Source organism: Lactuca serriola, chromosome 3 (genome assembly GCF_051521515.1).
Source record: "Lactuca serriola cultivar US96UC23 chromosome 3, Lser_US96UC23_V15, whole genome shotgun sequence".
Classification (NCBI taxonomy): domain Eukaryota; kingdom Viridiplantae; phylum Streptophyta; class Magnoliopsida; order Asterales; family Asteraceae; genus Lactuca; species Lactuca serriola.
Window position 1 is genome coordinate 227,884,420 of NC_136410.1, and position 72,089 is coordinate 227,956,508.

Below are 72,089 nucleotides of genomic sequence, written 5' to 3' on the forward strand. Positions count from 1 at the left end.
CATGAGGAATTGGGTACGAGACTGTATTTTAGTACCGCATATCACCCACAGTCTGACGGGTAGAGTGAGCTGTCACACCCCGCTAAAGTGGAAACGCAAGATATGACAGCGATAACGGTTTCATTGCAAAGGATAAAGATACATCACCATAGCAGTATTTAAAAGTTTACAACCCATAGCTTCAAAAGAAACAAAATACAAGTTTTTCCAACATAACACTGTTCAAAGATAACTTCATAAATAACTTCAACACAATGCAGCATGCTCTACGATGATGAATCTTTATATCCACTTACTAATTATTTCCTGAAAAAGCATGTAAAACGAGCGTCAACTATGAAAATAGTTGGTGAGTTCACAAGTTTATAAATCGAGCTTGAAATAAGGCTTTTCGTAAATACAAGTACATTGCTTTAATGAGAAACAAAGTTGATTGCTATTAATGAATACAAGTTTATTGCTATAATGAGAAACGAGTTTGTATGTGTATGAGCAAACAATGAGTCTCAACCAAACCTATGATTGAAGCCCTATCGAGATCTATGCTTATCGTTCCATAAATGAATATGGTATCATGCACTCCAGCAATAGGGCGAGTGAGGAGTTGTCAATTCCTAATAGCGCTATCCATAATGACCATTGGCTCAAAGAGTTAATGGTTAGAGATAAGGGAAGTGCCTTAGTACGATAAGTTCTCGTGTTCCGTGTTGCATAGACATACATAGAGAGACATAGCAATACAATAGCAATCGTGTTTGATACAAATCAATTTAAATACAACATGCAAATAATAGATTTTCTGGACATGCTTTTCCACCCCAAAACATAAAAACTGAAAATAGGGGAGTGCGTGAATACTCACAATGTTTCGTGTAGGTACAAGTAGTGCCTTGGGATGCACCAACATCTTACTACCGGGATCCTACGACATCAAACACAAACTAGTGAGTTTCCATGTCGAATTCTAATGCTAATATACTAAACTCTACATATAGTGAAATGCCAATTTATGTTTTAGTATTGGATTTTATATTAATTGGTTACACATGCATCGTGTTATGGTGAGAATCTACAAACCACAAGGGAAAAAGTAAGGATTTCTAGCTATAGAAGGGCATAGAATCCGAAGAGTAGAGAAGAACCATGAAGAAGAGGAAGTAAAATCATGAAACTATGAGGGAGGATTGTGTTGTTTACCTTGGTTTTGATCTTGAGAGAAGCAAGAACACTTCAAGGCCTTCTCAATTTCGAAATTATGGCAGAGAATGGAGGATTTTCGTGAGTTAGAGAGAGAGAGGAAGAGAGCTTGAGTGTTAGATGGGTGGAGTGTGAGAGAAAGTGAAGAGAAAAGTGGAAGAGTGAGGGGTTGAGTTTAATGATTGAATTTTTGGGAAGATGAAAGCATGGGGGAAAGGGGGTGCCGAATTTTTGAGGGTATTAAAGTCCCCTCTCTCTCCTAATTCAAATTAAATAATTTCCCTCTTCAATTTTTATAAAAATGATTCTTTATGTAATTCTCTATTTATTTAAAGATCTTGTTTTTATCTAATAAATTATGATGAATGCATAATATTTTAAATTTCTATTTCATTGATATAATCCATAATTTGATTAATAAAAATTTGATATTAGGAAGTTTATAGCCAAATTTTCTAAGGTTTTTAAGCTTTAAGATTTATAAATTTGGATTTTTGGCTCTTTAGGGTTTTTGGAATATTGTTTGATATTCACCATCATATTGAAATATAATTAGAATATTTTAATTTATTTTTAGGGTTTTACACCCTTTTCAATTGTAACAAAGTTTGAAGTTTCATTCTAATTATAGCATTGGCATTTCCTATTGTAGTTAAGCAACTTACTAGAATCGTAAGTGTCAAGTATATTAGTCCTAGATCTTAGTTGGATCCTAGTTTATGCAAGATTTTGACCTAATCTTTACTACTAGGCCATGGAATGTTGTGCATGAATGTTTTTTTTTATAAAGATGCATGAGTCCGAAAATGACCTGAATTGACAGTTGTCACAGTATCCCCCACTTAAAAAGAATTTCGTCCCAAAATTCATTCTATGTCATCACATGGGAAAAGTTGTGGATACTTTTCCTTCATGAAGTCCTCATGCTCCCAGGTGTACTCCGGCCCGCGTTTTGAGTTCCATCGAACTTTCACAATCGGAATCTTACTCCGCTTAAGTTGTTTTACCTCCCTGTCAAGCATTTCTATCGGTTCTTCAACAAAGTTTATCTTATCATTGATCTTAATTTCCTTCAGGGGTACTATCAATGCTTCGTCGGCTAGACATTTCTTAAGATTGGAAACGTGGAATGTGTCATGAATGGCGCTTAACTCTTGGGGTAATTGGAGTTTATACGCTACCGGACCAATCCTTTCAATGATTTCAAGGGGTCCAACATATCTCGGGCTTAGTTTTCCTTTTTACCAAAACGTACAAGCCCTTTCCAAGGCGACACTTTTAAAAGTACCTTGTCTCCTACTTGGAATTCTAATGGTTTTCAAAGATTATCCTCATAACTTTTCTGACGATCTCTGGCAGCTTTAAGCCTATCCTTGATGATAGCAATCTTGTCAGATGTTTCCTGGATAAGTTCGAGTCTAGTCAACTGTCTGTCTCCGATTTCTGTCCAGCATAAGGGCGAACGGCACTTGCGCCCGTACAATGCTTCATATGGAGCACATTGGATACTCGTGTGATAACTGTTATTGTAGGAAAACTCAATTAGAGGCAAATGAGTATCCCAATTTCCTTTGAACTCAATGACACACGCTCGTAGCATGTCTTCCAATGTTTGTATTGTTCTCTCTGTTTGCCCATCTGTCTGAGGGTGGTAAGCTGTGCTCAAATCTATCTTGGTTCCTAGTGCCTTCTGTAACGTCCACCAAAATCGAGATGTAAAACGACTATCTCTATCAGAAATGATAGATATGGGTACACCATGCAGAGAAACAATTTTTTCGATGTAGATTTGGGCCAATTTTTCCATCTTGAAATCTTCCCGAATGGGGAGAAAGTGAGCAGATTTTGTCAGTCGATCCACTATGACCCAAATTGAGTCATGACCTTTAGCAGTTCTAGGAAGTTTGGTAACGAAATCCATAGATATTTGCTCCCATTTCCATTGGGGAATTTCAGGCTGTTGCAACAAGCCGGATGGTTTTTGATGTTCAGCTTTGACTATTGAGCAAGTTAAACACTTCCCAACATATATGCCAATATCCCTTTTTATTCCAGGCCACCAATAGTACTCTTTAAGATCCTTGTACATCTTATCCGCTCCAGGGTGGATTGAGTATTTAGATCGATGAGACTCCTCTAGTACCATGTCTCTTAGATTGTTAACCCTTAGAATCCAGACCATGTCCTTAAAATAATGAACTCCAACAGGTTTGGTTTCAAATCTCTCTTCCAAACCATGTAAGGTCTTGCCTGGAAGATTTTCCCTGAATAATGCTTTCTCCTGGACATCAATGATTTGAGATTTCAAGCTTAACTGAATTACCATTCCCAAAGCTCTCACACGGGAAGGTTTCACTCTTTCTTTCCTACTAAGAGCGTCGGCTACTACGTTAGCCTTTCCTGGGTGATATCGTATCTCACAATCATAATCACTAAACAACTCTACCCATCTCCTCTGCCGCATGTTTAACATTTTCTGATCTAGGATATGCTGAAGGCTTTTGTGATCGGTATAGATGGTGCACTTGGTTCCGTACAAATAATGCCTCCATATCTTAAGAGCAAAAACTATTGCTCCTAGTTCTAGATCATGGGTGGTATAATTCTTCTCATGCGGTTTGAGTTGTCTAGAAGCATACGCAATGACCTTATCTTTTTGCATTAACACACATCCTAATCCTTGATGAGACGCATCACAATACACCACAAAGTTCTCTAATCCTTCTGGTAAAGCCATAATTGGTGCATTGCACAACTTGTTTTTTAGGATTTGGAACGCCTCTTCGTGTTTCTCTTCCTAGAGAAATCTTCTGTCCTTTTGGGTCAAAGATGTTAATGGTTGAGCAATCCTAGAGAAATTTTCAATGAAGCGTCTGTAGTACCCAGCTAATCCTAGGAACTGTCATATTTCTGTCGGGGTTTTGGGGGCTTCCCATTTCTTGATTGCCTCAATCTTAGCTGGATCTACATGAATTCCTCTTTCGCCGAACACATGACCGAGAAAATGTACTTCCCGAATCCAAAATTCACACTTAGTGAACTTGGCATACAATTTTTGCTCCTTCAACAGCTCCAACACTAGCTTTAGATGTCTATTGTGATCTTCTTTGGTTTGCGAGTAAACAAGTATGTCATCAATAAATACAATTACAAACTTGTCTAGGTATGGTCTACAGACCCTATTCATCAAATCCATGAAAACAGCGGGTGCGTTCGTTAGTCCAAAAGGCATGACTAAGAACTCATAATGTCCATAACGGGTTCTAAATGATGTTTTGTGAATGTCCCCTTCGTGGATTCTTAGTTGATGATACCCTGAACGAAGGTCGACCTTTGAAAAGTAGGAAGCGCCCTGCAACTGATCGAACAAGTCATCTATTCGAGGAAGGGGATATCGATTCTTGATTGTCAACTTGTTCAGCTCTCTATAATCAATGCACATTCGAAACGACCCGTCTTTCTTTTTGACGAATAACACTGGGGCTCCCCAAGGTGAAGAACTTGGTCGAATAAACCCTTTGTATAGAAGTTCTTGAAGTTGTCCGGATAGTTCTTGTATCTCGGATGGTGCAAGGCGATATGGTGCTTTTGCTACCGGTGCCGCTCCGGGAATTAAGTCTATCCAAAATTCGACCTGTCTGTAAGGGGGTAGACCGGGTAATTCCTCCGGAAACACTTCGGGATAGTTTTGAACCACTGGAATCTCCTTGAGTTGCTTAGCTTCAGGTTTTCTTTCTAGCACGTGGGCCATGAATGCAATAAAATTCTTCTTCAGATACTTGTGAATCTTTATGATTGATATAATGTTTAAACTTCTTCCTGGCTTCTCACCATGTATGATAAGGGTTTCTCCATTAGGGAGAGGTATCCTAATGACTTTCTCGTAACAACCAATGTCCGCTCTATTTTTGGCTAACCAATCCATTCCTACTATCACATCAAAACTACCTAGCTCTATAGGAATTAGGTCAATGCTAAAGAGTTTATCAGCTAAATTCAGAGTACATCCAGGAATTATATCATTTGCCCTAATTTCATACCCATCAACAAGTTCAATAGCATAAGCATTCCTCATCTTTTTTGATTTCAAGCCAATTAACGGTCTAAATGCTAAAGAAACAAAACTCCTATCTGCTCCCGCATCGAATATTACTGATGCAAAATGGTTGTTCAGGAGAAACGTACCTGTTATCACCTTAGGGTTCTGACGAGCTTCTTCTGCACCAATCACAAAGGCTACACCTCTTGGCCGCCCACCTTGATTTCCTTGGAAGTTTTACCTGGCTTGGCCTTGTCCATTGTTACCAGGCCCCTTGTTCAGTTTGGGACATGCTCTATGGAGATGATCAGTACTCCCGCACTCGTAACATGCCCTTTTTCCATCCTTATTCAGCTTACAATACTTCAAGTAATGGCATGTTTGTTTACAGTTTTGGCACACTGGGCAAGCTCCCTTGTGATGGAAGTTACACTTATTGCACTTCGGAAGTGGTCCTGAGTACTGCTTTTGCTCCTGCACTTCCATGACTTCCTGTTCCTGAGTTTTCACTGGTTCTTGCTCCTGGGCTCTTACCATAAAGTTTCTTGAGACTTTCTGCTTCCTCCCTGACTTGCCTCCATACTTCTTCTCTCCTTGATCTGCTGGCTTCCTCTTGCTACTAGAGTTTTCCCTTGTCGATGCTCCCATCCTTATCACATCATTGGTTAGTCGATTTGCTATACTCACTGCACTTTGAATGGTAGTTGGATTTGCTGAAGTAACCATTCCCCGAATCTCTGGTGCCAGACCCCATATGTAACAATCTATCCGTTTCTCCTCAGGAGTAACCATGTGAGGTACCAGTTTTGCTAGTTCATGAAATCGGACTGTGTACTTCTCTATTTGTGTTCCAACCATAGAATGGTTCCAGAATTCAGATTCAAGCTTCTGAAGTTCATCCTTGGGACAATACTCCTCTATCATCAGCTTCTTTAGGTCTTCCCAAGTTAGCTGATATGCTGCTGCACGGCCTCGGGTTTGCACTAGAGTATTCCACCAGGTCAATGCCCTATATTGGAGTAGGCAAGTTGCATACTCAACTTTGTTGCGCTCGAGGCATTTGCTAATGTGAAGGACCGACTCCATGCTGTCAATCCATTTCAGCAACCCGACCGCACCTTCCTTTCCGTGGAACTCCTTAGGTTTACAAGCCATAAAGGACTTGTAGTTGCATTCTCTTTCATTGTTTCCCTGGTTTCCTCCACTACTTCCTTGGTTAGCATTAAGTCCCGCAGTTACTTGAGTAACAATGTTTGGGATTGCTTCCATGAGTTGTTGTGCTACAACTTGAGCAACATCGGGTGTTCCGTTCTGTGGGCGCCCGCGATTAGGCCTTCCTGACATGGTTCTAAGACACAAGAGTAGAAATACGTATAAATACATAAAATAATGTATAATATTTAGTTCACTATTATTTTGAAAACCGTAAGTGTTGTCAAATTAATGGGTTGCATTAATACTATGCATATAGATTTGAGAAAGGAAAGAAAAGAAAATTCTTTTTATTCGACCATTGACTAGGTAAATTCTAGGGTTTGACCTCATAGTAAAAGTTTTCAAACATAAAATAAACTTCTCATCACCATTTGAAATAGTCTTAAAACCAAAACAATATATGAATTCCCAAAATAAAATTTTAAATGTTTTTCCCCAAAAGACATCCAACATGGGTTTTCGTTTCATGACAAAATAAAATAAAATACTGAAATCAGAACCAGATACTAATCGCTCTCCCAACAAGAAACATCAACACCACAATCAGTAATAGCCCTCCAAGCACATAATATGTCGTCATCGCATGATCTGCCTCTCGTCTAGCAGCACTAGCAGTGTCAGTAGCCTCCATCGAATGCTGAAAAAGGATTTCCATCCCTGTCATCACTTCGTTCAATACCTCTTGATGCCCAGCTATCACAGCGAGGCTGTGACGTAGGTCCGCTTCCATCGAATGCATCCTCCGGGACTCCTCCGGGGTTATACCTGGCTGCCTGACAGGTATCCCTACGACTCGCTGTGGTGGGGGTGCTCTCGGTCCTGCAACGCTGGGTCCTACCCCGCTAGGTCCTGCCGTGCCAAGTCCTGCTGTGCTGGTGGCTATCCTTCCTGGAATGGGAACACTCTTCCTCGCCGTCCTCCGAATGCAAAGCCCATAAAGTGGTGGCTGTGGCAACACCGATGTAGGTGATGCCTCGCGTCGTTGACTCGGGGCGTTCTAATTGCTAATCTCCACCGAGTTTCCCGTATCTTCTGTGTCCTCCAATGGGTCTTCTTCTACCGAGGCAAGGGGATTACGTTGAGGGATGATAGTGACGTAGCCGGACTCATCGGCTGAGGCGGTAGCGCGGGAAGATGACGATGTTGACATAGTGGACTGAGACATAGTTTCAATGAGATATGAAATAAATGACAATGCATGCCTATAATATGCAATGCTTACACACACCAAAATTGACCTTTTGAATTTTTGAAATAAAGTTTTCTCAAAAATTTTGTTGAACATATTCCCATTATAATTAGCTCAAGCTTTGTATAAATCTTTCCTTAATTAAACATAGGTGATCAGGCTATGTTTAATTGAGGTCCAACGATACAACTCTCGACCTAATTATACTAGTAATATGTTTGACGTAAAAAAAGATTTTGTTTATAAGTTTTGGTTATAGGTTGTGTTTTCTTAAAGAAAAACTGATGTTCTCTATAACTTTAGCTCTAATACCACTTCTGTCACACCCCGCTAAAGCGGAAACGCAAGATATGACAACGATAACGGTTTCATTGCAAAAGATAAAGATACATCACCATAGCAGTATTTAAAAGTTTACAACCCATAGCTTCAAAAGAAACAAAATACAAGTTTTTCCAACATAACATTGTTTAAAGATAACTTCATAAATAACTTCAACACGATGCAGCATGCTCTATGATGATGAATCTTTATATCCACTTACTAATTATTTCCTGAAAAAGCATGTAAAATGAGCGTCAACTATGAAAATAGTTGGTGAGTTCACAAGTTTATAAATCGAGCTTGAAATAAGGCTTTTCGTAAATACAAGTACATTGCTTTAATGAGAAACAAAGTTGATTGCTATTAATGAATACAAGTTTAGTGCTATAACGAGAAATGAGTTTGTATGTGTATGAGCAAACAATGAGTCTCAACCAAACCTATGACTGAAGCCCTATCGAGATCTATGCTTATCGTTCCATAGATGAATATGGTATCATGCACTCCAGCAATAGGGCGAGTGAGGAGTTGTCAATTCCTAATAGCGCCATCCATAATGACCATTGGCTCAAAGAGTTAATGGTTAGAGATAAGGGAAGGGCCTTAGTACGATAAGTTCTTATGTTCCGTGTTGCATAGACATACATAGAGAGACATAGCAATACAATAGCAATCGTGTTTGATACAAATCAATTTAAATACAACATGCAAATAATAGATTTTCTGGACATGCTTTTCCACCCCAAAAGATAAAAACTGAAAATAGGGGAGTGCGTGAATACTCACAATGTTTCGTGTAGGTACAAGTAGTGCCTTGGGATGCACCAACATCTTACTACCGAGATCCTACGACATCAAACACACACTAGTGAGTTTCCTTGTCGAAATCTAATGCTAATATACTAAACTCTACATATAGTGAAATGCCAATTTATGTTTTAGTATTGGATTTTATATTAATTGGTTACACTTTTTCAAATTTTTAAGTCTTTATAACAACACAAATTCACAAAAAATGGCATTCAAAGGATAAAAATTCTCAAACTTTTTATTTAACTGTTATTACACAATACTAAGCTGGGAAAAATATAAAAAATGGATTTCCAAGTTGTTTAATTATATTTTATAATTTTTCAGCATTTATTCCAATAAAAATTGAAATAAATAGAAAACAGTTTCCAAAATTACCCAAACTATTATTATACATAACTAGGATGGGAAAAATATAAAAGATATTTTTCAGTGGGTATTTCTGTTTTTCCTTGTTTTATTCCTTTAAATAATCATTAATTGAAGAATAAATATTAAACAGTTAAAATAAATTAGCAAAAATTTTTGTAACATCATTGACAGTGTAATTAATCTGGGAAAAATAGCAAAAGTGGTTTTCATATTGTATAATCCAGTTTTGGGTATTTATGTGTATTTAGGTGTATTTAAGTGTATTTAACTTTAGAAAATAGGAGAAAAATAGTTTACAGTAGAGAAAAATCATCAAAATGTTTATGTAACCTCCTACTATACAACATGATGTTCTGGTAAATTTTCATGAATTTTGGATTATCAGAACTAGTTTTCCTATTTTTTGGCCATTATAATTACCAAAACTTGGGAAAAATAGTAAGGCATGATGAAAAATTTTGAAATTATTTTTCGGAGTCACCCACCATAGGCAAGGGCTGCGAAAATTGTTAGATACAATTTTCACACTCTCTAAAGTGGTTTTGTGATTTATTATACCCAAACAAAAAGAAAATCTGAAATCATACCAAACAGCAACAAAAATAGAAGAAACTTAATGAGGGGTCATTATTCACCATAGGGGTTATCCATGAATTTATTCCGGATTTTTAGACCTCTGGTGTATTTTATGTGATTTATGCCCTTGTTTTCTTGCAATAATTTTAATAAATCAAAGAAATGATAAACGCTCTTGGTATTTTACAGATTATCACATGCATGTGAGGGCTTTCAAAAGAAAAAATGTTCAAAATTTATTCAGAAGGGAAAATAGGGGTATTGAACCCAAACAAGTTAAGAAATGTTGCACATTATAGTGCATGAGATGTAAATGTGGCTGAAGTTCATGAATTTGAGTAGCACATTCTGTGGGGTTTTAAGCCACGAAATTTCAGCCATCATTCACTGGATATGTTAAGTTTCTAAATTATTTTTCCCCAGATTTATGGTTAGGTTTAAGGCCACTGATCACGCAAGGAAAAAATGGTGATCACAGAAAAAGAGCTGTTCGCGCAACCATTTTGTAAAAATTGTCAAAAATCCGATATTTAATATTTTATAGTGAGACCAGTTGGGTTTGAAATTTCACTCGTGGAACTATCCAATACAAAAAGAATATCAGGATTTGGTTAAGTAATGACCGAGTTATGGCCGATCAAAGCTGAACAAAGTAGTCTGGCAGATTGCATGTCTTCCCTGTTTGCTTTGAGTGCATTCTTAGGGTATATTGACAAGAACAACATGCATGCTTCTGTTAAGGTCCGATTTCTAGCACATGCATGGAGTGAATGAGCATCCAAGATGTACTAGAAATGGTTTAAATGCTTTTGGTCATGAAAGAACACAAAAGAAATGGAGAAGAAGATGTAATACTCGGTTTTGAAGTCACATGAACACATGTGCATCCTTTTCACTCCTTGCATGGGTTTGATCCCGGATTTTCACCATCTCAAACACATGCATCATGTTATGGTGAGAATCTACAAACCACAAGGGAAAAAGTAAGGATTTCTAGCCATAGAAGGGCATAGAATCCGAAGAGTAGAGAAGAACCATGAAGAAGAGGAAGTAAAATCATGAAACTATGAGGGAGGATTGTGTTGTTTACCTTGGTTTTGATCTTGAGAGAAGCAAGAACACTTCAAGGCCTTCTCAATTTCGAAATTATGGCAGAGAATGGAGGATTTTCGTGAGTTAGAGAGAGAGAGGAAGAGAGCTTGAGTGTTAGATGGGTGGAGTGTGAGAGAAAGTGAAGAGAAAAGTGGAAGAGTGAGGGTTTGAGTTTAATGATTGAATTTTTGGGAAGATGAAAGCATGGGGGAGAGGGGGTGCCGGATTTTTGAGGGTATTAAAGTGCCCTCTCTCTCCTAATTCAAATTAAATAATTTCCCTCTTCAATTTGTTTAAAACCATAATTTTTATAAAAATGATTCTTTATGTAATTCTCTATTTATTTAAAGATCTTGTTTTTATCTAATAAATTATGATGAATGTATAATAATTTAAATTTCTATTTCATTGATATAATCCATAATTTGATTAATAAAAATTTGATATTAGGAAGTTTATAGCCAAATTTTATAAGGTTTTTAAGCTTTAAGATTTATAAATTTGGATTTTTGGCTCTTTAGGGTTTTTGGAATATTGTTTGATATTCACCATCATATTGAAATATAATTAGAATATTTTAATTTATTTTTAGGGTTTTACACCCTTTTTCAATTGTAACAAAGTTTGAAGTTTCATTCTAATTATAGCATTGGCATTTCCTATTGTAGTTAAGCAACTTACTAGAATCGTAAGTGTCAAGTATATTAGTCCTAGATCTTAGTTGTATCCTAGTTTATGCAAGATTTTGACCTAATCTTTACTACTAGGCCATGGCATGTTGTGCATGAATGTTTTTTTTTATAAAGATGCATGAGTCCGAGAATGACCTGAATTGACAGTTGTCACATGAGCGGACGATTCAAATGCTCGAGGACATGCTCCAAGCATCTGTGTTGGATTTCGATGGGAGTTGGGACACGTACTTGCCCTTGGTAGAGATTTCCTTCAGCAACAGCCATCATTCGAGCATTGGTATGCCACCCTTTGAGCTGTTGTATGGAAGGTGGTGTCGGACCCCCATTTGCTGGGGAGAGGTAGGGCAGCGTGTGATGGGTAGTACCGAGATCGTACTTCAGACGACGGAGCAGATTCAGCAGGTCAGACAGAGGTTGTTTACCGCTCAGAGTCGTCAGAAGAGTTATGCAGACAGGCGCCGGTCCGAGCTCGAGTTTCAGGTCAACGACTTCGTACTCCTGAAGGTCTCTCCTTGGAAAGGAGTGATTCGATTCAGGAAGAGGGGCAAGTTGGGGCCCAGATATATCAGTCCTTTCAGGGTGATCGCGAGGGTAGGTAGGGTAGCCTACCGTTTAGAGTTACCTGCAGAGTTGGGTCAGATCCATGACACATTCCACGTGTTGCAGCTGAGAAAGTGTATAGCCGATGAGGCGGTAGTGGTGCCATTAGAAGATATTCAAGTGGATGCGAGCCTGAACTATATTGAGAGACCGGTGGCGATTAGGGATCGGAAGATCAAGGTTTTGAGGAACAAAGAGGTGCCTCTGGTGTAGGTCCAGTGGCAGCATCGGAAAGGGTCGAAGTTTACTTGGGCACCGGAGCGTGAGATGCGGGAGCAGCATCCAGAGTTGTTTGTAGAATGAGACTTCGAGGGCGAAGTCTAATTCTAGTGAGGGAGAATTATGACACCCGGATTCCCAGGTATATAGTCGCGGAGTATGGTCGCGGATTAGTATCCGGGTTCACAGCCGGACTCGGCGAGTTCATGAGTGGACTCGGCGAGTCCATGCTATTTAATGAAACGCTAATTTCCTAGGTTTGAGACCTATTTAAAGGCCCTTAGGGCCGTCATTTGCGGCTACCAAACCCCAGAGAGAAACCCAAAGAGATCTAGAGCGTTTGTGAGGAAGGAGAGGTCATTCTTGATCTTTTGTTGGTGTATTTGCAAGAAAGAGGTGACCAAGGCAGGAGGAGGCTGAAGGAGATGCGATTTTGGTGATTTCAGAGTTCATAAAGTTCATATTGAGGTATTTATCCGGACCTTCTTCAGTTTTGGTGTTGATTCTTAGAGTTAGGGTTTTCTAACCCTTTTAAAGGATGGATAAGTGGAGCAATTGGTCCCTTCTCGAGTCTATGCTTTGGATCTGGACCCAAAGAGGTCCAGAGACCTTAACCCGTGGAGCTTTATGAGTTATTTTGGGAGCCATGAGCTTAGAATGTTGTTTTTGCGGCTAAATCATCAAGTTAGACCATCTAAATGTTATATGAGTATCAAGGTCTGAACTTTACATGATTATCATGCTTGGGAAGGTCAGATCTATGGATTCAAGGACACTCGATGAGTCGGGTCAAAGTTGACCGTTGACTTTTGTTGACTTTTAGGGTTTGGTCAAAAATGTGGCCTTTGAGCTGCTAGAGGGGCAAAATGGTCTTTTTCCTAGAGAGGGTTGAATCTAGTCCCATGAGTTATATTTATGAGAATATTTATGTCACAATCAGGAATTTTTGTGCCTTGTAACTACAACACTTAAGTCAAATTATGAATCCAAAAACATAAGGGCATGTATGATGCTTACTCTATGATAACAAAATTTCAATCAAATATACCATACAAGCACTACAAATAGTCAACAAGCAATTGGAAACCCTAGAAGTTCTTGTTTAGGTCCATTTTGGACTAGGACTTCCTTATTGGGCCCAAGGGACCAATAAGCTCCTAATTTGACTATCTTGGGCTTAGAACTCTTGAATGGGCTCTAATTGGACCCACTTTCATTTATTTTAACATTTTGGGCCATAATGGGCCTAGAATTAAACAAAATACCCTTATTGGACCATAACAAATCTAATTAACCAAATTGGGCCATGAGGCACCCTAGAAGTCCAATGGGTCGAAAAACAATCAATATGGGCCCATGATTTGGATTTAAGCACCAAAGGCCCAAGTCTCCATCTCTTCTCCTCTATCTCTCGGCCCAAGTAAAAAAATAAAAGAAGAAATTGAGAATTAAGGAGGATTAGCCACCTCCTTAATACCTATGGGATATCCAAGCATATCACACATGTTTCCATGTATGTCCTCTCACTTCTCTCTCTCTTCTTCTTCTATTACTCTCGGCCGAGAGTATCACACACACACACACACATAATCATTCACTTAAACACTCTCAAGAACACACCACAAATTCCTTCACTTTCACTTCAAAAATTTCGAGATTCAAGGGCTTTGCAAGGAGGATTCTTCACAAAAATCATCATCTAGGTAAGTTGATGCTTGGATCAACACTCTAGACTCCTTGTTCTATCCAAAAATATCTTCTTAACTCATATGAAATCATGATCTCGTATCTTAGAATCACCTCAAATTCGAGATCATCATCGAGGTGTTGCTAGGGCCGAAAATCACCTCACTTTCTTCCTTTTCTTCTTCAAATCAAAACCACAACTCAAGGTGAGCTTCATACCCCCTTTTTTCTATTTTTATAAGTTTTTGTGGGGGGAGAATACAAGCAAATGTGTATATCTATGAGTATATGTATGACTTGTGTGATTTTTATGCTTATATGAATGATCTTGTGTGATTGTGATGTTTATAATAGCCACAAGAACCTAAAAACCGAGATCTACAATATGAGGAATGAAATAAATATAACTTATACCATTTCACACTAATCAAGTCTAGAAAAATAACTTAGTTGGTTAATATGAACATGTTTGGACTTAAAACCCATTTTTGGGCCCAAAATGCTAAAAATACAAACTTAAGGGGCCCAAAATGACAAAATATAAATTCTAAAGGTTGAGATGAGTCTAAACAGTTTCTAATATGTATTTTCTGAAAATTAACACTTTTGAAGGGTTAAAAATGTGAATTTTAAACATAATGGGCCAAAAATGGACTTTTCGGCCCAATAAAGCCCCAAATTGCGAGATTTTTGATTTGGAGGGGCTGAAACTGCACTTTTCTGTAAAACAAAGGATTAATAGTGTAGCAAATCTATTTCAAGGGTCAAAAGTGCTTTTCAAATTAAAAAGGGACCAAAGATGCAAAAAATTTCCATTTAGGACCAAAATTGTAAAAGTTGCGAAAATGGGGGTTTCAACCGAAAAAAGTTCATTTTTGGAGGGACTTAAGCTGTTTATCAAGTAAATTTGGGCTGAAAATGTCTTTTCAACAAGTTTTGATACTAAAGTGTCAAGAAAAATGGTTTTAAGGGCTAAAATGGAAATTCTTTTATATAAAGGGTTAAAAGTATAAATTTTATCCAAGAAGGGGCATCAAAAAGAAAAACTCTAATGTTTAAAAATAAATCCCTTAAGATAAAATACGAGTACCATGGCTACCGGCAAAACGTAATACACCTTCAACACCAAAAATCGTTACCAAACGAATTGATTCGGTCTCGAATCAATAACGAATCAAAAACCAATAAACAATGATACTTCAATACACACGCGGAAATTCACGAGAAGTCAATACACACGTGGAAATTCACGAGAAGTCAATACACCATCTTTGGGCCCGAAAGTTTCAAATCGTGCTTGTTGGGCCTAGCTAGCCCAATGACATGATATTTAGGCCCGAAGGAAACGCGCTTACATGTTGTTGGGTCTTATATGACCTAATTCCGTGTAAAAGGACTTTCAATGGCTTTTGTGCTGTTGGGCCCCAAGGGTCCTTTGGTACTGCTAGCAAAGTCGAGAATTCAAATGCGAGTCGGGCCAAGGGCCTTTCGCATTCACGATAGCCTTGAACAACTTATGGAAATAACGGGGGCTTCGCACCCTCTTTTCTCCTCGGTTGTGGGGCTATGAGAAGTCAGGGTGGTTGGATTAAGTGAGTAGTACGAACGACACCTAAGGGATCGTTTGTATAGTTGTAAACTAGTCATTTTCATTAATGCGTGTTTATAACGACTCACAACCCATAATTAGTCCAATGTCACCTGGAATTATCGAATACAAACATCGCAACGGCACAACAATACATAAGAAACGTAATTTAAAGTATTAGGAAAACATCGGGTTTTCCTAGGGAATTCAACACTTACACCTATGTGATGCATACCAAGTCTAACAATTATTGACGCTTATAGAAATCGACAAGCATACTTACGGATCTTCACACTTTTTATACGATACTCTTTTCAGAAAATATCGGATTTTCTGGTGGTTTTCAAAACAATACAAATCATTACTTTTCACACATTACTTATGAACTCACCAACATTTCATATGTTGACGTTTTCCAAAATACTTGTATTCTCAGGTAACATGTAAATCAAGGAAAATGGTATCCAGTAAGGTCATGATGTTTGTTTAATTAGTATTGAACAGTTATGTTTTGGAGATGTAATATTTTGAAACAATGTACTGAATGTAAACACTGATGGTTGTAATATTTCAATGCATGGTGACGAATGATGTTATGATTCATGTATATTCATTGTGATGGTATTCGATTGAGTCACAATAGCCCTCGGACGTTTCCGCCGTCTGGTTCGGGGGTGTGACAATTTACTTTGTGTAATTAGGCGGAGGCTAGATCCTATTTCTACCGGGTCAGAGATATACCGAGACATCTGAGGTGAGTCTTCTCACTATACTTTACCTAGTGTGGTAACAGAGTTATACAAAGTATTCTAGAGATATATGCCAGTGTATTTGCATGATATTATGTGTTTGATTTATTGTGATATGTGATACGCATGATTCAGAGTTTACAGACTTAGGACCAGAGGGTCCACAGAGTTATGGGACCAAGAGGGTCCCACAGAGATATTCAACCAGAGGGTCAACAGAGTTACAGCCTTAAGTGGCTGATTTATGTTTATGTGGTATTTTGGGGAACTCACTAAGCATTTATGCTTACAATGTTATGTGTGGTGTTTCAGGTACCAGTGATAATCGCAGGAAGGCGCCGGCATGACTTGTACACACGCACATCAGAGTTTATATGTTTTGATCTTGGGATTTTGTATTGAGATGATGATGATACAGTGTTTTTAAATGTGGATGTGAATGAAATTAAATGGTTTTTAAAATGCGAAAAATTGTTTAAATTTTTACGGTGTTACATATTTGGTCTTTCATATTTTATAACTTTAAAACTTCACAAGTAGTTGTTTATGAATTATAATTTAAAACTAAACAATTTGTTTTTTCCTTCTTTTATAAAGTTGGTTAATGATTAATTTATATATTATTTTAAATATCTTGGCTTTTGAAAACCGAATTGTAAAAACCAAATCCAACCAAACTGTAATTTGGTTGAATAGGATCGGATCTAAATTTAATTTAGACATTTAGATCTATAATTTAAAAACTGAAAATTTAAAAACTGAAAGTGATTTGGATTCACCTAATGTGATTGAATTAACGGATCCAAATGAACACCTTTTCGTCACCACTAAAACTATGTTATTATTAGTAGGCAAATTTTTGCATGTTGCAAAAAATACAATAATTTAATTAAAATATTAACAAACGTACCATGCTAAAAAAAATTAAATTATTGTTATTACTTTTATATTAATAATTCTCAAAAATACTATAAATTTTCTAATTATCTTATATTTACGACAAAACACATTTATTAGTAAGTAGATATGTCTTATTGATCATCAATATTATATTATTTTTGTAACTATATTAAAATATACATTTTAAAATTAACCGTTTAGATGATTTAACCCCATGTAATAATAAAATGATGTACAAACCACGGGAAAATGACTCTTGAGGGTAATTAACTTTTGCGTTTGTACTCATTGGTCCCTTTTTTTTTGTATTCAATATATCATCGAACTTGTTGTTGGTGTTTACCATAGCCCTTTTGACCGGCTTTTGACCTGTGATAGCCGGTCAAAGGGTTATGGTGAACATAAACAACAAGTTCGATGGTATATTGAGTACAAAAAAAAAGGAAAGGGACCAAATGAGAACAAACGCAACAGTTGGTTACCCTCCTGATTCATTTCCCCTTTACTCATTTACACAAATCTCACATCATCTCCTACTGATATTAATGACTTTATGAGATTTATTCTTGTTTCTCTTTAAAACATAACTCACGAAAGGACATTATTCATGCATGTACAACTTTGTAATACACTTGAATATTTATTAGGGGAATCTTGACTAAGCAGGCGCATTTCATGACTACATTTACATTTGCAATCAAATGATTTATCGTATCATGGATTCTAGACAAGTCTACAAACGATTGGAATCACAAGTGCTGTGATTTTTGAGTTTACTTAGTTTTAAGATCGAACTCATGGGATAAGATACAACATCAATATGTACAATATCATGTTGCTTTTGTAGACACATCACCATAATATGTACATATTGATGTTGTATCTTATCCCATGAGTTCAATCTCAAAGCTAAGTAAACTCAAAAATCATTGCACTTGTAATTCCACTCGTTTGTAGACTTGTCTAGAATCCATGATACGATAAATCATTTGATTGCAAATGTAAATGTAGTCATGAAATGCGCCTCTGTTAGGGGTGTCAAACCCAAAAAATAAAGGGGTACGATATACTCCAAAATAATCCCACTATATTGCATTAAAAGGTAGTACAAGGCAAGCAGGGTCGATCCACAGAGACACGGGATAATTAGTCTATACCTCTTTGCGCAAGGTACTATGGTCACCAACAGTAAAGAGGGGGGTTTAGAATAAAATAATTAAAACAAACACTAAAAAACACAAGTAATCAACTAAAAAGGTGAATCAAATCTAGAAAAGGTAAGGACTCCAACCTCATGTATGACAACTTAGCAATGTGATTCCAAAATAACATGATATTTGTTTGATTCTATCTAAGTTGGTACTTGAAAGTGTTAACAAGCTCTAACACTTCCCATTCACCACATTAATTACCCAAAACAAGCAATTTGATTAACCCTAACCTTACTAACCTAATCTAAACAAGCTCTTAGAATTAGATTATAAGATTGCATGAAGCTTTATGTGAATGTTCCCAACAACACCCAATACTCCTCATAAGCTCGGGAGTGTAAAAGTGTATGAATAAGATTTACACTAAATTCATTCAATAGAGATCAATTTAATGCTTGTTACTTGTTCAATTTCACAAAACAATTACGGATTTTGTAAAAGAGATAACTTGAATGACCTAACCCTAATTCAAATGGCCAATAAGAATCACAATTAGAATCAAACATTCGATTAAAGCAAAATCAAATTCACTAGATAGAAATTAAAAGCAAACATCAAGTCATATGATTGAAATCACAACTAAGAAGTCAAGACATGAAGTTGAAGAAATTAGGGTTCTAGCCACACATGGCTAGAACAAGGTCACAAGTCTAAAAGATGAAATTAAGTGTAATTACACTTACAAAAACAAGAATTAATGTTTCCAAATGATTAACGGACAAACCCTTGCAAAAACCTTCGAATTCTCCTCTCCAATGGTGCTCTGATATGTTGTGTGTGTGTAAAAATGGCTCTTAACCCGTAATATGAAAGATAGGAAAAACTGTCAAAAGTTGGTTTTTGGGTCGAACACGGCCCGTGTTAAAATAGGCTAAACTGACACGGGTCGTGTTCAGCAACACGCCCCGTGTTGATTTGCACTAAACTGACACGGGTCGTGTTTAGCAACACGCCCCGTGTTGATTTGCACTAAACTGACACACCCCGTGTTCAGCATGGTCAACAGCTCCCATTTTGGTCAAACACGCCCCGTGCCCACTTTTTAGTGTAAATTCAACACGCCCCGTGTACCTCTCTGACTCCAACTCCAAACTTGATTTTTCCAACTTTTTCGTTCTTCGCCCGATCATCCCGAAATCTTCGCCTATGCTTCCCGACACTTCCCAAAGCGCGCTCCAACCTCTGGTTCACCTGAAAAGGGCATGAAAAGGGTGCAAATAAGGTTGTTCATGAAGTTAACCTAGATATGATGAAATGCAATAAAAGTAAAGAACAATTATGCTAAAAACATAAATAAAAAGGGCTAAAAGTTGTGCAAAAAGGGTGCACAAAATGCATCTAACAGCCTCCTTAGTCAAGATTCCCCTAATAAATATTCAAGTGCATTACAAAGTTATACATGTATGAATAATGTCATTTCGTAGGTTATGTTTTGAAGAGAAACAAGAATGAATCTCATAAAGTCATTAATATCAGTAGGAGATGATGTGTGATTTGTTGTAAATGAGTAAAGGGAAAATGAATCAGGAGGGTAACCAACTGTTGCGTTTGTTCTCATTTGGTCAATTTCCTTTTTTTTGTACTCAATATACCATCGAACTTGTTGTTTGTGTTCACCATAACCCTTTGACCGGCTATCACAGGTCAAAAGCCGGTCAAAAGGGCTATGGTAAATACCAACAACAAGTTCGATGGTATATTGAATAAAAAAAAAAAGGGACCAAATAAGTACAAACGCAAAAGTTAATTACCCTCAAGAGTCATTTTCCCTACAAACCACCTTTAGAACCCAAATATTCCTAAGGCCTATCCGTGAAAATAAAATAATTGTCGTCCCATGTAAAATTAAACCAATTGCTGAAAGATAACTAATAACAAAATATTGCTTTCTACACCAACACATAAATGTGTCATTTGTTAACAACTATATGAAAAAGACCATAATATGTTTAACGGCAATAAATGCAAGCAATCAAATAAAAAATGTGATGATTAAGTGAAAGCATTTAAATAAACGTGCTTATATTTTTAATTATGACTATAATTACGACTAGAAATTGATTAGTTGAATAATAGTTTCAATTTATATCGGCACTTTTGGTTTATTTTCACTTTCAAAACGGGTTATAATATATGAATCATAAAGTGAAATTTTAGTTTCTTTGGCTTTTTAAATACTGAAATGAAATATTTTGTGTTAAAAGGTAGATACAATGTTAATGATGTGTTTTTTGTTAAGATGCACAAGTTCTCTACCTATCTAAAAAGCCACATCAAAAGAGATCTAATATTCATGTATGAACAAATTTATGTTGCATTGTCCACAGAGAGTCTCATGAGGCGAGAGTCTCATGAGGCAGTACAAAAGTGTTATTGAAGACTAATGAAAATTTAAAAGGTGATGAAGTTCATACAGAAAACATATCACTACAAAAAACTAGAGTATTTATCCACATATAATTTAGCCACACATGTAAATGTGTGGGTAATTCATATTGGCCTACACTTAATATATGTTGGTAATATTTTTTAGCCACATTTTATATTGGTGGGAAAATTTCCCCTCAAATTTATGATCAACTAAATTTAAAATACCCACATATGTATCAAATTTTAATTGTGTGTTGGTAATATACATACACATAAATAAAGATTGGAAGTATGTGTGTAACATATTGTACTTTACCTACATATAATATTTATATATAAATATGTAGTTAAATAGATTAAATATTTTTTTAATAAGTGACTTGGTAAATTAAATACCAACACATGTTTATACATGTGTGGTATAAACCCATATTCCGTACACATAGTAATCTTAAACTAAATGTGTGGATGAAAGTTAAATGACATGGAAGTCAGAACATAACAAATATCAAATTCAGAGAAGATCGACACGATCTCTTCCGAAATTGGCATCCCATGGCTATAGATGGATGGAAACGGTTGTTCCATTTGATTCGGCCTCAAAAAACCCTATCAAAACCTTACAAATATCGAAGGAAGAAGAAAGTTCTAGGAACGAGGAAGGAGATTGACGATATTGAAATCCAGTGCCTAGAGTTCAGGGCAGTGTGAAGTATTCGACAATTCCAGGTACGTTTATCAGTTTTAGCTTCATTTATCTTTGGATCGACCCTTTTATTGGATTAATATAGTTGATGTCTTGTTGATGTCCCTGGCATACAGTACTTCTCCATACCTATGATATCCATATTGGTTATGCATACAAGATTCACCTTTATGGACGCAATTAATATTCTTCTACTTATTCCAATTGATTTGATTTTTAGGGCTTTAGGATATGCTATGCGTATATAGTCTCTTCCATGAATCATCCATCCAAATAGATTTGAAAATTTGTAGTCAGATTACTATAAGGCATTTAAAAAACATTAATGAATAGCAATTAGCAAATAACTTGCTATCAGCATAAAAAAACTTCACTTTCCCTATAAGAAAAAAAAAAACCAATTATATACAAATGAGCAAAACTTACAATAATCAGATTCAGTCATTCAAAAAATGAATTAGCATCTAACAAAGTAACAAAAAGTACAGTTCAAAATCAGAAATTGGAGCAAATGTTTCAAATCAGAACTATCATAAATAAAACTCCAATCTGTGAAATATGGGGTAGTGTGTCTTTTGTGTTTAAAGTATGAATGTCTATGAAATTTAACCAAGCTCAGAAAAGTAAGTAACGACATTATGAGATTATGAGGGGGTGGTTGTATTTCCTTCCGCTGTATGTTTGGTGTGCGATTGGGCCAAGGGATTTCACAGTGGGTTTATACATAAATTATTCGTGTTTTCAATTCTAGGATATATTGTCTAATACATTATTAAAGTGTCTCTTTCATTTGACATTGTTCCTTTGGCAGAATCATTTATTTTCAAAAAGTATCTTGGGGATTGAATTATATTATGCCTCCATAAGTTAGATAAAGTTTGGTTGTTGTCAAATTAAATGCAGCTATTTTCAAATAATTAAATGATAGACTAACTACTCATGCAATATGGCTCTGGTTAATTCACATCTTGAACACGAATGCTGACCTATTTTTGATGCTTCTAAAGGACCCCTGTCTCAACCATCTCATCTCCAAATTAGTTTAGTCTTACTTTGAATAATAATTTATCAAAGTAAACTATATTATTCTGATTGGGGATGACCATCTAGCACCAATTCCTAATGATTTACATGGAATCAATATTTCGTGTTAACGGTTCCGGTACCAAGAAAACCCCGATTATCCAGACTTAGAACCAAATATCAATTTCATATATATGAAACTTTCCTTGAACAGGTTCCATATCATTTGAGAACTAGGGACGAGCTATAAAAAAATCTAGATCTATACTCCCTTGATTTCCTTATAATATAATAACTAACATATCATTACCTAAGATAAACATTATCATAAAATAAGAATCCTAAACCTAGTACGTTTGTTGAAACAATAGGTTTGACAAACAAACTATATAATCTAAAAACTGAATATAAACACCACAAAATAATCTCAAACATTAAAACACTACACCTTATAGCCAACTAGACTCTACATGCCATCTAAACTATGGAGAACTAGGTTAAAAAAATAAAACTGTCTACAAGAATCCAATAGACTAACAGTGTCTTGTGAATAAACACAAAATCAAGAAATCTTTGTCAAATCACTACCCTATAGTAGCTGACATCATGTTGCCATTTTTTTAATATTTAACATTTTTTTATTTTGCATGCACTAGCCAACGATTATCATTTTATATAATTAACACTATCCATCCATTCTAAATAAAATAAAGGGATAATGACTTGATAGGGTAAGATACTTTTTGAAATGTACACATTTAGTCCTTGTTCTTTTTTTCTTGTAAAATAAACCCTTATACTTTATTAATATGTACACATTAAGTCATTTTCACTGGATTTTACAGGTTTTGCTGACGTGGAAGGGTTTATTTTACAAAAAAAAAGAATAAGGACTAAATGTGTACATTTCAAAAAATATCTTACCCTATCAAGTCATTTGTTCTTTCTTTTATTTTGTTGAAATGAAATACCCAGGAGGCATCCATATATCCACAACGAGATTTTTCCAACTTTTATTCATCATGAAAAAGAGGGAGAACTCCGATCTCCGACAACTCCTTTGTGTGTCCCTACACATTACTGGTAGCAAGGAGGAATGATGGTAAAAACAACAAGGTCGAAGGGGGAGGCAGGAGGAAGTAGATACGGTAGTTGGCGGCGAGGAGCTGCTCTGGTAGCCCCCTCGTCGATTATTTCTTCTTTTTCTGGCAACATATCTCAAAGATGGAGGCAAAGAGAGACAGATCAGAGAAACACAACAGGTAAAGAGTGTTTGGCTGTTGTTGTTCGACCGGAAGGAAGAGAGACGAGAAAGAAAAGGGTCGCCTCCCTTTTCTTGTTGCTGGAGGATCACCCACCTCCGGTGACTAAGCTAATTAATTGCTAGTTAAACCTATAGAATCCGATGAAAATGACCTAATGTGTACATATTAATAAATTATAAGGGTTTATTTTACCAAAAAAAAGAATAAGGACTAAATGTGTACATTTCAAAAAGTATCTTACCCTATCAAGTCATTTTCCCTAAAAGAAAATTCGTATATGACCGGTATACCGGGTATAGCCGGTCACAAGGACTGCATTGTTACAAAAAAATAAAGTATAAGGGTTTATTTTACAAGAAAAAAAGAATAAGGACTAAATGTGTACATTTCAAAAAATATCTTACCCTATCAATTCATTATCCCTAAAATAAAATTAGAACATATATAAATTGTATATTAGTGTTTTACTCGAGATTTCTTGCCTCTATCTCAATATGTAATTTAGTATACAATATAAATTCAAAATCATATTGATGGAAAATTATTGCCGCTATCTCAATATGTAATACTGTATACAATATAAATTTAAAATCACAATAAATATTAAATACTAAATAATAAGTTAAATAAAAAATCTGGTTATTATTTTATAAAATTTAACATATATTGTTTATATAAACCAAAACAAACGCCTAATTCTTACATAAAGACGTGAAATAGATGTCTAGTTTTTGTTTCTTCTGCCCATGCACCATTTCAGCGTCAGATCTAAATAAATGATATAATCGTGAGAATTATCGGTTAAAATAAAGCAGCTCTCATTTGATAAAAACTTGTGTTTCTTTCTTATATCTAATGTAAGTTATTTTCATTGATTTATAATTGTCATTCGTTTATAAATTATAAGTTAACTACTTAAATCTACTAATTATTGATGGAAAATGTTTTTTAAAAGAATGTTTTCTTGCCATTAAGTTTATACCTCCTTAGGATAAATTGTAAATTGAGTGTTTTTTATTGGTAATCATCATTAGATACAAAATATGGATCATCAGTGGGTGAATGGGGAACGGGTTTCGCTCGAGTATGTTAACGGGGTAAAGGAATTTTTAGATGTTGCCCAACATACTTTGAACTCCAATGGGTTAACTTTATGCTCATGTTCTAATTGTATCAATTCAAGACTACAAAATATAGGTGTCATTGCTGCCCATTTGATTAATATAAGAATTGATAAGTCGTACACACGGTGGGTGCATCACGGAGGTTGAAGTCGATGAAGAATTTCATGGATTAAGAGAAGGATTAGAGGATGCAATTGGTCATCATTTATTGAATATTGGCCCTACTAGTGATTTATTTGAAAATCAGCAACCATTTATTGGAAATGCTCGTTATGAGAAGCTGCATGAAGCTCTAAATAATCTTTTGTATGAAGGATGCAAGAATTATTCTACCTTGACTTTTGTTGTGAAGTTGATGAATTTGAAAGTGATGAACAAGTGGTCTGATAATTCGTTTGAGATATTGCTGAAGTTGATACATGAGGTTCTTCCCGATAATAATAATTCTCCAAAGAGCTATTATGATGTTAGAATGTTGCTTTGTGAAGTTGGTTTAGGTTATGAGCTTATTGATGTTTGTCAATATGATTGTGCTATTTTCTATGGGGACAACAAAGATGATATAGCATGTCCGGTTTGTCAAAGTAGTCGTTACGTGCGTAATAAAATTGCACATAAGAAGTTATGATACTTTCCGCTAGCACCTCATTTGAAGCGTTTATATGCGTCACGCCACACAACCAAAGATATGCGGTGGCATAACGAAGTTTGCAAGGAGGAGGATGGAGTTTTGCATCATCCTGCAGATGGAAAGGCTTGGAAACATTTTGATCAGTTGTATCCTAATTTTTCAAATGACCCGAGGAGTGTGAGATTGGGATTGGCTTCAAACGGGTTTAACCCTTTTAGCAATATGACAACGACACATAGTATGCGGCCAATCATATTGATGACATATAACATGCCACCTTGGTCTACAATGCATAAGAGCAATTACCTTTTAACATTATTGATTCCTGGTCCAAAATCTCCTGGTAAAGACTTTGGTGTCTTCTTAAGGCCACTTGTGGATGAGCTTAAAGTTTTATGGTGTGATGGGGTTGAAGCGTTTGATGCATATTCAAAATCACGGTTTAGTTTTTGTGCCGCAGTAATATGGAAAATCAGTGACTTCCCTGCTTATGCTTACTTGTCTGGGTGGAGCACTATGGGAAAATTGGCATGTCCGGTATGCCTTGAGGATACTCGTTCTATCCGGATTCGTGGTAAACAATCTTATATAGGGCACCGATGTTTTTAAGTAAAAACCATAGGTGGCGAAAGAGCTTAGAGTTTGATGGAAGGGAAGAGAAAAGGAAACGACCTCGTCAATTCTAAAATGATTATATTTTGCAACAGTTGGAGGATATTCCTATATGTACTCCTGGAAAAGCACCCAATAATGGGGATAGGAAGCGTAAGCGAGGTACTGATGAGTTGAATTGGTCAAAAAAGAGTATCTTGTTTGAACTTCAGTATTGGTCTAAACTACTCATGCGTCACAATCTTGATTTCATGCATATACAAAAAAACGTTCATGATAATATAGTTGGGACGTTGTTAAATGATCCTATGAAATCAAAAGATACTACAAAAGCACGTTTAGACTTGATATGAGAAGCCTCATGCTGACTTCACATTGACTAAAGATGAATGTGTCGAGTTTTGCAACTTTATCAAGTCTGTTCGCCTACCTGATGGCTATGCATCCAACATCAGTCGATGTGTGACAGACCATAATACACTTGGAGGAATGAAAACACATGATTGTCATGTATTACTTCAAAAAATACTACCATTAGCCATTCTCTCTTTCTGAATAAGGATATCCATTCAACTTTGATCGAGTTTTGCCAATTCTTTCAAAAAAAATGTTCTAAGACTCTATATGTCAAAGAAATTGAGGATATAATGACTGGGATTGTTATTATATTATGAAAACTTGAGAAGATATTTCCTCTTGCATTTTTTACCATCATGTTCACTTGTGTGTACATTAACCAGAGGAGGCGTTATTAGGAGGGCCCCTAGGTTAGAGATGGATGTTCAGGATCGAACGTCGTATAGGTACATACAAAGGATATGTTAGTAACTTTACGCATCAAGATGGCTCTATTACTAAAGCATATGTTGTCGATGATGTTGTCACTTTTTTATCTCGTTATGTCAATGATATCGAGACAAGATTCACTCGTGTAGAGCGCAATTGGGATGTATCGACTAATAAACACGAGATGGAGTTATTCAGCAATAAAGTTCGTACATTGGGGGCTTCAAAATTAGGACAAATAGGAGACTATCTTAATGTGGTGCAATGGTACATCGTCAATAATTGCAGAGATGAACTTGATATTTATCTAGAGTAAGTTTCCCATATTTTAGCTATACTTTTATTTTGTATTTACTGGTTAATTAAAAAATTGCAACTCATTTGTTCTTCAATTTAGGGAGCACAAACAACTCTTATACTCAAGAAATATAGAGAACAAAATATAGATCTTATACAAAAACAAGAATTTCCCACTTGGTTCAAGAAAAATTTAAAACTAAAATTTTATTACTTTTAGTACATGATTTTAAGTATATTGATAACTAATCTTAGACGTTTAAAGATGGCTATTATTAAAGTCAATGGTAATCCTAGAGCAACTGATGATTTGTATGGATTGTCATAATTTCCTGATGATCGTTACACAAGTTGGAATAGTTGTATTGTCAATGGTGTAAAATTTCGTTGCAAGGAGCGTGATGAAAAGTTCACTACGCAATGTAGTGGAGTTTGCGCAGGGGATGAGAATGAAGCAATGATTTATTATGGTCTTTTACTTGAAGTTTTGGAGTTGGATTTCATACTCGGTAGAAAAGTATTCATGTTTCATTGCTAGTGGTATAACACTTATCCAAAGGGAAAAAGGATAGTAGTTGCTCATAATCTAACATCAATTGATTTTACATCCAAGTAGTACGTAGATGAACCATTTATTTTAAGCCGATCATGCTCAACAGGTTTTTTATTTGAGTGATTTAGCACGTGGGAAGAATTGGATGGTGGTACAAAGAGTAAACCATCACAACATCTATGATATACCTAAGCATGATGAAGATGAAGTATCAATAAATGATATTTTTTTTCAGGAAGAGGAATCTAGGGAGTTGCCAACTTTTCAACCAACCGAAGAGTTTGTGTAGGGGATGAGAATGAAGCAATGATTTATTATGGTGTTTTCCTTGAAGTTTTGGAGTTGGATTTCGTACTCGGTAGAAAAGTATTCATGTTTCGTTGTCAGTGTATAACACTGATCCAAAGGGAAAAAGGATAGTAGTTGCTAATAGTCTAACATCAATTGATGTTACATCCAAGTGGTATGTAGATGAACCATTTATTTTAGCCAATCAAGCTCAACAAGTTTTTTATTTGAGTGATTTAGCATGTGGGAAGAATTAGATGGTGGTATAAAGAGTAAACCATCGCAACATCTATGATATATCTGAGCATGATGAAGATGAAGTATCAATAAATGATATTTTTCAGGAAGAGGAATCTAGTGAGTTGCCACCTTTTCAACCAACCGAAGACTTACCTAACACGTCTCCCATTGTTCGAAATGATGTGGAACCAGAAACATTAGTACATGATGCAATTGTAGCAATACGTAATGCAAATGCCCTTGTGGATGACATAGAAGATATTGATGAAGAATGTGACGATGAGGGTATAATTTTTTTAGATAATGAACCTATTCTTAACTCCGAGACCGATGGTGATTCTGATGATCCAAATCTTAATAGCGATAAAGATGACTCTATCGGTTAGATTTTTGTAACAATATTTTTATTGTTAAATTTATTATTATAGATTGAGTTATAAAATGTTTATTTTTTTTACAGTTGTAAAGAACATAATGTCAAAAAGAGGCGGAAGATGTAGACAAGGTGGACTGGGCAGACAAGATGGAGAACACACTACTCTTTACAACACAACAAATTCACGTAACATTTTATTCCATTTTCCTCAAATAATCTTTATTACCTTAAATATGCATGTTTATATCATGGGTAGGGTTGTTAATTAGGTCAACCCGATCAGGTTTTGGGTTAAACAAATTGAATCGTATTTTTTAAATTTTGACCCAAAACCCGACCCTATTAAGGTACATGTTAGTCTAGTTAAAATGTGAAATGAACTACTGTTATGCCTTTTTAATAAATAAATTACATTTATAGGATTTTCTTTAAGTTTTTCTATCCTTACACTTCACACCTTTCTATTTTTAAATTTTTGTCTATTCGACCACCTCACTAGTATTTTTTTATTAATAATTTTTACTTTTTGGACAATTTCTACACCTCTTTACTAATATGACTGCTACAACCAGATCCAATCCCTCAAATATCAAATTATCAACCTCATCCAATATTAGGTACAAGTAACAAGTTTTTGTTCATATTTTTTACACTAATGTTTTGATCGTGACTAATTCTTTAGCTTTGTAAATAGGCACATCTGCAACAAACATGGTTATAAAGCGATCTCAAACAACCGAGCAACAACCTGGTTAGAAAATATGCTCAATTTTACACTTTAATATAATTTATTATGTCATGTTGTAAATATAAACTTACTTTTACTTGCTTATAGACCCAATTTCTAAGACCGAACAAGAACATGGTACTGAACAAGAACATGATACTGATGCTACAAGCGCAAAACGTGGATTGACATGTGGCAAGGGTGCACGAAAGACAATGAAAGCAGCCAAGAAGAGATTGACAGTGAAGTTCAATTTTAAAACAAGGCAAGTAGTATGTGACAATGCCTCAGCTTTCATGTATGAGTGTGGCTACATTTTGCGTAGCAATTGTAGCATGCGGTACAAAGAGTGGAGACATGTACCAGAAGAAGCTCGGTTTCCGTTACGCCATAGGCTAACTGTAAGTTTTGTTTTTCTAATTAAGTATATGATTGTTGAAATTCCATTCACTAGTCAACTAATTATATTTGTTTCTTGAAGACACTTTTTGAAATTGATGTGGAGGATGTGGATGTTCGCAAAGTTATCGACAACCACATGGCAAGGGCTTGGAGAACCTACAGATCTCAGTTGCATGATTACTTTAAGGGAATTCGAGGACCAGTAGATCCAACAAAGTCAAAGACTACACCCCCTCCAAATATGGGTAGCAAAGATGATTGGGAGTATCTTTGTGATATGTGGTGTGAGCCAAAATACATGGTAATGTTCTAAAAATATTTGAAGTATAATACTATTAATCATGACTAAATTCCATATAATATTTTTTTTATTGATTTGGTTGTTAATCCTTAAAGGAGGCTGCAGAAAAGAGGGGTATGGCTCGTGGAAAGCGTAAAATGAATAGTAGAAATGGTTCAAAAAGTACAATACGCTATCACATCGAACGTGGACTTGATTTGGATTCTTCAACGGGTTAAATTGAGACTTGGAGGCTTACACATTGGGATGAGAAAAAAGGGTGGAGATCTACTGATGCAGCTGCAAAATATGTAAGTTTACTTGCTCATTTTTTGTTTGTACTTATTGAAACAGATTAGACATTTTAATTGTAAATTGTTAAGCATCTGCTTAGATCAGATTTTGACAATGCATAAACATATTAGCATTTTGTAACACCCGGTTTTCCAGGTATATTATTTTATTCCTTTATTTTTGGAGGTTGGGAGGGGACTCGGCGAGTTGGTGTTAGACTCGCCGAGTACGGTTGCGGATTCATATCCGGGTTCATAGCTGGACTCGGCGAGTTCATGAGTGGACTCGGCGAGTCCACGCTGTTTAATGAAACCCTAATTTCCTGGGTTTGGGACCTATTTAAAGGCCCTTAGGGCCGTCATTTGCGGCTACCAAACCCTAGAGAGAAACCCTAAGACATCTAGAGCGTTTGTAAGGAAGGAGAGGCCATTCTTGATCATTTTGTTGGTGTAATTGCAAAAGGAGGTGACCAAGGCAAGAGGAGGCTGAAGGACGTGCGATTCTGGTGACTTCAGAGTTCATAGACTTCATCTTGAGGTATTTATTCGGACCTTCTTCAGATTTGGTGTTGATTCTTAGAGTTAGGATTTTCTAACCCCTTTAGAGGATGGATATGTGGAGCAATAGTTCCCTTCTCGAGTTTATGCTTTGGATCTGGGATCAAAGAGGTCTAGACACCTTAACCCTTGGAGCTTTATGAGTTATTTTGGGAGCCATGATCTTAGGATGTTACTTTTGGGGCTAAATCACCAAGTGAGACCATCTAGATGTCATATGAGTGTCAAGGTCTGAACTTTACATGATTATCATGCTTGGGAAGGTCAGATCTATGGATTTAAGGAACAGATCTGACCTCAGGAGGTCAAAGGAGTTTGTGCATGGCATGAACTCGCCTAGTCTGAAGAGCAACTCTACGAGTAGGGTTAGGGTTTCCTGTAAATCACTCAATGAGTAAACTTGCCGAGTTGGGGAAATAACTCAGTGAGTCAGAGGGGGATTAGAGGACTGGAGTTCAAGGCGGAACTCGCCGAGTTGTTCTTGAGACTCGGTGAGTTGAGTCGGGGTGGCCCCACGATTCATGTCAGGTGTAGCTCGTCGAGCAAGGGGAAATACTCGACGTGCCAAGAGAGACTAGAGAGATAGTGGATACGTGTAGACTCGCCGAGTCGCCCAAGTGCACTCGACGAGTCGGGTCAAAGTTTGACCGTTGACTTTTGTTGACTTTTAGGGTTTGGTCAACAATGGGGCCGTTGAGCCAAGAGAGGGGTAAAATGGTCTTTTACCCTTCTGAGGATGCCAAGAGAGAGTTAAGTCTAGTCTCGAGAGTTATATTTATGAGAGTATTTACCTTATGTGATCAGGCGGAGGCTAGACCATATTTCTACCGAGTCAGAGATTTACCGAGATATCTGAGGTGAGTCTTCTCACTATACTTTACCTTGACTAGGTAATTAGAGTTATGTGACAGAGTTATTGTATGTTATCTATGTGATGTGTTGCACTGCATTATTTCTATGTGATTTATGTCGTGTGTATATCAGAGTATATTAGAGTTAGAACCGGAAGGTTCACAGAGCTAGGACCAGATTGTCCACAGAGTTAGGGCCCGCAGAGTTATAGCCTCGAGTGGCTAGTATGTGATATATGTGGTATTTTGGGGAACTCACTAAGCTTCGTGCTTACAGTGTTTTGTGCTATGTGTTTCAGGTTTTCTCAGGATCACGGGACGGCATCGGCTCGATTGTACACACCAGTGGAAGAGTTTGTTTTGAGGATCCTGGTTTATTAATTGATTGAACAAAAGATTGATGTATTGTAATTAAAACAAAAAGGAGATTTTTATGAAAAGGGTTAACGAGATAAACTATTTTAAATGAAAAATTCGTTTTGAAAAATTTAGGTGTTACAAGTTGGTATTAGAGCCTTGGTTTGAGGGATTCGGATGCACCTTCGGGTAAATCTGGACTCAAACTGAGGAAGTAAGAAATGATTTTCTAAAAGTGAATAAGAGTTCAAAGAGAAAGAGATAAAGAGCAGTGTGTACAATCAGCCAGAACCCGAACGGTGATTTCCCAAAATACCCCTACTTTTGTGTTATGGGATATTTATGATACATTTTATGAGATATTATGCATGCTAGAGACAGACTAGGTATTTCATATCTTAGGATTAGAGTGGCCTGATTTGTGATGCCTTAGCCTAGGAGTTGCTGTTATATGTGATGCGCTTTTGAGTATGAGTGAGAGTATTCAATTGGAATCCTTCAAGGGGATTTGAGTAGAGGATTAATCTAGGAGAGACGCCTAGATGAGTATTGTGGTGCTTATCGAGAGAATAGTTAGAACCCGTGAGGGGTAAAGTTGCAGAGTTCGGTGGTACTTTGGAGAATGAGTAGAGCAAGCGGAGCTATCACCCAGAGTGAGTTCTATGTATTCTTCGATGCCCGGATGCTGCTTGCTTCGTGCTTTATGGAACTCTCGATGATGGGAGTCAACTATCGAGTGAATATGACGATATTCAGGACGTAGATGGTTGGCATCATTAGGAGCTCTTCAACAGCTGATGGCGGAGAAGTGGGAGGACCAAGGAAGAGCCTAGGGAGTAACCTTAGCCAGATGAGTACACTGGCGGAGTAGAGCATTTCGCTGAGGAGCGAGCACGCGTGACGGAATTGGTGAACGAGAAGGTTGAGCAGCTACTTAGGAGCTCTGGGATGGTCCGTGTGGAAAGTATGGGTAGATGTGGCAGGTAGTATGGGCCCGTACTACCAAAATCAGAGGACCCATACTCGATACAGGGTGTATTCTAAAGGTTCTAAGTAGCAGACTGAGGAGTGATGTTATGGTTCGGGTACCATACATCGGAGCAGATTAAAGAGTGATGTTATGGTTCGAGTACCATACATCGGAGCATATTAAGGAGTGATGTTATGGTTCGGGTACCATACATCGGGGTAGAGTGATGAATAATATTATGGTTCGAGAGCAGATTGAGTAGTGATGTTATGGTTCGACTACCATACATCTGAGCAGATTGGGAAGTGATGTCATGGTTCGAGTACCATGCATCTTAGCATATTGAGGGGTGATGTTATAGATCGAGTACCATATATTGTAGCCGATTGAGGAGAGATGTCATGGGATGAGTACCATGGTTCTTAGCAAATGATGCTTGCGATTCTCCGGTTGTCCGGTCAGGATTGATTGGTGGCGTTTGGACGCGATGGGTTTTTAGGCCTAAGAGCCATCATTGAGTCCGAAGAGGCATCCCTTGAGAGGGAGGTCGAGAGCATTTCAGAGTATTATTGGTAAGATGTCAGATGTAGTCGCAAGACTCAGGGATTAGTAGAGAAGGCACTTATGGGGGATTGCGGTCTGAGTGAGCAATCAATCGATGGAGGAGATGTCACCTTCTGTGACCTGATGGGTGCTATTTATGTTTCTTGTGGGAAACAAGAGAAACGTGAGATTTCAGTTCTGGGTTTAGGAGTAAACCTTACAGGTTGACATTGATGTCGATTTTTCCACCAGTATAGCAGGCAGTAGGTCTGCCGCGAGGAAATGATCTACCATGAGCAAGTAGTCAGTGGGGACTGAGATGGTCAAGGACCACATTACACCCTAATTGGGTATAATAGGGCGTGTGGTAGCGGTATCAGCGGGTAATCCAGGCGAGTATATCAGAGCGGTGGCTATTCTGTCTATGATGGGTATTGAGTATGGTAGTGGAGTCCCTATTCTCGTGATGATTCACGTGTTGGAACGGGGGTTAAGAAGTCGAGGGTGAGGAGTATGATAATTTTTTGTTTCAGTCTAAGAGTCAGCGATAGTACTGGACAGTTGAGATGTTCGGTATTGGGATGGTATGAGGCTCCGGACGGCTAGGGGCAGTCGTGATGAGAAATTCCTGAGGATTTTATCGGAGATTTAGGGTATTTGAGGTTTCTTGATCCCTACGTAGGGAGATCATTGGGCGTTGTGTGGCACCTTCCAAGCGTAGGTGCGATGTTTATGATGGAAACCGTTTGTGGGGTAGATTGTTGATGCGTCAATTGGTGATGGTTCAAACCCTAAGTGGGGGAGAACCGGGTATTTTATTGGGGGAAACCAAAGATTTGTGCAAGAGCGGTTAGGGGTTGGATAGAGAGACCTGCGGCTCGAATTCATGAGACCAGGGTCATTGGTGATCAAGGAGAGGTGCAGAGCGAGATAATGCATGTGGCGCGTGTCTGAGAAAGGATGAGTGTCTCCACGGCAGGTGACCGATGGTCAGGAATCTAGTGGTTGTCAGGGCCGTTTCGAGTGGAAGGCTCGTAATGATGGTATGGGCAGTTGAGGACTTCTCGGTCGAAGTATGGATTGAAGATTATCGAGCAGCCAACTTCCGGACTGGTATGTGTATTTTTGCTTAGATTTTGAGCAGTAGGGGAAAGCGTTTCGGAGGATCATCAGCGTGTTCTGAAACGTTAGCGCTTTCTTTGTATTCCAATTGAGTGTTTGGATACACTGAAGTTGCGCATTGGGTAAAATGAAGAACTATTTATGGGGTTTAGAGGAAATGTATTGTTGTATCTGTATGGTGTTGGGAGTAGGAGATCAGTGGTTGAGGCAGGACCTGGTGATGTTCTGTAATGGTGTTCCGTAATACCCGGGTATAATGTTCCGATTTCGGAGTTATTTGGAATTTTGAGTTTGAGACGACTAGTGGTGTATCACGTATCTACAGTTCCAGTAGGATCCCTTCAGGTATTGGCATCAAGAGGGATTAATTAAGAAAGTGGATCTCCGCAGAGGTAGGTATTTTGTTATAGCGGTTACCACCAGAGTCTGTGATGCATATGTAGGGCAAAGGTGTGTAGCTATCTATGATAGTCTACGGAGCATGGGTTAGTGGACGTAGTGTGGCGTTATGATGAGAATGAGAGTATGGGGTGAAGCTACGGGGAGTCGTAGTATTCATTTGTCACACCCCGAAACCGAAGGCGGAAACGTTCCGGGGAGGAGGTGACTTCATGTTAAGTATCACAACCAATGTACATAGTAAGCAAAGTAAACAACTATTACATTACATATTAGAATTTATATATGTTCAAAAGTAAAGTGTTACAAGTGTTATACATATGTATCATATGAACAAAAGTAAAGACGTGTCTTCTACGTACTCCGTCTTCGCCAAAAAGGATTGCTGGGTACCTGTCTACTGCGGACCTGAGAATACAAGCAGTTTGAAAATCAGCATAAAGCTGGTGAGTTCATAAGATGTTTGTTTTCTGAAAACGTATAAGTTTCCTTTGGTTTTCCGAAAAAGTTATGAACCCAAGAAAATCCCATATTTTCTTAAAAGTAAATGTTTAGTTAATTGTTTTGTTACACGATTATGGTTATGTACAATTGTTATCCCAGGAAAATCCTATATTTTCCTAAAAGTAAAGTTTAGTTAAAGACCACATTGTATAGTTTAATACGTAAAACTATATACTGAAAATCATGAGATTACTATCCCGTACTAGATATAAGATAGTTTGATATACACAAAACTATAGATAGATATAGATTGAAAACCATGGGACTATCATTCCGTACTAGATATTGTCACACCCCAAAACCAGAACGGCGGAAACGTTCTGGGGTGGATGACGTCATATCAAGTATCACAACACATGCATTATAGTAATCAAAGTACAACAAAACATTACATTAATAGTAATAGTTTTACATGGTTACATTAATACATCAAAGTAATACAAGTAATAGAATAAATACAGTGTGGTACTAAGCTATCTTCATCAACAGCTCCAGGGATGTACCTGTCTAATGTTGACCTGAGAATACAAGTTATTTGAAAAGCGAGTATCAACATTTTTTACAAATGCTGGTGAGTTCATAAGCATTTAGTGACGTTTTCATTCAAATAACTTTAATAAAAGTAGTAGTTTAAGAGATTTCAGTGTATTAGAGTCCTTTCCAGAAAATCCTATATTTTCTTTAATAAAAGCAGCCTTCTACCAAGACTGGTCAGTGATGTGTGGTAAAGAGTAGTTTTCCCTAAGTTGCTATCATTATCAAAATACTGAATTTGATTATTGAGGAAAGCAAACGACATCAGGAAATATCATATGCCTCAGCAGTGAGGACTGCTGACTAAGGCAAGGAACCATAGACTCCAGGAGAGTATCGAACGAACGACACACCTGGTTCAGTCTAACAAGTGGAGACACAGACCCCAGAAGGTACCAAATGAAAGGTACAACTAGTAAGGTCTAAAACAGTGAATACAAACCGCATACAATATCAAATGAAATATACGTCTAGCAAGGTCTAAAACAGTGAACACAATGAATACAGTGAATACATTGGATTCTGTGAATACAGTGGATACAGACCCCAGACAGCATCAAATGAAAGATACATCTTGTAAGGTCAAAACAGAGGAGGCAGAACCCAGACAGTATCAAATGAAAGATACGTCTTGTAAGGTCAAAACAGTGTGACTCTGAAAATGAGTTACCAGTATACAGTGAAAATTGCTGGCGAAATACCGTTACCTTAAAGCCATGAGTTATAAGGTAACCCGGGATACTCGTAACCATACTGATTAGAGTTCCAGACACCCTACAAGCGTCTATAAGATGTGACATTTGTCACCCGTTGGCTTGGTAGGCTGGGACTGTAGCTAGCAGTCTGGGTGTGGGGGTGTCAATCCCGTATAGATCTATACACACAATGTCCGCCCTCCCTACAGGAGATTCTGGTTACCAACTAGACGACGGAGAAGGTCGTGTCCTGAAGATGCATCCCAAATAGTGGGTAGAGACTTCCAAATAGTGGGTTTCTAATGTAAGTGTAGACTAGAGGTAGAGACTCTTAACTGAACTGACTAGAGAATTCCTACATGTCCATACTCATATACATAATATATAACTAATGAGTCAAACGACCTTCGGACGGCCATCCGATCCCACCAGACCACATCTCAACGAAGAAAAGGAAATAGGGCAGACGAGCCTTCCTAAGTCTTTCAATCATTACTTATATGTACCTATATAAGCACATACATTCATCTAACTACGAATGAGTGTGTATCAAGTAGAAGTGATCTTTGTGAAGTAGGAATGTCTAACAAGTGAAGTAGGAGTGATCGCAAGTGAAGTAAGAGTGTCGAACAAGTATAAGCGTATCACGAAGTAGAGACGACAATAAGTGAAGTAAGAGCGTATCGAGTATAAGTGAAGTAGAGTCAATATCAAGTATAAGAGAAGTAGAATCGTATCACTAAGTAAGAGTATGAATCAGTATAAGCGTCCATCAGGTATAAGCGACTACAAGTATAAGTGAAAGCGTTACAGAGTAGGAGTATAAAATAAGTATAAGCGAAGCAGCAGTATTTAACAAGTAAAAGTATACGTCGTAAAAGGGAAACTTTGATGAAAAACCTTTATATCCGGAGAAAATCACTATTTGTATTCTTTTGTAAAAACATGTTTGAAAACCTTTGGAAATCTTTCGTAAACCAGTTTAGAATGAATTTAGATAAAACAATATAAGTAAGAGTTTTGAAACTAATGAAAACCTTTAGAAAACCATTATAGTGTCCTACTCGGTAAAACAGTGTACAGTGTCGTAAAATCTTGTGCATGCGGGTTATCAATCACATGTGATTGATATGATAACTGGCATGTTTAACTTGTATCCCCCCTATAAAATGTATAAAAACATTTAAAATGTTCATTCAGGGGTATGAACTCACCTGGTGTAAGTAGGTCCAACGAGGGTGCCGATTGGGCGTTCGGTGTCACGCAAGGACTCGAACACACACACAATGACCTATTTAACATATGATACATATGTTCACATACAATTAGTATATTTAACACTAATTAAACAAATATACGCGCTCAAAGGAGCGGAAAACACTTTGGATAAGTGTTTAGGTGTCCCGGGTAGCGTTTAAGGGTGTGTGTGGCTAAGGAATGGAGCTTACTATCCAAGAGTACACTCCCAAAGTTGTGTTTACGGCCCAGGGACATCTCACCATGAGCTTACGGCCGTAAACTCATGGTGATGGGTTCTAGTGTGTTTTAAGCTTCTAGCTTGTTCATGGGATTTTTCTAAGTACTTTTCCAAAAAGGCATGAGTGGGTTTAAGGCTTCTAAGGGCATTATATTGGAGTTTACGGCCTACGGACAACTCCCATGGGAGTTTACGGCCGTAAACTCTCATACCATGGATTTAGTGAAGTTCTAAGCCCTTAATACCTTCCTAGCAATTTTTAATGGAGTGTGATGCCATTTTGGGGGATTAAAACCATCATTTGGGTGTGTTTTGGGGAGTTTACGGCCTTGGTATAAACCTGGACCGTAAACTCCTTTTTCCCCTTCATTTTGATGTGTTTAATTGATCCAAACCCCAAATACTAAGTCCCTAAATTATGTATGAAGCCTAAGGGTGTTTTAGGAGTGTGTTTGGGGCTTTTTGACATGGTTTTGAGGGGTTTACGGCCTAAGCATGTGGTTGGGCCGTAAACTCTCTTTTATGCCGTAAATCATTGTGATTTAATGTTTAAACACTCCTAGGTAATTCCCTTGATTTATTCCCAAGCCATTAGGGACATTCTTGAGTCATTTTGGCCATCTTTTGGGGGTTTACGGCCTAAGGAGGCACTTAGGCCGTAAACTCCTTTTTCATTTCTCAATCTTGTGATTTTTAGGCTAAAAAGACAATAATGTACGCATAGAACAAGTTAGGGTTGATAGTCTTACGTTTAGGAGTCGGAAATCACGGTTTTTGAGTCGAAAACGAGCCTAGAGAGAGAGTATAGAGAGAGAGGGTGGAAAAGCTCCAAATGGAGTTTAGTCCCCTTTATATATGGGTGGGAGTTGGAGCTCAGTGGAATTCTACCCAATACTGCCGTTATACGGGGCTTTTGGTCGCACCCGATTTAGTGGTCGTAATAATAAAACATAACATTTTCCAAATAAATGGAAATGTGTGTCCTGTGTTTTTATTTCCTTTTATCACGACTTAACGGCATATTAAATGTAAACAAATGGGATGTTTATTAAATTGACAACCTCTAATTAACGAAACTTTTATAAGCTGAAATATTTTGTTAAAGGTAACAGGGAAATGTAACGGGATAACTTGGGTTGTCACATCATCCCCCCGTTAGAGGGAATTTCGTCCCGAAATTCAGGTCTAGGCAAGGAAGTAGGTATGAGTGGCCAAGTAGAGGTAAGAGAGTACTTCCTATACGGTTGTCCTCGCATTCCCAAGTGAACTCTAGTCTGTGTTTTGTCATTCCAACAGACCCTCACGTACGGGATGCGGATTCCGTCTTGTGTAGCTAGAGGGTTCCAACTGATGTATCTACAAGGTTAGGGTTCTCAATGGATTCTATCAAGATGAGTGAGGCATGAAGAGTGATGTCGGGGGATCACATATCAAGTCTAAGAAGTGGATCGATCGGGTGTGAAGCTTGCGGGGTATCCGAAGGTAGTAGCGGCTTGAAAAAGGGTTGGACCAAGTCTCCATGAGGATCTCGGATGGTCCTAAGCTCTCGGAATGGGTAGAGCTTTTCAGTACTAAGAACATAGTGTACTTCTATGGCAAGATCATCACTGGCGTGATCGCCATTCCGAAGTTCCTAACGTTCTCTCTCGTACTGGTAGTTTAGTCCTTCAGGTTGGTTCTTAGAAGGCTCAGGTGGTCTTTGGCCTCGCGTTTCCTGTCAACTGGCTGATAGAGACTTTCTAGATCTTCGAGTGGGTTGCGTATCTACGGTTATCTGTTTTTTGTAGAGTGTCTATCTCAAGCCTGTGCAAATGAACCTGCATTAACGAATCTTGAGATACGGAAACCCTGAGGGTCGGGGAGGTAGGGTTTCACCAGACGAGCGTTGGACTATCTTAGGAGGTGGTTCTACTATCTCTATGTAAGATGGTATTCGTGGAACACCTAATAGTCCAAGGAATCTCTAAGACTGTGGTTTATTCTAGCGTGGAAAGTGTATGTTCCTGCATAACCCTTCGACTAACACCAGGGCTGGTATCAAGCCTATGATCTCTTCGGGATCCGGGTCATGAGACTTAACGCAACTACTTTCGCACTTGACCAAGTATTCTTGGCTGCGAAGGTTATCCTATGGTTCTCGGTATCCTAGCGTTCACTTCGGAGAATGTATTTTATCGTCTACAGGGCGACGACGATTTCCTCCATGCGAGAGGGTGGAGGATGATAGGCACTACTTGTCTATAACAAGGTGGACGAAGTGCCTGAGTAGTATGGGCATCTACTGCAACTACTATTCCGAAGGTTCTGAGTCTTCTCGGTCTAGGTCGGATCTAGTGAGTATAGGTTTCCACCACTCGGGACTGTAGTCTTTTCATCCACTCTTTTTAGAGTTTAACTCATCCCAACTTTCAGATTTCTGGGACATCCGCTGCGATGCTCAAATCGGGGGATTGAGCGTGAATGGATGGTCGTAGTCAATGTCCTTGACTTTTACGACTCAGATTTCTTTACCAACCGAGGGTGTTAGCTACTATGTTGGCTTAACCGGGATGACAACAAATTTCGGATTCGTGGTCATTATAGTAGCTCAATCCGTAGGGGTTCTTGATCCTCCCCCTCAACATGTGAGCCCGGCTGTGAAGAAGAAGGTGGATCCTCCCCCTCAACTGAAGCATCGTGCTGTGGAGGGTCGTTGGAACTTGATCCTCCTTCATTCATTTGCTTGGTAGCATTTTCGATGAGTTGCTTCAGATGATCTACTTTGTTGTCTGCTGCACTAGCTTCCGAAAGAGTGGCCTTCTCTGGTTCATCGAATAACTCAACAAACTTCTCAAATAGGTTTGCAATCGAGGCTGTGACTTGGCCTGTTTGAGAAAAAATTTCTCCAACGGTGTCTTCACTGGCCTTCAGCTTTTTGACATAGCTGTCATCGAAAGTCACATAATAAGTTTCTTCAATCTTCCTCGAACGTTTGTTCAAAACCCTGTATACTTTCGAAGTGAGAGAGTATCCCAGAAATATCCCTTCATCGGCTTTCACGTCAAACTTGTTACGATGTTCTTTAGAATTGAAGATGAAACACCGTGAGCCGAATACATGGAAGAATTTGACATTTGGCTTCCTGTTGTTGATGATCTCATAAGGAGTAAGATTAAAGCGTTTATTGAGATAGGACCTGTTCTGCGTAAAACATGTTGCAGCAATAGTATCAGCCCAAAAATATAAAGGTAAAGAGGCAAAACTTAGCATGGTTCGGGCCGCCTCACACAAAGATCGGTTTTGTCTTTCAACAATTCCGTTTTGTTGAGGGGTGTAGGGAGTTGAGAAGTTGTGACTGGTTCCTTTTTCTGCCAAGAAGTCTTCGAATTCTTTATTTTTGAACTCCAGCCCATTGTCGCTTCTGATGTTGCGAACGACTTTCCTCAGCTGCACTTCAACCTGCTTGATAAACATCTTTAGCTTGAGAGTTGCTTCAGATTTGTGCTTCAGAAAGAACACCCATGTAAAACGTGAAAAGTCATCAACAATGACAAGAATATACTTGCTATCGCCGATGCTTTCGATAGATGATGGACCACAAAAGTCAATGTGAATTAACTCTAATGGTTTAACAACTTTAGTGTTTACAATCGATGGGTGACTTTGACGACTCTGCTTCCCCATTTCACATGCAGCACATAAATGTTCTCGATCGAATTTGAGCAATGGAAGACCTCGAACATGACCACCTGTGACAAGTTTGTTGATATCCTTGAAGTTGAGATGAGAGAGCCTTCGGTGCCACAGCCAGCTTTCGTCAGATTGTGCTTTGGATAACAGGCAGATAGCTGGATTTCCTTTGATAGGTTTGAGATTAAGAGGAAACATTTCGCCTTTGCGCTCCGATTTGAGAATTACTCTTTTTGTTTTCTTTTCAATTATCTCTGAACCCTCATCGTCGGATGAGACCTTGAGACCGGTACCTCCAACAAGCTGAGATACACTAATGAGGTTGTGCTGCAGTCCTTCAACGTATGCAACCTTTCTAATCGTGAAATCTCCATTTGTTATCATCCCATAACCTTTTATTGTGCCGTATGAGTTGTTCCCGAACTTGACATTTCCACCGTTTGAAAGAGACCGAAATTCCCTCAGCTCTTCCTTCCTTCCTGTCATGTGACGTGAGCAGCCACTGTCAATGTACCATTCTTCGTCAAACTGCTCGTCACTGATAACCTGCAAAAATTAAGTAGATTTAGGAACCCAAAGTTTCTTGGGTCCACATGAGCCTTTCACAGGAACAGGAATAGTAAGAGAGATGTCAACAAGATATGTTCTTTTTATTAAAGTTGTTTCATCTTTCCTTTTAATAGTGAAAACTTTAATTTTGTTGGGATTTGTTACAGACGGTTTGGGTTCAGGATTTGATGTTTGGGCCTTGGAATGATTTTGATCAGTCTTGACTGATGAAACCTTCGATTTTCCTTTCCAATCTGTTGAAAATTTTGGATTTTGAGTATGAACAGAATTGGATTTAGAATGGGGTTGAGAAGAATTAGAACAAGAGAAGTTAGACTGAGAAGTTTGCTTGACTTGAGGTTCTAGGTGCCCCTTTTGTTTTTGATCATTAGTGGGATCGAACCTTGAACCTTGATTGCTTTTGCTTTCGGAACCGAACTTATGCTTTCGGTAGTTGGTGTTCTCTGAACCGAACCTTTCCCTTCGGTTGTTATGATCCTCAGAACCGAACCTTTCCTTTTGGTTATTATTACTTTCTTGTTGCCTAACAGCTCTTTTCTCTGACTTTGAATTTCTGTCATGATAAGAGAAATGGGCGTTTTGAGATCGCCAGAAATGTTTTCTTTCATAGAGATTTTTCTTGTATCTCTGATTCCTTCGCTGCTTCTGATCCTTTACTTGCTTCGGCTGTCGGTGGATGTTGGCCTTTTGCTTTTGCTTCTTGTCAGCCGGTTCACTTTGAACTGATGATGTTTCGCTTGAAGGAGTGACTTTTTCTGTAGGAACTCCTTTTTCTTCAGGAACATCTTTTGTACCACTAGTACTTGGTATGTCGAAGTTATCAAGCTTGTTCAAAGGCTCTGGCACATATCTGCCTTTGGTTTTTCAGGACGTCCGTTCTGACAGACCAACTGTTTCATCAGCATTGTCGATGGGGGCAGACCAGAAGAACTCATCACAGCCATCAGCATTATCTTCATTTACAATGGCTGTGAGTTCGGCTGTCTGATGTTCGGTTACTCCTGTGACCTTATACACCTGATTTGGAGTCGTCCTTACCTTTTGGTATACAACAACTTTTTCTTCAAGGATCGGGGACTTTTGTTGGGACAAACGAGCAAACTCCACAGAATTTTCTAAAATAAGATTTTTGTGGTTTTTGGGTTCGCTCTTGACAAACTCAGAACAGTCAATTTCATCCTCTACAGAAATTTCACTCATATCATCATCCTCATTAAGCTCAGATGCATTTTCAACATCAATTTTATTTTCTGAGCTCAAGTTGGCATTCAATGAGTCAAACTTTTGTATGGTTTCGGTCCTTAGTTTCAGTTTATCATTTTCATCCAAAAGATTTTTCAGCATGTCCTTATAGTCATTGGACTTTATGAAAGATTCGATTTTGTCTAGACCATACATATACATCGGATTTACATCCTCAGACGAAACTACACTTTCGCAATTATATGCTTCAGCGTCAATTTCATCTTCCTTAAACTCAAGAAAGGGCAAAATCATGCGATGAATTTTCTATCCTATTTCACAGTTAAGATGAAGTTGAGTGATGTTAGAATAAAGACGCTTAACAATCGAACAAAACACATTCCTTTGTTTCAAAAAATTTAAATTGTCTCTTTGTAAATAAATGTTTTCGTCTTTGGATTTGATCAACTCCGACTCCTTCAGCTCTATCCACATCCTCCGTTCCTCACTCTTTGAAGACACCCTGCTTAATTGGTCAGTTAGGTTAGAATTGGTGACCCGTGTTTGAGTTAAACTGTTGTCTAGATGAGAGATTCTTGAATTTACATTTTTTAGTTCTTTTTCATATGAATTTTGTGGGACTTTGAATGAAACAAAAATGGATTGTACCTTCTTGATTAATTCATCAAGCTCATTAAACTGCATGCTGAGAGGTTTTGTTGTGAAGCACAAGTCCTCTCGCTCCTTCGTGTCTTCATTCCCACCGTATGTGTTGTATCCCCTCATTTGAGATACATCCGACACCATCAAACACTTTCCACCGCTTCCTTCACCTTTCGCAACGTAAGCCTTTCCATGAGATGGCTTTCTGACTTCATCATCCTCAGAGTCGGTTGACCAGACCTCCACGCCACCGAACTCATCATCTGCTACCGAACCCTGCACAATTAAAGTATTCATAGAAGGGTTAGCAGTAGTTTTCTTTCTCTTGATCTCTTCCAGCTTTTTCATCAACACAGCTTCTTCATCTTTTTCTTCATCCTTCTCTGCCATTTTCTTTAGGACACAGTCTTTGGCATAGTGGTTCTTTCCTCCACAGTAATAGCAGTTCACCCCAGAATCCCCTTCAGCTTTCGGCTCTTTCTTTGCTTCTTCTGCCTTCGGTTCCTCCCTCACCTTTTCAGAACTATAGCTTCCCTGCCAATTTCGGTTCTTATTGGTAGGAAACCTTTTCTTAATAAACCTCTTTGGATTTGACACCATCATTGCATAGTCTTCAGAGGTAAGGTCATAGTCTTCTAAGTTAAGGTCTTCATCTTCCATCACACTTTTGCTTTTAGAAAGAAGGGCCAAGGAACCCAAGCTTGAAACCACATTATTCTCCTGCAAGACAATCTTTTCTTGGGATTTCAAAATTCCTACCAGCTTAGCCAATGAATAAGATTTGAATTGCTCATGAGCTTTAACAATGGACACAACCGCTCTCCACTCAGATCTAAGACCATTCAAAAACGTAACTTTTTGTTCAATCAACTTCCTTTCAATATCGTGTTTAATCATCTGACTGAGAAGATGATTGAAGCGATCAAATGTCTGAGTAACAGTTTCCTTGGGATTCTGCTTAAATTCGCCAAACTCAGACAAGAGTAAGGTCTGAATGGAATGCTCCAGATCTTCGTCTGTGGAATATAACTCTCGCAGCCTATCCCATATTTCTTTGGCAGTGCTGCATGAACTTACTAGCCTGAAAGTATCCGATTGAAGAGCGAATCTGATTAGTCTCAACGCTTTAATATTGCACTGAAACTTATCCTTTTCGTCTTGAGCAATATCTTTTACGTCCTTTAACAGATCATTATACTCTTCCTGAGTTTTAATGATTCTAGACGTTGCTGAATGAGCGAATGGTCCAGACACGATTGCTTCCCAAATAAGATATCCATTGTCTTCAGATCCAATGACATAATTTTCAAAGTGATGTGCCTAGACTTCGTAATCCTGGGTGTAAAGGATGGGAATCTTCGTCGTTGATCCAATGCTATTTGAGATGTTTATGAGATTTGATTGTGACTCGTCCATGATTGATCGTAACCTATTTGAAAGATCAGACTTGTAATATATATAAGATTAGGGCAAAACAAATAAATGATGAGTTACGTCAATTATGGGATGACGGCACAATAAATATTAGTTAATGCGGAATAACCCTAATCGCAACCTTTTTCACAGAAAAGATGTGTATGAATTACACAGCCTCCTGCTCTGATACCTATTGATAAGTTATTAATAAACTTGATGATCGATTAGATCTTCTTAACAGGTAATGCGATGAAGTAAAAACAGTAAATAACACAAGTATAGATCAAGATGTGTCGAATGATTAGATCAAACAATCCTCAGCAGAGCTCGACTAAGAACTTCCGCTGTAGAGGATTTTAGGGTTACAAGAACGATAACAATAAACTTGCTGAATAATTCTCTGATCGTTCTATTCTATCGTTGCTTTCTAGGAAGCATGCAAGCTCCCATATATACTAAACCCTACTAACTCACGGATGGACAGGTCCATACCGGAGATACAAAATGGACTAGCTGACGAGCCCAATAGACGCAATACATAACACAAAACACGACCCAACAGTGATAGTGTTCATTGATGATATTTTGGTGTATTTGAGATCTAGAGAGCAGCACGAGGAGCATTTGAGAGAGATTCTCGGGGTATTGAGATCGGAAAGGCTTTTCGCCAAATTCACCAAGTGTGATTTTTGGTTACGAGAGGTCCAGTTCTTGGGACATCTCATTAACTAGGATGGGATATTGGTCGATCCGTCCAAGATTGAGGCAATTATGAGATGGGAGGTGCCGAGATCGCCCGCCGAGATTAGAAGTTTTCTAAGGTTGGCCGGCTATTATCGGAGATTTATCAGGGATTTCTCCAAGATTGTCGTGCCTCTCACCAGATTGACCCGGAAGGGTGTTGCTTTTCATGGGGTCTGGAGCAGCAGACCTCGTTTGAGACACTTCACTAGAGATTGTGCGAAGCCCCGGTGCTAGACCTCCCAAAAGGGATGGAGAATTTTGTAGTGTATTGTGACACATCGATATCGGGGTTGGGTGCAGTACTTATGCAGAGGGGGCATGTGATAGTGTATGCGTCGAGGCAGCTAAAGCCTCATGAGACGAGGTATCCCACCCATGATTTGGAGTTGGGGGTAGTGGTGTTCGCCTTCAAGATCTGGCGTCAGTACTTGTATGGGGTTCGGTGTACCATTTACATGGACCACAAGAGTTTGAAGTATTTGATGGACCAGCCCAGTCTGAATATGCAGCAGAGAAAATGGCTGGATGTGGTAAAGGATTATGATTGTGAGATCCTGTACCACCCGGGCAAGGCTAATGTCGTGTCTGACGCCCTGAGTCGTAGGGCGGAGAGCGCCCCGATTCGGGATATTTGTATGCGGTTGACAGTGCTGACTCCTGTGTTGGACACCATTCGGGAGGCCCAGGCAGAGGCTGTGTGACCGGAGAACCGGAAGAGGGAGCGTGTGATCGGGCAAGTGCCGGAGTTCATTACCAATAGTCGTGGGCTGATGACCCTTCAGGGTCGGATTTGGGTGTCGTATGCAGGCGGAGCGCACACCACCTTGATGGAGGAGGCGCATAAATCGAGATTTTCGATCCATCCCGGGGCCACTAAGATGTATTTGAATTTGAAGAAGGATTATTGGTGGCCATGTATGAAGAGGGATGTAGCATGGTTTGTTGATAGGTGCTTAACCTGTCGTAGGGTTAAGGCTGAGCACCAGCGACCGCATGGCCTTTTGCAGCCACTTGAGGTTCCCCAATGGAAGTGGGAACAGATTTCTATGGATTTCATCACCAAGTTGCCGAGGACCGCGAGGGGTGTTGACGCAATTTGGGTGATCGTCGACCGGCTGACGAAGAGCGCTCACTTCCTTGCTATCAGTGAGAGCTTTTCTGCTGAGAGGCTGGCAGAATTGTATGTGACAGAGGTGTTATCGCGACATGGAATGCCGATCTCGATTGTATCAGATCGGGATGTACGTTTTACTTCCAGGTTCTGGAAGCAGCTTCACGAGGAGTTGGGCACGAGGTTGCATTTCAGTACCGCTTACCACCCGCAGACGGACGGACAGAGTGAGCGGACGATTCATACGCTCGAAGACATGCTTCGGGCATGTGTGTTGGACTTTGGAGGGAGTTAGGACACGTATCTGTCATTGGCTGAGTTTTCATATAACAACACCCACCATTCGAGCATTGGTATGCCTCCCATTGAGTTTTTGTATGGGAGGAGGTGTCGGACTCCTATCTGTTGGGGAGAGGTAAGACAGCGAGTGATGGGAAGCACTGAGATAGTGTTTTAGATGACAGAGCAGATACAACAGGTCAGACAGAGATTGTTGACATCTCAAAGTCGGCAAAAAAGTTAGGCAGATAGGCGACGATCCGAGCTCGAGTTTTAGGTCGGGGATTTTGTACTCCTGAAGGTGTCTCCTTGGAAAGGAGTGATTCGATTCAGGAAGAGGGGCAAGCTGGGGCCCCGGTATATTAGGCCATTTAGAGTGATCGTGATGGTGGGCAGCGTAGCGTATCGTTTGGAGCCACCTACGGAGTTGAGCCAGATTCATGATAATTTCCACTTGTCTCACATGAGGAAGTGTATAGCTGACGAGTTGGCAGTGCTACCATTGGAGGATATCCAGGTGGACGCGAGTCTGAATTATGTTAAGAGGCCGATCGCAATCTTGGATCGGAAGACCAAGGTTCTGAGGAACAAGGAGGTGCCCATGGTTCAGGTCTAGTGGCAATATCGGAGGGGGTTCGAGCCGACTTGGGAGCCGTAGTCGGAGATGCGGGAGCAGCATCCAAAGTTGTTTTCGGCATGAGACTTCGAGGGCGAAGTCTGGTTCTAGTGGGGGAGAATTGTAACATCCCAAAATTCAGGTAAAGCTATTTAACCCTTCTCTTTTTCCCAAGTTGTCAAGTTAAGTCCCTTAAGTAAATATTAGGCTTGTGAGTACGCTCGTTGTTTTCTTATGCTAACTCTGCATTTGAAGTAGATGTATCACCCATGTTATCATTGATGTGGTCAGATTTGTATATGTGGCTGCCTAGGTCGAAGACAAAAACCTTAGATGAGATTCAAGAACAAAAACCTAGATTCAAGAACAATAACCCAAATCTCCCACCTCTGCCACCATCCATCTTCCACCAACCTGGTTTGTTGACTTGGGTGAATGACATAAAATTGTGATGAACATCAAGGAAACAAAATATAGAAGAAAATGTATTTGTTGCTTTGAATCTGAAATCGAACCCTAAGAAAACTTCAAAACCAAAACTCATATGTGTTTGTTTTCTAGATCTTTATACCATGTGATTGTAAATATGGGCATGGTTCACCTTCCATTTTCCTAAAACCCCTAAACCGAACCGTAGAAAATAAAATGGAACAATTTGTGTCTTAGATTTCAATCATCATCTTTAAAACCCCTTAAGAATCCTCTTTCATATCTTGCATTTGGGTTCGATTCAAGCATATATCTTCAAAGTTTGATGAAGTAGTCAAAAGCTTCAAAAAAAACCCCAGAAAGCAATATAGAGAGGTTTATTACCCCTGGGTTGTGTCAAAATTCCATCTAACCACACACCAAAATTACATATCCACCACCCAGACCAACTCTACGTGAATCACCTCCCCTCACTCCATGGATTCACAACCTGGTCACCTCACCATCGCCACAATTGTCACCGTCGTCGCCCACACACTTGTTCTCCTCATCCAAGATGATTCCAACAACCCCTGTTCCAAACCTGAAGCCGCTAACGAAATCCGACGATTCATTAAGACTTCCCAGAGGTGTCGTCGACATTTCCCTGCTGATAATATGCTAAAAACTTAAAAATCCTTCATATATCTGTATGTACATAAAGAAAATATTAAATCTCTGCAGTTTTCATTAAATTGGTTGTTGTTCTAACCTAATTTGAATGCACATGAGCCAAATCGTTTTAATCCTTATATCGTAATGTTAGTGGACATAAATAGTTTTTTCTAAAGTGTGTGGTTTGCGTTTTGGGTTTTCATATAGCTGCAATGAAATGGCATCACCATCAGAGGAGGTGGCTCAATGTGGGTGAAGGTGGATTAAGGAAAGTCAAGGAAAGTGGGGTCCATAAGTGTGTATGTGGCATGCTTATGTGGTATTTTTAAATGAAGTGGAAACAATGTGGCCGACTTATCCCTTCAAAACTTCAAAAATGACGTAATCGACCCGAAAAAAACGAGTTCGTTCCCTTATAAAGCCATTAAAATAAGTTAGAGACTAAAAGGACCAAACCTAAAAAGTTCAGAGGACATTTGTGTCATTTTCCTTTTAAAAATAATAATTTAACATTAACTTTGTTCAATTTAAAATAATAAATATAAATTTTGTTTCTCCGGTTAACCATCCAATATAAAAAATGTGAACGTACTGTAAGCGAACCAAAAAACCGTAGATTTTAACGGTTTGGTTAACCAAACCGAAAAAATAAAAAAAGCGGTTCGGGTAACCTAAAAATAGTAAGATCAATTGGTTTTTAGTTTTGAATTTTCGTTTTTTGGTATATTTGGAACACCCCATTGAAACCATACTAAAATTTATTCTAAGAGGTGATGTGAGAGATATCTTTGTTTGTTGTATGAGATGAATGCATGTTGTTTTTAATTAAATAAATAAGAAAATGTTTGTTTTTTTACATGAAGGTGGATATAAAATTTCAAATGTTTAAACATACGAATATATAATTGAAGCTAAGGCATTTGATAATAGTTATTGGGAAATATGACTTGAGAGTTAAAATATAAAAATAATATTAAGTATTTTTGAAAAGACAGCAAATCCTAATCCTTTGTATTAAAGAATAATTAAACGTGCTAATAAAAACCTAATATTTCTCATTTTTTGATCTCGAGAGCAAAACGTGCAAATATCTCAATTTTTGTCTTACTCTAGCTACTCTCCTGTGAGCTGCACAAAACCTTCATATAAAAGGATGGCATCTGCTCGGATCACCTCAAAACCCTAGAAAAAAAGTTTGCTCACCAGTCGCCGCTGGTTGCTGCTGCTCTGAGATCTCTTCTGGCCCTCCAACAATGTAAGTTTTGTTCACTCTTTTCTTTGTATGACTGCTAAAAATCAAGGATTTCAAATACAACTAGTAGAGGCCGAACCTTGGCTGTTCAAATCAAAATATATGGTGTCTCAAAGATATTACTTTGAGTTTGTTCCTAGGGCTTTGAATATGTTGGTCTAACGCAGAAAGTTTGGGAACTGTTTTGTTAATTATTTCATTAGTATGCTAGTTTTAACTAAATCAACCCCGTAGCTACGTTTGCCTGTTCCTTTTGTGTGTTTCTCTAATCTTTGATTTTCAACAGAGTATAAGTAATCTAAAACTAATTTATAAATGTATTTATGTTAAAAAAAGCATGGTCAACGTATTCACAATCCGTGGAAAGGTTGATGCTTTGGAAAAGGATAATTATGTCGAGAAAAAAGATATCCAAATGATAGAGGATGAACTTAAAGCTCACGATGTTGAAATGAATGGCATCGATGAGACTATTCGCTTGGGATTTGAGGGGGGGAGAATTCTTGATCGGGTGATCAGTGAAGACGGTTCAATTGTAAAGGCCAATGTCTTCTTTATGGTAAGGGTGCACAAGACAAACCCGATAGGGTACTTTCCCGTCGAGGAAATAAATAAGTATTATTTGCTAAGGTGATGTCCTTATGTTTTTAAACCTTGTAGTTAAGCTTTTTAATTATCTATTTCTTATTATCTAATTGATGCTTATATTTGTGGCCAGCCCGATGACTGTTACTGTGCCACCAAACAGATGGTGTTATTTAGCATTGCGAATCAGGATCGACATACCCCATGATCGTATGGTTTGCATTAGAGGTGTGCCCGATACTGGAGACCTTGTTCTCTCGAACAAGGACTTGGAGGTGGAGGACACAAAGCCCATTGTGCTCAACTTCCAAAATAAATCAAGGAGGGTTCAAGTAATTAACCAAGGCGGAAAAGTGGCACAGTTCACTATCATTGTCAAGCCTTATAAAGCAAAGTGAAGTAAGAAATTGTGGGCTTGTGTTTGGAAAAATTGTCCATTTTGTTTTTATTGCTGTTTTCTTAAATATTTCCTTTATTGCTGTTTTCTTAGACAGTCCGGACCATGTTTTTTTGTCTGTCTTTTAATCTTATCACCAGATTTTTACTGCTTATGTTATTAATTTAATTATATGTTGTTAAAAAAAAGATAGAAAAGGTTGTTGTCAATTTTACACAGTTGTTGATTTTCTTTTTAGAATTCAACAAGATCTCATTGCTAAAAGTTACCACCAAAAAAAATCTCACCCATTTCAATTGTGAGCGTTTTCTACATATCTCCAAAGATAAAAAAGTGAAAACTGAGAGAGTAAGGCCTATATAGCTGGGCTCAATGAACCGGACTTTGGCCAAATTACACAAAACCGCTGCCCACATGGCCGGCCCCGCAAGAAAACACAGCCCGAAATGAGGAACACGCAATTGGAGGCCATTTATGTAAAATTGGAATATATATTATTTTGCTATTTTTATAAAAGCCATATTTACATTTGACTAAATTAATAAAATCATCACACAATATGTCACAATAACAAGATTTTGTCATTAATATGGTTCAATCACTTCTTAAGTTATACAATAACTGGATCATTACAGACCTATTTACAAAATATCTGGTTTCCATCATTTCCAATCACAGTTCCTCTCTATGTTCACTAATGATTTGAACCAAAAAATAGCTCACATTCTCAACATTTCATTTTGTTTGTCAATAATCAATATAAGAACGTAGCTGAAAAGGTCCCCATTTGGATGTTAAAGACTTTACAAAACCTTATATGATGCAAGGAGTGTGAACATATGATTTTATTTCAAAATAGTCTCCATTCTTTCTGTTCTTATGTAACTGCTTTATATGAAATCTTGAAATGCTTTGTGTGTAAGGTGTTCAATATAATGCCCCACACACAGGGGCAGAGCTACTATGTAGCCCGGAATACCCCTCTAATTTTCCCGTCAAATGTAAATTTCGTGGTTTTTTTTTTTTTTTTTTTTTTTTTTTTTTTTTTTTTTTTTTTAAATCAGTCACAAATCCATCAGCAATCCACTACAAAGTCTGATATTTATAAATTTAGTGTAAATTCACCGGTTTAATGACGATTTTGTGACGGAAACTTCCTTCGGTAACAATTTTTTTCTAGTAGTGCAACCCCTAAAGAATTTGTGCAACCCCTGATTTTTCTTTCTGGATCCGCCACTGCCCACAGAACTGTTAGCTTTCTATTTAATCAACTATGTTGCACTTGCCCTTGTAGGCCAAATTAGCTGTTGATTGTTGATCTTTTTAGATTTCAAATTGGATCTTGTAACTTAATTGGATCTCTCTATTCCAGCAAGCATCCTTGTAATTTCTTTGCTGCAACAAATTCATCTACACTAAATAAAGCTTTGTAGAAATTAATTGAATTGACAAAAACAACAAATGGTCACAACTACAAAAAGCCTAAAAAGACCCGGTTAAAAGCTTAATATAACCCGGTTTTTAACCGGGTTCCTTGTAAGCGAGTCCTATGACAAAAACATAATAGAGCCCAGTTGTAAAACCAAGGCATATTACCATAATAAAGACTGATTGCTACGTACAAAACCAGGGTTTTTGTGATAACTCAAAAAAAGGTATAAATATATATAATTTAACTATATTATTAAAATAATATAATGGGTGATTAAATAGGAGTAATTGGGTTTAATTAGGAAAAACAAATGAGTCTTAAACCCTAAAATCTTGTTTTGATGAGCAAAATAAATTGGAGCATTTGAAGGGTTTATATCGTCCAAAGCCTTAGGCATTATAAAGAGCTCCAGAAATTGAGCAGAAACCCCACTAAAATTGCAAGAAAAGGTTGGGAATCAAAGGAGAAATTGAGGTTAGAGGTTTTTGAAGATTTTCGGTCTTTTGCTTGGAATTAAGGTATGTTCTTTGATTTAAGCTTGAATTGGTTGCTTGGATAGGTTTATATACAAGTCTTTCATGTTTTGGTTCCACCTCATGTGTCCGTTCGGGCCAATTGTCGTTAATTTGACCAAAAACAAAATAAAATGCATGATTTTTGGTATAAAGACTTGAAATTCATCTTGTCACGGATTGATTTCGATAATTGGTAATGAATATATGTTATAAGAAAGTGGAGATGATCGATGATTAATTTATATATTTATTTGATTAAGTTTTGGATGAAGATCAATTTACAGTTTTTATGGAAAATAACAGAAAAATTCGGATAAGGAAGATGACTATTTGGGTTTTTTTAAACAGGCTTATCGAAAAAAGAAATTAGAAATAGACAGGAAATTTTTTTGTAAAAGGTGTTAAATAGCATATAGGTCAAGTGATTTTAGTGTAAGAGCTGTTGAGCTCCCCATCTGCAATCTTTTCAAGAAAATAGAATTTACTCTTTCCATACCTAAAGTTTGATAATATATTGTTTCTATTAATAATTTGATAATATATTGTTTCTATTAATAATTTAAAATTTATCGATTTCAATTTCAGCCCTTGTAAAACAGTTTCTTAATTTCTTTGAAACTAAAGTTACATAAACGATCCTTGAACTGTCAATACTTTGGCCGACTCCAATTTCTTTTATAAATATTCAGAGAAAAAAAAAATTCCAAAGATGCACCAAGTTTTTGTTGAAATCAATATTTTCGTATTTTAACGGTTCAATTGTTTTGATACTAGGTGTTATTTTTAAGAGTGAAACAGTATTAATTTGAAAATGTTAATATAACAAAATATAATGGACATTTTAATTATTGTAAATGAGTGATTTTTATTTTTTGGCCGACCGACATGTGGACAATGGAAAGAAAATGAACTCATAGGATGTTTTCTAGGATTATTGTCTTAGAAAAAATTTGCTGGTGAAATCTAGGGTGCGATAGCGTTATAAAATTCGGCTTAGACCTAACGACATCAATGTGATTTTTTTTTTTTTTGTGTTCTGTGGTTGCTTGCACATAAATATTTATCATGTGGTTTATATGCGGCTTTTCAATTATTTACAATATATTTTATGATAAGTATGGTTGTGTGCAAATGTTATTTTGAGTTGTTTATCTATTGTACGTTTTTTTGGATGACATATTTAGTGGGAACGGGTGGGGTGTTTAATCGCGGTGAGCATGACGGATGTGTGTGATCGGCGGGGATAAGAATTGAGAATTATACTAATTTCTTTGGATATTTAAAATACTTGAGTATAATGGATGATGAGTTGTCTCACGGAGAAGGGGAATGAGCATTTGGTTCTTTCTCTTGATAATTAATCGTTCCCCTAAATTAGGTTATCGGGTGATATGTTTCTTGTATGATTTATTGAAACTACATGATAAAACCTTTTGTTTTTTTAAGTGATGGACATGTATGTGTAACACGGACTCACTAGTCCATAGGCTTACCCATTTAGAAACATTTAAATGTGCTCAACCCAGGAAACTATTTAGCTAATAGCAGTGGAAAAGACAAGGAGGAGGATTAATCAAGAAGGCAACAAAGGAATTTCTGAAGACGTAACACCCGAAGCTCTTCGGTTGAAGACTTTATATTATTTTATTTTGCTTCCGTTGTAGTTTAGTCTATACGGAAGTTCATAATTGATCTTGGGGGATGTTATAGCACGGTTCTCATACAAGCAACTGCGTTCTATTATACAACTATAAACTTTTTTGGAACGAATATCACCCACCTTATATAACCCAGTTCAACTGCAACCGGCTCTTCTAACTGCTTTTTTAAATATTTCTTTTATTTAATCTATAAACCCATTACCAAATACAATTAGTATATTCTATATTTTGCATTCAAAACGATAATTGGTAGGTATAAATGAAAATTAATGTATATTTGCATATAGTAAATAACTAACCATAGTAGATTAACAAACAATATCAAAGAAAAAACATGTCTACAATAAAAATCCATCGTTTTGTTAATTTTCTACTACATAAAACTTCCATAAAAAAAATTAAAGGAAGAATATCGATGGTCCATTCGTAGAAGGATTGTTCCAAACATCAATTGTAGTGGCTCTATTGTAACACCCGAAATCCAGAAGGCTAATTAAGGAATGAAAATCTTCAATCAGGAGGCCAACTCGTAGAGCTGTAGGGTGAAAACTCGACGTGTTGGAATATTTGGGTCGCGGGAATTTAAAGACCAACTCGACGAATTGGGGAGGAACAACTCGATGAGTTGGACTGGGTTTGGGAAACCCTAAATTCGGGATTTTGCCCTATTTAAACAACTTATATCCTAGGGTTTGGCCTTATTTCCAACCTCCAAGTCCCAAACACTAAATCTCGAAACCCTAATGCATTGTGTGAGTTTGTGAGCCATGCTTGAGAGAGTTTTGTGTGCTTAAAGCTTATGGGAGAAGAAGAAGCTTGATGACTCAAGAAGGAGTTTATAGATCTGGAAACTTCACCCCATCCTCGTCACTTTTTGGTAAGCAATTCTAAAACTTGCCAAATGATTGCTTACATCTCTTTCTTAACACTTTTATTGTGTTTTTGGTCCAAACATGTTGATCCTTGGGAAATGGACGTCCCAAGTGAATAACCTTTCAAATCTAGGGTCTTGAAGGGCTTTCATGGCATAAATATGCAAACTTTATGGCCATAGAAGTTCTGTGCAACCTTTAGACTACTATTTTGGCCCTGTGAGCTACCAAGGGCCATGCAAGAAGAGAAAGCTGGAAACTTTTTGTGACAATCCAGTCCCTAAATGTCCAGATCTATGTCCTTATGACCCATCTCGAAGTTTGGTGGTTTTTGGATATAGATATAAGCCCTTTTGGGCTAAGAATGGAGTTTTATGCCATTAGGATGGTTCCCAATGGGTAAAGTTGGGAACTTTATCATTCCATAGGTGTTTTTAGACTAGACGAGGAAGATGGAGCCTTGGATTGAAGATTAAGAGCTGAATGCATTGAGAAGGGGTCAACAAACTAGGGAACTTGACGAGTTCATCAGAGGAACTCGACGACTTTAGTCGAAGAGTCCCGATTCTATTGTAATGGGGGAACTCGACGAGTTTGGGGAAAAACTCAATGAGTTGATGCGAGATATCGCGAATTATGGTTTACAAAAACTCGCCGACTTGAAAGATGACTCAACGAGTTGAGTCAACTCTAAACATTGACTTTAATTATAACACCCTGTTCTAAAATATTCGTTTATGGAATTTCAGAGGCCAAGGCCAGGGGCGTTTTAGTCCTTTATTAATTTGGAGTTATTATTCGAGAAGTTTTCAGGTCGGGTTATGTTGTTAGAAGCGTAGGATTTCTCGCCACCTTTCTATGGATATAAAGTTCATCAGAAAGGGATCTAGAATGAAAGAGTTATGACACTTTGAAGATTTGGCGAGAATGGCCCTTATAGAGAAAAGTTTGCATGGAAGGCTCTGCATGCATGTTTGGAACACGCGTGGGTACGCCCAGCGTAATAAGGTAGCTTGGTCGCAGATGTCCAAGGCGTACGCCCAGCGTACGCTAAAAAGTTATGAAACCCTAATTTCGGATTGAGCACTATTAAAGGACATTATGGTTCCAACCCTAACCCCCATATGAGCCTCCCCAACCTCAGAAGAAACCCTAGAATGTCCTTACCTTCATTTTATGAGATCTTGACCTTGGAGAACCCATTTTGGTGGATTAAAGCTTCGAAGCAAAGAGAAGAAGATTGGCAAGGAGGAACCTTTTGTTGGATAAGGTGTCTAAGTCCATAACTTATTTGGTATATACTTGAGCCGACCCGGCATGGTCCATTTGGGTTGCATTTCATCCGAACTATTTATGGATAATTTTATGAGAGTTATACACATATGTTTATTAATATATTATAAGTTATAATATATTAATATGAAGTTATGTTATTTAATTAGTTTTAGTCTTAAATTAATTATGAATTAATTTAGAGATTAAAAGGAAGACTAATTAGATTATGGGCTATTGGTTTTATATAGTGTGGGCTAATACTCATTTGTTAATGGGCTGGGCTTATATGGAAGTCCATGGATGATCCATGGAGCTTTTAACCTATGGATCCTTGGAAAGGAAAAGACATGGGTTATTAGGGTTTCACCCTAACCATGTACACTATATAAGCATGCTTATGATGCATGAAATGGCAACTAGTGAACTAGTTGTGTATGCTTGTGTGTGGCCAAAAATATAAGTGTGTGTGTACTCTCTCAAAGTTTTTCAAGAGTTTGTGGTGATTTGTGATTCCATTTGAGGCATTCACACTATTGGTGCTTGGCCCTCAAACTCCAAAGAATCAATCCCATCAAAAAGGTATGTAATCTCTTCTAACTCTTTTATGTTTAAAAGTACCCCATGCCATGTTAGATAGGTTATGAACCTTGGAAAATTATTATTTTGCATGTATTTAGACAAACATAGATCCAAGGTTTATTAGGGTTGCATGCACACTTAGGAAGTGTTAGATTGCTCAAAACCCAACAGTGGTATCAGAGCCTAGGCTTGCTTGTTTGATACTTGATGCAAAATAGTTGAAAAAGTCGAAAAACTTGCTGTCTGCCTGATGAACTCGCCGAGTCCATGGGGGGACTCGCTGAGTCCATGTGTATCTTCAACCTACTCGCCGAGTAGGTTCATGCACTCGACGAGTAGGAGCCACAGAGTGCAGATTTTCGAATTTTGCTGCTGGAAATGGACTAGTAACATTACCCTAAATTGTTTTGGTGTTTTAAAACTTATTTTAGTTGGTGTAATGGTTGTTCTAATCCATTTACAATAGCATATATCAAAATTCCATGATTTTTATGTGTTCATATAATTCTTGAAATTTTGATGATCATGTTTATGTTCTTATGAATTTAGAAGATGATAGGAATTATTTGCTGAATTGTTTAGAATTAATTCTTGATCATTTATGTGTTTTAATGGAGTCCATAATTTGTCCTCAAGTTATGGATATCCAAAGGTCACTTTCTTTAACACACACATTTAAACACATAAGTTACATGAAATGAAGAGTCTTCATTTTTATGGTTATTTAATTCATAAATTATGAAATGAAAAGTTTTGGATAGTTACAAAACTTTCCCTCAAGTTTTGGAATTTGTAAAGTTTCACACATTTTAATAAACTTTAATTCCAACCCTTAGAGTTTTAAGAGTTAAAATTCAACCCTTATACTATTTATAACATTAATGGTTAATTATTATATATATATATATATATATATATATATATGTATGTATGTATAAGAATAATTCGTTCTACCGTTAGTAGGCCTCATTCACGAAGCCGGTCTATAAGGTGGGTATAAGGTTGTTGCCTATACAATGGCGACTTAATGGGTGTCCACTCTCACCCACCGCTTGCTTGACTGGAGGAGAGTTGTTAGCCGAACGGGTAGGACAATGACTTTAAATCCTCATTAAAAGTATAATGAGTATTATAAAGTAACTAAACCTCTTTAATTCCCAATCTTAGTTATTTTAGGAAAAATGTGAACATGGCGCTAGTCCATGGAATTCATACTTTGTACCTTACCAAGTCGTTGGTGGAGCGTGTGTGGTCAACCGGCACACTAACTTGGACTAGTAAGGATTACGAAGGGTGACTTAATGTTTGTCATAGATCAATGGAGCGTGTGTGGTTAACCAGCACATTGATTAGGTGATAATATTAAGGGTACCAAGTGAATTAGCATGGTTATTCACACCTTGTTTTGTGATCCTCGGCATCCCAGTCACAAAACTTGAAGGGCACAATCGAGATTGAAACATGTCATTGAAAAGTTCAATGAATCTCAAAAGAATCTAGGAATTTCAAATCCAATTAAAACCTAATAATACATTTTGTTTTTCATGGTGGAAATTGGTGAATCGTCATTCACCTACCTCTCAAATATATTATTACTTAGATTACGGCATCCCTCTTCTAAGTATAATATGTTGTGATTGGGTCCTAGCCTTAATATTACATTTGGGTGTCTTATTAAGGATTCTATATATCTAATCTAAACTTGCTTTCTTCTTTCAGATGTCTTCCAACACTAATGCTTCAGGCTCTAACCCAACTGGTTCTTTCTCTCTCATGAATCTTTGTGGGAGGGTCATCTTTGATGGTTCCAAATTCATGGATTGGATTAGGAACATGTAACAGCCCAAAATCTCAAGTATTGTTAAGTTGCATTTTGGGGGTGTTTTAAAGGGGAGACTCGACGAGTTGGAGCCAGACTCGCCGAGTAGGGTCGCAGGTTTGGTCGCGGGTTCACGACTGGACTCGACGAGTCCAGATATGGACTCGGCGAGTCGACGCTGTTCAGCGGAAACCCTAGCCGTTCAGTATTGGGTCGTATATAAGGGTTATTATGCCGCCATTTCACGACTTTTGATCGATTGGGAAGAACCCTAGGCGACTGGGGCGGCTAGAGCAAGCTTGAAGGCCATTGGTGACCTTGAAGGAATTGTTGTGCAAGGAGGAGAAGGGTTCTAGCTAAAGGAACTGCAGGGAGTTCGAGTTCTGAAGTTTGGGGACATGGAAGGTACATCATTCAGGTAATAATTCGGATTACATTCTCCTGTGATTGATGTGTATATAGATTTAGGGTTTATGGAACCCATTTGGAGTCTAGATGGATTGTTGTGTTGTTATTCAACGTTTATAACCTTGTACTAGGACCCTCAGAGGTCCAGAAGGTCCCATGTTTGTATATTCGAGAATATATGTATCTCAGGAAGCAGTTCGATCGACTGCATGGCGTAGACTCGCCGAGTCGGATGATCAGACTCGGCGAGTAGCTTGAAGATTCACTGGGACTCGCCGAGTTTGTTCTTCAGGCTCGGCGAGTAGAGTCGGGGTGGCCCCGCGATTCTTCCACGAGGACCTCGTCGAGTCAAGAGGGATACTCGACGAGTAGAAAGGGATCATGCAGGTATTGGTGAGGACGACTAGACTCGCCGAGTCGCCAGGGTACTCGCCGAGTCCAGTCGAGATGGCCGTTGACCAGAGTTGACCTGTGTGTAACGTTTTAGGGTCAGTTAACGTGGAAGATAGAAGTATTAAAAAGAGATATATGATGAGACAGGGAGCTTGTAGCTCGGAGGATCAAGTGCAAGAGATTTCAGGAGTTGCTATCTTCCAGTGACCGCGAGGTGAGTCTTCTCACTATACTGTACCCGGAAGGGTTTGACTGTGTGACCGGAAGGTCGGATATGTTATGTGATATGTATGCTATATGTGGTAAGTTATTTGTTATATGTGCTATGTATGATATGTGGGCCGGAAGGCAATTATACTATGGGCCGGAAGGCGTTGTATTGAGGACCGGAAGGTCAGGGCCTGGAAAGGCGTAATTGTGTAAGGTGTATATTGGGGAACTCACTAAGCTTCATGCTTACAGTATTTATGTTATGATGTTTCAGGTTCTTTCAGTAACGCGGAATGGCATCGGCTCGATTGTACACACCGAGGAAAGAGTTGTATTTTGGAGGATCCTGGTTGTCTATTCAAATGGAAATGGAACTATGTTTTGTAATTCGAATAAGAATAAGATTTTAAACAAGTGTTTTAATATTAAATTGATTATTTAAATGAAAAATTTTGCTTTGAAAACCTGGGTGTTACAATTGGTATCAGAGCCTTGGTTTGAGGGATTCGGACGCGCCTACGGGTGAGTCTGGACTCAAACTGAGGAATAAGAAAAGGTTTTCAAATAAATAGTTTTCTAAAAGTGAATAAGAGTTCAAAGAGAAAGCAAGAAAGAGCAGTGTGTACAATCAGCCAGAGCCAAACGGTGATTTCCCAAAATACCCTTACTCTTGTATTATGAAGTATCTATTATGCACTTTATGAGATATTATTGCATGCTAGAGACAGGCTAGGTATTTCATATCTTAGGACTAGAGTGGCCTGATTTGTGATGCCTTAGCCTAGGGTTTGCTGTTATATGTGCGTTATGCTTTTGTGTGTATGTGATGAGTGAGAGTATCTAGTTAGAACGCACAAGGGGTAAAGCTACGGGGTACAGAGGTACTTCCGAGGATGAGCCGAGAAGGTGGAGCTACCACAGATGGGGAGTCCTATGTATGCTTCAATGCTCGAATGCTGCTTGCTTTGTGCTTTGTGGAGTTATCGATGATGGGAGTCAGCTACTAAGTGAGTATGACGATACTCAGGAGGTAGAGGGCTGGCATCATTAGGAACTCTTCAGCAGCTGATAGCAAAGAAGTGGGAGGACAGCGGAAGGGACTAGGGAGTAAACCTAGCCAGATGAGTGCGCTGGTAGGGTAGAGGATTTCGTTGGAAAGTGAGCACGCGCGATGAGATGGGTGAAAGAGCAGGTTTATCAGCTACTTAGGAACTCTGGGATGGTCCGTGTGGAAAGTATGGGTAGATGTGGCAGGTAGTATGGGCCCGTACTACTGAAAGCAGAGGACCCATACTTGATACAGGGGGCATTCTGAAGGTCCTAAGGAACAGATTGAGGGGTGATTTTATGGTTCGGATACCATACATCGGAGCGGATACAGAGTGATGTTATGGTCCGAGCACCATACATCGGAACAGATTGAGATAGATGTTGTGGTCCGAGTGCTATACATTGGAGCAGATTGAGGAGTGGTGCTATGGTTCAGGTACCATACACCGAAGCATGTTGAGGAGGGATGTCATGGGATGAGTACCATGGTTCGTAGTGGATGATGCTTGTGGCTATCTTGTTATCCGGTTATGACCGATGAGGTAGAGATTGGACGCTATGGGTTTCAGGCCTGTAGACCATGATTGAGTACGGAGAGGCGTTCCTCGAGGGGAAAGGCAAGTGCCTATCAGAGTATTTTGGTAAAAGTCAAAGACAGGGGAGAATTTCAGTTGAGTCGAGCAATCAGACGACAGAGGAGAGGTCACCTTTTGGGTGGGTAGTGTCACTTATGCTCGTGTGCAAGACGCGAGAGGTCTGGTGTTTCAGTTCTGGATTTGGGAGTACACCCTGCAGGTAGTTATCGATAATGACTTCCCTCAGAGCATCAGGTAGCGGGTGTACCGCGAGACAGAGATTTACCGTGAACAGACAGTCAGTTGGGGCTGAGGTAGTCGAGAACCACACCACACCTAATTGAGAATAACAGGTTGGGCTATAGTGGTAGCAGTGAAGAGTTCAGACGAGTTTTGCAGTGCGGAGAGTTGTCGTCTATGTTGAGAGTAAGTCCCTGTCCTTGGGACAAATCCGGCGTTGGATACGGGTTGATGAGCTGAGATGAGAGGAACGATGATGCTGCGGTGCAGTCTGCGAGCCAGAGATGTTATCGAGTAGTGCAGGTGCTTAGTATTAGATCAGTATGGGATTTGGAACGATTAGAGGCAGCCGTGATGAGAAGTTCTTGGAGAGTTAGCTAGAGGTTCAGAGTATAGGGGATTGATTGACTTCATAAGGGGAGGGACTATCGGGTGTTGCACAGCACTTTACTGGGGTAGGTACGATTTCGCTGGTGAAAGATAGTCGTGGGTTGATTGTATACTAATTGGTGTTGGTTCGAACCTTAGTGGGGGAGAACCGGGTGCAATATGTAAGAAAGCAAATTGTCAGGAGTAGTAATAAGTGGAGTATAGAGATGCAGTAGGAAATCATGAGACCATAGGTGTCGAAGGTCGAGTAAAAAGGGGTTACATCGGAGCTTGCGGGTCCGGTGGTGCATGCCGCAAGTGCGGAAAGGAGGGGCACTGTGCACGGGATTGTTGGCAGTCAGTGCCAATTCGGGATTTGAGGAGGACAGGATGAAGCGGAGCCCCAGAGGGCTCAGGGTCGTGTTTATCTGCGTGCGACAGAGGGAGACGGAGCAGTGCCGGAGGCAGCGGCAGGTATGATGCTTTCGTGATGTCTTAATTGTCTTGCATTGATGTGGCGTATTGTTTGTGCTGGTATCTTGTATGGATTTCGATGCGGTATTCGTTGTTTCGCGGGTCTGGCATGGTTATGGATTGGTGCTTCAGGTTTTCACTTTGGCATTCGTTATACCCTGATGGTTGGGTATGGTTATAATCGGTGTTTTAGTGTCAGTAGTCTTGTGCGGCTTCCGATGTGGTGTTCATCCTTTGGGCAGGTTGTGAGTTTGGTTATGGGTTATTGTCGAGGATTCCTTTGGTTATCGTTCGTGGGGGTTGTTAGGGGAGATGCGGCACTGGGTTGATTGTCGGGTAGCATCTACAGTCGTGGAGTGGATGATTGAAGGACTAGATTCTTGTGAGTGGGTTGATCAGGGAGGAGGTGTGTATTGCTGAGGGTTGCTTGTGCTTGTGGGAAGCAGTCAGTGTATAAATGTTCTCTTTGTGCAAGATTGTTCTGTAAGGTCGTTAATGACGATCGGCGGCAGTTAGTCAGTGTTTTAGTGGGGGAGAATTAGAAAATTCTCCGGGAGATCGATGAGTATGTGAGGGTGCTTAGCTGTTGGGATTCAACAGTGTTTGTCAGCGCAAAGTATAGGCCGACGAGAGCGAGTGTCGGGTATGCGGGGCGGGATACAGACCTAGGGCATTCGATTGTGGAGGCCTGAGAGAAGGCCGAGATCAAGCTTGAGTAAGTAACCGAGATTATGTTGTGCATGTTTCTAGAGCTGGAACCGGAAGGTTCCAGAGTTAGAACCTGAGGGTTCGCAGAGTTGGGTGTACGGACCCACAGAGATATAGCCTCGAGTGGCTAGTATGTGTTATGAGAGTCGGTCCAGTCATGCTGGAGACTCTGTTGGTATTGCTGGATCAGTGTGAGATTACGGATGGTGTATGTGCAGTGTGATTACATTGGAAGGTCGGGCCCCGGGATTGGTGATCTTGTTTAGCTGAGGTAGTGATTTTGATGAGTGGAGAGAGTGCATGAGATTGAGAGCCCCTGCAATGAGAACCAGAGTATGTGGATAGCGGTTATGCAAAAAGGGTGGTGTCGCTTGGGGCGAGCACCGTGGCACCGGTTGGAGTGACATTATGGCCAAGAGGGTTCCTTGAAAAAAAAAAAAAAAAAAAAAAAAAAAAAAAAAAAAGAAAAGAGGAAGGTGTGTAACTCCGAAGGGGTGCAAGTTCACGAAAGTGAAATCTGCAGAGCAGGGTTATGGTTAGAGTATTTCAAGTATGGTTTCGAGCATCGTGTTGCGGCAGTGAAGTAGGAACCCATCCGGGTTGGGATGACGGACGAGACTCAGAAAGGATGCAAGGGAATAGAGAATCTTGAATTCTCAGTGTGATTCTGATCAGGGTATAGGACGGATATCAGTGGTTCGTCTTGGGGGATGTTCGAGGATATCATCAGTGAATCGGGTTTTTCAACCTGCAAGTGTTGGGACTAGTTTAGTATGTGTATGTGATGGCAAGAGGGAACTTGTGAGAGTTGATCTGAGAGGGAGAATGGATCTCTCAGTCGGTCCGGAATGGGCAAAGTGGGCCTTGGATCGGGGATAGGATGGTTCAGGGTTCCCTAACCCTTATGGGTTGAGTGATCGTTGAGATTTGGAGCAGAGTGCATCTTGGGTATTTTCCGATTACAGAGAGTGATGAGCAGTTCAGAGTTCGTGCTTTAGTTGACAGAGCAGACTCAGCAGGTTAAAGAGAGTTAGTGATCGTCTAGAGTTATCAGGAAAGTTATGCAGGCAGACGCCGTTACGAGCATGTGATTCAGGTCGGCGACTTCGTATTTCTGACGGGGTGTTTCGATTTAGGAAGAGGGGTAAATGGGGGGCCCTGGTATGTTGGGTCTTTTCGTGAAGGTGCGAAGGCAGGAAGGGTGGCCTACCGTTTGGAGCTGTCAACGGAATTGGGACGGATCCATGACACTTGTATGTGTCGTAATTGAATAGGTGTATAGCAGATGAGTCAGCAATGGTTCTACTAGAGAACGATTAGGTGGACGCGAGCCTGTGTTACGCCGAGAGGCCAGTGGCCGTCGGAGATCGGAAGATCAAGGTTCTGAGGAACAAGGAGGTACCTCTGGTATTGGTTCAGTGGCGGCCTCGGAAGAGATCGGTAGTGTCTGGGGAAGCCGAAACGTGAGATGCGGGAGCAGCAGCCAGAACTATTTTCAGAGTGAGACTTCGAGGGCGAAGTCTAATTCTAGTGGGGGAGAATTGTAACAGCCCAAAATCTCAAGTATTGTTAAGTTGCATTTTGGGGGTGTTTTAAAGGGGAGACTCGACGAGTTGGAGCCAGACTCGCCGAGTAGGGTCGCAGGTTTGGTCGCGGGTTCACGACTGGACTCGACGAGTCCAGATATGGACTCGGCGAGTCGACGCTGTTCAGCGGAAACCCTAGCCGTTCAGTATTGGGTCGTATATAAGGGTTATTATGCCGCCATTTCACGACTTTTGATCGATTGGGAAGAACCCTAGGCGACTGGGGCGGCTAGAGCAAGCTTGAAGGCCATTGGTGACCTTGAAGGAATTGTTGTGCAAGGAGGAGAAGGGTTCTAGCTAAAGGAACTGCAGGGAGTTCGAGTTCTGAAGTTTGGGGACATGGAAGGTACATCATTCAGGTAATAATTCGGATTACATTCTCCTGTGATTGATGTGTATATAGATTTAGGGTTTATGGAACCCATTTGGAGTCTAGATGGATTGTTGTGTTGTTATTCAACGTTTATAACCTTGTACTAGGACCCTCAGAGGTCCAGAAGGTCCCATGTTTGTATATTCGAGAATATATGTATCTCAGGAAGCAGTTCGATCGACTGCATGGCGTAGACTCGCCGAGTCGGATGATCAGACTCGGCGAGTAGCTTGAAGATTCACTGGGACTCGCCGAGTTTGTTCTTCAGGCTCGGCGAGTAGAGTCGGGGTGGCCCCGCGATTCTTCCACGAGGACCTCGTCGAGTCAAGAGGGATACTCGACGAGTAGAAAGGGATCATGCAGGTATTGGTGAGGACGACTAGACTCGCCGAGTCGCCAGGGTACTCGCCGAGTCCAGTCGAGATGGCCGTTGACCAGAGTTGACCTGTGTGTAACGTTTTAGGGTCAGTTAACGTGGAAGATAGAAGTATTAAAAAGAGATATATGATGAGACAGGGAGCTTGTAGCTCGGAGGATCAAGTGCAAGAGATTTCAGGAGTTGCTATCTTCCAGTGACCGCGAGGTGAGTCTTCTCACTATACTGTACCCGGAAGGGTTTGACTGTGTGACCGGAAGGTCGGATATGTTATGTGATATGTATGCTATATGTGGTAAGTTATTTGTTATATGTGCTATGTATGATATGTGGGCCGGAAGGCAATTATACTATGGGCCGGAAGGCGTTGTATTGAGGACCGGAAGGTCAGGGCCTGGAAAGGCGTAATTGTGTAAGGTGTATATTGGGGAACTCACTAAGCTTCATGCTTACAGTATTTATGTTATGATGTTTCAGGTTCTTTCAGTAACGCGGAATGGCATCGGCTCGATTGTACACACCGAGGAAAGAGTTGTATTTTGGAGGATCCTGGTTGTCTATTCAAATGGAAATGGAACTATGTTTTGTAATTCGAATAAGAATAAGATTTTAAACAAGTGTTTTAATATTAAATTGATTATTTAAATGAAAAATTTTGCTTTGAAAACCTGGGTGTTACAATTGGTATCAGAGCCTTGGTTTGAGGGATTCGGACGCGCCTACGGGTGAGTCTGGACTCAAACTGAGGAATAAGAAAAGGTTTTCAAATAAATAGTTTTCTAAAAGTGAATAAGAGTTCAAAGAGAAAGCAAGAAAGAGCAGTGTGTACAATCAGCCAGAGCCAAACGGTGATTTCCCAAAATACCCTTACTCTTGTATTATGAAGTATCTATTATGCACTTTATGAGATATTATTGCATGCTAGAGACAGGCTAGGTATTTCATATCTTAGGACTAGAGTGGCCTGATTTGTGATGCCTTAGCCTAGGGTTTGCTGTTATATGTGCGTTATGCTTTTGTGTGTATGTGATGAGTGAGAGTATCTAGTTAGAACGCACAAGGGGTAAAGCTACGGGGTACAGAGGTACTTCCGAGGATGAGCCGAGAAGGTGGAGCTACCACAGATGGGGAGTCCTATGTATGCTTCAATGCTCGAATGCTGCTTGCTTTGTGCTTTGTGGAGTTATCGATGATGGGAGTCAGCTACTAAGTGAGTATGACGATACTCAGGAGGTAGAGGGCTGGCATCATTAGGAACTCTTCAGCAGCTGATAGCAAAGAAGTGGGAGGACAGCGGAAGGGACTAGGGAGTAAACCTAGCCAGATGAGTGCGCTGGTAGGGTAGAGGATTTCGTTGGAAAGTGAGCACGCGCGATGAGATGGGTGAAAGAGCAGGTTTATCAGCTACTTAGGAACTCTGGGATGGTCCGTGTGGAAAGTATGGGTAGATGTGGCAGGTAGTATGGGCCCGTACTACTGAAAGCAGAGGACCCATACTTGATACAGGGGGCATTCTGAAGGTCCTAAGGAACAGATTGAGGGGTGATTTTATGGTTCGGATACCATACATCGGAGCGGATACAGAGTGATGTTATGGTCCGAGCACCATACATCGGAACAGATTGAGATAGATGTTGTGGTCCGAGTGCTATACATTGGAGCAGATTGAGGAGTGGTGCTATGGTTCAGGTACCATACACCGAAGCATGTTGAGGAGGGATGTCATGGGATGAGTACCATGGTTCGTAGTGGATGATGCTTGTGGCTATCTTGTTATCCGGTTATGACCGATGAGGTAGAGATTGGACGCTATGGGTTTCAGGCCTGTAGACCATGATTGAGTACGGAGAGGCGTTCCTCGAGGGGAAAGGCAAGTGCCTATCAGAGTATTTTGGTAAAAGTCAAAGACAGGGGAGAATTTCAGTTGAGTCGAGCAATCAGACGACAGAGGAGAGGTCACCTTTTGGGTGGGTAGTGTCACTTATGCTCGTGTGCAAGACGCGAGAGGTCTGGTGTTTCAGTTCTGGATTTGGGAGTACACCCTGCAGGTAGTTATCGATAATGACTTCCCTCAGAGCATCAGGTAGCGGGTGTACCGCGAGACAGAGATTTACCGTGAACAGACAGTCAGTTGGGGCTGAGGTAGTCGAGAACCACACCACACCTAATTGAGAATAACAGGTTGGGCTATAGTGGTAGCAGTGAAGAGTTCAGACGAGTTTTGCAGTGCGGAGAGTTGTCGTCTATGTTGAGAGTAAGTCCCTGTCCTTGGGACAAATCCGGCGTTGGATACGGGTTGATGAGCTGAGATGAGAGGAACGATGATGCTGCGGTGCAGTCTGCGAGCCAGAGATGTTATCGAGTAGTGCAGGTGCTTAGTATTAGATCAGTATGGGATTTGGAACGATTAGAGGCAGCCGTGATGAGAAGTTCTTGGAGAGTTAGCTAGAGGTTCAGAGTATAGGGGATTGATTGACTTCATAAGGGGAGGGACTATCGGGTGTTGCACAGCACTTTACTGGGGTAGGTACGATTTCGCTGGTGAAAGATAGTCGTGGGTTGATTGTATACTAATTGGTGTTGGTTCGAACCTTAGTGGGGGAGAACCGGGTGCAATATGTAAGAAAGCAAATTGTCAGGAGTAGTAATAAGTGGAGTATAGAGATGCAGTAGGAAATCATGAGACCATAGGTGTCGAAGGTCGAGTAAAAAGGGGTTACATCGGAGCTTGCGGGTCCGGTGGTGCATGCCGCAAGTGCGGAAAGGAGGGGCACTGTGCACGGGATTGTTGGCAGTCAGTGCCAATTCGGGATTTGAGGAGGACAGGATGAAGCGGAGCCCCAGAGGGCTCAGGGTCGTGTTTATCTGCGTGCGACAGAGGGAGACGGAGCAGTGCCGGAGGCAGCGGCAGGTATGATGCTTTCGTGATGTCTTAATTGTCTTGCATTGATGTGGCGTATTGTTTGTGCTGGTATCTTGTATGGATTTCGATGCGGTATTCGTTGTTTCGCGGGTCTGGCATGGTTATGGATTGGTGCTTCAGGTTTTCACTTTGGCATTCGTTATACCCTGATGGTTGGGTATGGTTATAATCGGTGTTTTAGTGTCAGTAGTCTTGTGCGGCTTCCGATGTGGTGTTCATCCTTTGGGCAGGTTGTGAGTTTGGTTATGGGTTATTGTCGAGGATTCCTTTGGTTATCGTTCGTGGGGGTTGTTAGGGGAGATGCGGCACTGGGTTGATTGTCGGGTAGCATCTACAGTCGTGGAGTGGATGATTGAAGGACTAGATTCTTGTGAGTGGGTTGATCAGGGAGGAGGTGTGTATTGCTGAGGGTTGCTTGTGCTTGTGGGAAGCAGTCAGTGTATAAATGTTCTCTTTGTGCAAGATTGTTCTGTAAGGTCGTTAATGACGATCGGCGGCAGTTAGTCAGTGTTTTAGTGGGGGAGAATTAGAAAATTCTCCGGGAGATCGATGAGTATGTGAGGGTGCTTAGCTGTTGGGATTCAACAGTGTTTGTCAGCGCAAAGTATAGGCCGACGAGAGCGAGTGTCGGGTATGCGGGGCGGGATACAGACCTAGGGCATTCGATTGTGGAGGCCTGAGAGAAGGCCGAGATCAAGCTTGAGTAAGTAACCGAGATTATGTTGTGCATGTTTCTAGAGCTGGAACCGGAAGGTTCCAGAGTTAGAACCTGAGGGTTCGCAGAGTTGGGTGTACGGACCCACAGAGATATAGCCTCGAGTGGCTAGTATGTGTTATGAGAGTCGGTCCAGTCATGCTGGAGACTCTGTTGGTATTGCTGGATCAGTGTGAGATTACGGATGGTGTATGTGCAGTGTGATTACATTGGAAGGTCGGGCCCCGGGATTGGTGATCTTGTTTAGCTGAGGTAGTGATTTTGATGAGTGGAGAGAGTGCATGAGATTGAGAGCCCCTGCAATGAGAACCAGAGTATGTGGATAGCGGTTATGCAAAAAGGGTGGTGTCGCTTGGGGCGAGCACCGTGGCACCGGTTGGAGTGACATTATGGCCAAGAGGGTTCCTTGAAAAAAAAAAAAAAAAAAAAAAAAAAAAAAAAAAAAAAGAAAAGAGGAAGGTGTGTAACTCCGAAGGGGTGCAAGTTCACGAAAGTGAAATCTGCAGAGCAGGGTTATGGTTAGAGTATTTCAAGTATGGTTTCGAGCATCGTGTTGCGGCAGTGAAGTAGGAACCCATCCGGGTTGGGATGACGGACGAGACTCAGAAAGGATGCAAGGGAATAGAGAATCTTGAATTCTCAGTGTGATTCTGATCAGGGTATAGGACGGATATCAGTGGTTCGTCTTGGGGGATGTTCGAGGATATCATCAGTGAATCGGGTTTTTCAACCTGCAAGTGTTGGGACTAGTTTAGTATGTGTATGTGATGGCAAGAGGGAACTTATGAGAGTTGATCTGAGAGGGAGAATGGATCTCTCAGTCGGTCCGGAATGGGCAAAGTGGGCCTTGGATCGGGGATAGGATGGTTCAGGGTTCCCTAACCCTTATGGGTTGAGTGATCGTTGAGATTTGGAGCAGAGTGCATCTTGGGTATTTTCCGATTACAGAGAGTGATGAGCAGTTCAGAGTTCGTGCTTTAGTTGACAGAGCAGACTCAGCAGGTTAAAGAGAGTTAGTGATCGTCTAGAGTTATCAGGAAAGTTATGCAGGCAGACGCCGTTACGAGCATGTGATTCAGGTCGGCGACTTCGTATTTCTGACGGGGTGTTTCGATTTAGGAAGAGGGGTAAATGGGGGGCCCTGGTATGTTGGGTCTTTTCGTGAAGGTGCGAAGGCAGGAAGGGTGGCCTACCGTTTGGAGCTGTCAACGGAATTGGGACGGATCCATGACACTTGTATGTGTCGTAATTGAATAGGTGTATAGCAGATGAGTCAGCAATGGTTCTACTAGAGAACGATTAGGTGGACGCGAGCCTGTGTTACGCCGAGAGGCCAGTGGCCGTCGGAGATCGGAAGATCAAGGTTCTGAGGAACAAGGAGGTACCTCTGGTATTGGTTCAGTGGCGGCCTCGGAAGAGATCGGTAGTGTCTGGGGAAGCCGAAACGTGAGATGCGGGAGCAGCAGCCAGAACTATTTTCAGAGTGAGACTTCGAGGGCGAAGTCTAATTCTAGTGGGGGAGAA

The 72,089-nt window shown here is 39.4% G+C and overlaps 1 protein-coding gene across 15 annotated transcripts; it reads left to right on the top strand.

Annotated features, from left to right (window-relative positions):
- Positions 1-21,298: 21,298 nt before the first annotated feature.
- LOC145093650 (uncharacterized) lies at positions 21,299-52,166 on the top strand. 15 transcript variants are annotated; one of them, XR_013702999.1, is made up of 13 exons: positions 21,301-21,561; positions 28,065-28,738; positions 28,818-28,919; positions 29,306-29,350; positions 29,428-29,484; positions 29,569-29,861; positions 29,942-30,163; positions 30,259-30,453; positions 30,899-30,973; positions 31,798-31,850; positions 49,986-51,033; positions 51,367-51,660; positions 51,749-52,166. XR_013702999.1 is itself a non-coding variant. In XM_079031849.1 (7 exons), exons 2-7 carry the CDS (start codon positions 28,832-28,834, stop codon positions 30,379-30,381), a joined length of 828 nt encoding a protein of 275 aa, XP_078887975.1. In that variant the 5' UTR covers positions 24,861-28,738; positions 28,818-28,831; the 3' UTR covers positions 30,382-30,577. The 15 variants fall into 15 exon arrangements, 1 of the variants encoding a protein (XP_078887975.1); XR_013703003.1 differs by having other exon boundaries at positions 28,462-28,738; XR_013703009.1 differs by lacking the exon at positions 29,306-29,350 and having other exon boundaries at positions 21,300-21,561; positions 24,861-28,738.
- The last annotated feature ends 19,923 nt before the right edge of the window (positions 52,167-72,089 follow it).

Coding starts and splice junctions, on each gene's coding strand:
- LOC145093650 (XM_079031849.1), top strand. CDS start 28,832: ATGTCAAAAAGAGGCGGAAGATGTAGACAAGGTGGACTGGGCAGACAA. Junction 29,485..29,568: donor AACAACCGAGCAACAACCTG/GTTAGAAAATAT, acceptor ACTTGCTTATAG/ACCCAATTTCTAAGACCGAA. Junction 30,164..30,258: donor GGTGTGAGCCAAAATACATG/GTAATGTTCTAA, acceptor TAATCCTTAAAG/GAGGCTGCAGAAAAGAGGGG.